Source organism: Camellia sinensis, chromosome 2 (assembly GCF_055761805.1).
Source record: "Camellia sinensis isolate YWXY chromosome 2, ASM5576180v1, whole genome shotgun sequence".
Lineage (NCBI taxonomy): Eukaryota > Viridiplantae > Streptophyta > Magnoliopsida > Ericales > Theaceae > Camellia > Camellia sinensis.
In genome coordinates, this window is record NC_138962.1 from 22372726 (window position 1) to 22442901 (window position 70176).

The window sequence follows — 70176 nt, forward strand, 5'->3', positions numbered from 1 at the left end:
GATTCGGCTTCTAAAATATGGCATGTGAATCATCTCAATAACATGAGGTAGCGCATAGAATCACAGAAGAATTGATTAAATCCACACATGTAAATGTAGCCGAATCTTAATGCATGAGACATAAATGTAAAGTATGGATATGCATGGCATGTCAGATATATATATATATGTACAGTTAGGGAAAGCGATTAAAGAATGGGATAGAAAGAAACGGGATGGGAAATTATTACAATCCTTTAAATATTACAAATCCAAATGAGAGAGAGGAGGGAATAATAAAATAAAATGAAACCTCACAAACACTCAAAAAAAAAAAAAAAAGAAGATAAAGAACATCATCACTGGCACAGTCCACTACTTTTGTCCACTCCTCTTCTTTGGTCCATGCTCCTTTGTTTGTATGTTCTTTTCTCACATCAAGGAGATCTGCCCATGGCACTTAGAAGACAGAGAGAATCAGCCCATGTCTCAATGTGTGCTCTGTGGTCTGTGTGTATGGACTGTGATAGCCGAGAGAGAGAGAGGTTGATGTTGAGAGAGAGAACAATTGGAAGTGTGTGTTGAGTCCGTATCAGTGTGTATCTCTTTCCATTTTCAACACTCAAAAACAGCCGAGAGAGAGAGGAGGGTGAAGTCCCTCCTGTGTGTTTTGCTCAATCACCATCCAATCCCCTGCTGCCCAAAAATCTGTGTGTCTGTGTGAGAGAGTTCAAGTCGGCGGGGTTCTGCCGAGAGAGAGAGAGATAGCTAAAAAATGGTGAGGGACCACATGTGTATGGATCTTCCCCTCTCAAAACCGTGTGTCTGTGTGTCTATCCTGTGTGCCGTGTGATCTCCACGGGTGTGTGTAGTGTGATAGCAGTGGCTGGGTTTGCCGTGTGTGCATGTGTAGTGTGTGGGTGATGAGTGGTGTGTTGAGTGTGTGTGTTAGCCGTGGGTGGTGTGTTTCAGTGAGGTGCCGTGTGTGTATGCCGTGTGTGAATGGTGTGTGTGTGCATGGGTGGTGTGTGGGTGAGTGTGTGAGCTGCTGGGTGTATGGCAGTGATGGGTGTGTGTGTGCCGTGAGTGTGTATCAGTGAAGCTCAGTGTGTGTGTGGTGAAGCATGGATACATATGTGAGTGTGCTGTGTGTGTGTGCCGTGTGTGAGCAGATCAATCCCGTGGGTGTGTGCATGGGAGGTGTATGGGTGCCGTGAGTGAGAGAGAGGTGTGTGTTGTCTGTGTGTATCAATGTGTTGTGTGTGCTGTGTGTGAGCAGATCAATCCCGTGGGTGTGTGCATGGGAGGTGTATGGGTGCCGTGAGTGAGAGAGAGGTGTGTGTTGTCTGTGTGTATCAATGTGTTGTGTGTGCTGTGTGTGTATCAGTGTGTGAGAGAGGTCTGCCTGTGTCTGTGTGTGCCGTGCATGGTGTGTGATGGCAGCGGTGGATGGGTGTGTTGAGTGATGTTGTGCATGTGTGACCTAGGTGTCTGTGGTCTCTCTCTGCCGTGTAGTGTCTCCCCCCTGTTTTTATATCCCAACACCCCCTAAAACTCCATTGATAGTTGCCATGTGAAGAGAGATAGAACTCAATTTTCTATCCTCTTCCGACCCAAGCCCCCGGGAAAGGGAGAGAGAGAGCCAAAAATTCATGTATGTTTCTCCCCTCAAAATGCTGTCCCTCTCCCCCTTCGTCCTTTCTCTTGCTCCTTTTCTTTTTATCATCACCTACCAGCTCCTTTAACAATCATTCTCTACCCACTCTCACCTGCTCTCTTTTCTTTTCTTTTTTATATCACCCACTCCCTCTTTTTCTTATCACCCACGAGACCACCCACTATCTCTTAAAATAATTTATCATTTTTCCCACCCAAAACCTCATCACAATGTCCACTCTGTTCCCCTTTGAATCCAACAAAAACAAAATCCTTTTCCATCCTAAAACCCATTATCCTCATCTGACCCTCTCTTTTTCTTTTCTTTATTTTCTTTTTCATTTTTTATTTTTTGTTTGTTTTTTTTATTATTTTATATAAAAAAAACACCTAAAAATGTGTACACACACATAAAATTAGATAAAAATTATAAAATACTACAAATTGATAAAATATTAGTGATATAAAATAATTTGACCAAAATGGGTGAGGTTTGGGATTAAAGCTTCAATTTGATTTTTCAGCTGAGAAATTCATAGAATGACATGTTCTAATTTTTATCAGCGGGTGGTCAAAAGAAAGTGCCCAAGTCTTAGGGCCGGTCAAAATGGGGTGTCTACAGTTGCCCCTCTTTGACAGAACTCAAAGTCATTTCATGACGTGAGTGAATGTCAAAGCCCAAAGACGACCCTTTTGACGAGGCCGTAAGACTTGGGCAAACAAACAAGATGCAATGCAATGCAAGTGGTTGAACCCGAAGGTTGCCTACGTATCCTTTTACGAGGAATCAAACCAGCGTAGTTCAGGGACAGAATGCAAGTGACATGCTCAAAATGCAGTTTGAAGGTTGGACTTACACGCTTCGCGAAGCCAGTTGTTTGAAAATTCATGATTATGCAATGCAATACCATGCCATGGAGTGATGATAAAGATATGAAGATGACAACAATGAAGAGGCAAGCTTCGTGCAAATGATATGAAATATAACAGGGGATGCATTGCATTAAATGTGCCACAAGATCACATGCAAATGTGTCACGGAGAAAGGGAAGGTTTTAACCATGGAGAACAACAATGGTGTAACCAACAGGCATACCTAACCGTATTTAATACAGAAAGGGGGAAGGTTTTAACCAGAGAAAATGGCAATGGTGCAACCAACAGGCATATCTCAGCGTATTTTATACGGAGAGAGGGAAGGTTTTAACCAGAGAAAATGACAATGGTGTAACCAACAGGCGTATCTCAACGTATTTTATACGAAGAGAGGGAAGGTTTTAACCAATGAGAATGACAATGGTGTAACCAACAGGCGTACCTAACCGTATTTTATACGGAGAGGGGGAAGGTTTTAACCAGAGAAAATGACAATGGTGTAACCAACAGGCGTATCTCAACGTATTTTATACGAAGAGAGGGAAGGTTTTAACCAATGAGAATGACAATGGTATAACCAACAGGCGTATCTCAACGTATTTTATACGAAGAGAGGGAAGGTTTTAACCAATGAGAATGACAATGGTGTAACCAACAGGCGTATCTCAACGTATTTTATACGGAGAGAGGGAAGGTTTTAACCAGAGAAAATGGCAATGGTGTAACCAACAGGCGTATCTCAACGTATTTTATACGGAGAGAGGGAAGGTTTTAACCAGAGAAAATGGCAATGGTGTAACCAACAGGCGTATCTCAACGTATTTTATACGGAGAGAGGGAAGGTTTTAACCAATGAGAATGACAATGGTGTAACCAACAGGCGTACCTAACCGTATTTTATACGGAGAGGGGGAAGGTTTTAACCAAGTAGAAAATGACAATGGTATAACCAACAGGCGTATCTCAACGTATTTTATACGGAGAGAGGGAAGGTTTTAACTAGAGAAAATTGCAATGGTGTAACCAACAGGCGTATCTCAACGTATTTTATATGGAGAGAGGGAAGGTTTTAACCAGAGAAAATGGCAATGGTGTAACCAACAGGCGTATCTCAACGTATTTTATACGGAGAGAGGGAAGGTTTTAACCAGAGAAAATGGCAATGGTGTAACCAACAGGCGTATCTCAACGTATTTTATACGGAGAGAGGGAAGGTTTTAACCAGAGAAAATGGCAATGGTGTAACCAACAAGCGTATCTCAACGTATTTTATACGAAGAGAGGGAAGGTTTTAACCAACGAGAATGACAATGGTGTAACCAACAGGCGTACCTAACCGTATTTTATACGAAGAGGGGGAAGGTTTTAACCAAGTAGAAAATGACAATGGTGTAACCAACAGGCGTATCTCAACGTATTTTATACGAAGAGAGGGAAGGTTTTAACCAAGTAGAAAATGACAATGGTGTAACCAACAGGCGTACCTAACCGTATTTTATACGGAGAGGGGGAAGGTTTTAACCATGTAAACGTCACATCCTAACATGTTTCACGTGAAAGGAGTAAAGGTGGATTTGAAATCCAAACGCGTCTCACGCAAGTGGAAGAAGGTATGGTAGAATGACAAGGGGTAACCTCTACATGTAGAAGCCACCGATGCTGCTTTTCTTCCTGATCATATTCACAACTTTCCCTATTCTCCAACGGGGTGACAGACTAGGTTGGTTCAGTATCCAGAATTGAGGCACATACACGCTACCTCAACCTATGGGGCTGCCATACAGATTTCAAGCCGGGGATACACCCCTGGGTATTTAAACCAGACTTTAGTCTCGGAAATTCCAAACCTTTTGCGTTCTAGGCATCGCCATTCGAACTCTAGTTTCCACCGTCGCAGTTGGTCTCCTAGGAACTCATTGCAATCACAGGCAGGTGACTATACCAGACCATCTGAAGTCGTTCGGGCACGACAAACACCAAAGGAATTGCACCTTCAGAGGATTTAAGGTCTCCTAGACCTTTCTTAGACCATTGAAGTCGTTCGGGCACGACAAACACCAAAGGAATTGCACCTTCAGAGGATTTAAGGTCTCCTAGACCTAGGGAGTGCACAAGATGGTGTGATGCGCAAGATAGCGCGATTAAATTGAAATTGCACAAGACAATGCGAGTGGGGGGTGCACAAGATAGTGCGATGTAGGGATGCACAGATAGTGCGATTGAATTGGATGCACAAGACAGTGCGATGCCCAAGACAGGGCGATTGAATTTGATGATGCACAAGACAGTGCGATGCCCAAGACAGGGCGATTGAATTTGATGATTTATGTGATAGGTGCATGAAGTGAGATTATTGTGCGATAGATGCACAGAATGAAAGAAGGAATTGTATGTTCGAACCAAATACCATATACATATACCATGTATAGACAAAGTACATACAAATACGACAATATACACAGACATGCATATACGGTATACATATATTCGGGGAATATTCTGTTTGCAGCCATCAACGGAAAGATACCGTTACTGAGAAGGCATATTTCGTTTGCTGACGTCAACGCATGTACGCAAAACACGCAAAAAAAGAATGGAAAATAAAAACAAAGTGCATAGACACGGGGGTTCGACCCTCTGATCTCAAGTTTGGCCTTCGAGTCCTCGACCACTGAGCCATGCCACTCTTGTGAGAAAATATTCAAACAAATATATATATATAGGTATACGAGACATATATATACATAAGACCAAAACAAAACAAAAGAAACATTTGTTTGTGGGGTTCGAACCCCTGACCTCGGGCTCAACCTTCCAGCCTTCAACCACTGAGCCAAACCACTGAACCCAAGCCACTCTTGTAACCAAAACGTTCAAACAAATATATATAATACATAGATATACAATATATATACATATATGTACAAATATACAATTCTCCTGCCTCTTTCTCTGTTTTTGTCTCACTCTCTCTTCCGCCATCTTCTTCGAGCGTTGTGTTTGGCGCGCGATTTCAACAATCGCGGCGCCTGACCGACAGGCTATCCAATCGTGCCCCGATTGTCAATGATCATCTCAGCCTTCCTCCCTCTTTGTCTTCTTCTTTGGCTTCATCCTCTTCTTAAGTTGAGGCCTGCGAAAGAGAGAGGCAGAGCAAAAGCCTGCAAACTTTCTCTGCCACCACTCTGCAACCTCTTTCTTTTGCATTATTCTCCTTTGCCATGGCTTCTTCACACGGTTCTCTCACTCTTTTTCCAGACCTGAACGAGTCCACGATAGAGATGACCGATTCTGACTCTCCTGAACCTCAACCACGAGCTCCTCCTCCTTCCCCTGTTTTCAACTTTCCAGCGATGTCAGTTGAACAAATCATGGCGGCACAGTCTGACATCGAAGCAAACTCATATACACTGAGGTCATGTGTAGAGACCGTGACAGCGGTCTCCAACTTGTCCCGTCGACTGCAGAACAGGACGTGTGAAGTACATCGATTGAATGCACAACTTTCTTTACTTCAACATATGTACAAAGATTCTCGAGGGGAAGTTAGCGGCTTGAAGAAACAAATCAAAGAGTTGAAACGACAGGTGACCGTCGCAACTCGTCATGGGACTACCTTTGACGGCCAGCGAGGGATAATCTCCTTCGGAAGCTCTGCCAAGGCCGAGGCAGAGTCTTTAAGAGCTTCGAAGAAGTAAAGATGAAGCGAGGCAGCTGATGGTAAAGTCAGGCAACGAAACTGTGTGCAAATGAAGCTGGTTGTAATCTTCGCCGCCGAGCTACTGCTGAAAAACTGAGAAAATGCTACTCTCTTTTTTTGTTTTTTTTTTTTGTTGTTTTTGTTTTTTCTTTTGTGTTTTGTGTTTTGTTTTTTTTTTTTTTGTTTTTTTTGTGTCTCTGTGATCGGGGATGTCCTTCCCTGACTACAATAAAATCAGTTTAGTTTTTGCACATCGATGGCGTGACTAGCATATCACTTTGAACTTGAAAACATTTTTGTTTGATTGAATTTGAGAGTAATCGAATTTTGAACTTTGAATTGAAAGAATGACTTAACGAAAGAAGAACGAAGCAAAAAAAAAAAATCCAAACACACTTATATACACTGACTAGTATAAATACACCGACTGGTATAAATATACTGACTGGTATGAAAGGAACACCCTTATATACACTGACTGGTATGAATACCCTGATTGGTATGAATACACACTTATATATACTGAATAGTTGACTCGAGTGGTGGAGAAGACAGAATCTTCGACTCGACTATGCCCCTAGTTCATTGCCTTCCCTTTTTTTGTCTCTTGATTTTTTTGTAAACATGTTTTGATCAACATGAGAGTTAGATTAGCATACTTATTCCATTTTCTGTTTCAAATCATGTAAGCTAAACTGTGAGCACTGAAAATTTTCCCTTTTCAAATCCAAAGAATGGTCCAAGTTTTGCAAAAATGGAACAATTTTTGAGAAAAATTAGTCAGCTTCATTCAAATTAATCAAAACCTATTTTTGCAAATGGCCATTACTCAAACAACATGGGATCAACCATCGGGGTGCATAGTCCCAAGCCAGATAATCAATGGTGATATCCGAACAACGCAAACCGAACCAAGCCAAACCGAACCGAATGAAGCCGAGCAGAACTGGACCAAACTGAACCACTGAACCAAACTGAACCAAGTTGAATCGAAACCAACTGGACTGAGCAGAACGAAGATACACTAATCAAACACGGATAGGACAACCAAGTCAAAAAGATACACCAATCAAACATGGACAAAATGAATGAGTTGAAAAATTATTGGGGCCGAACTTCAAGATGAAGCTACCTACGTATCCCAAAGATAGGAATCAGGCCATCGTAGTTCCGGTTGGGGGTCACTCTGGTATTGACACTCTCCTTTTGTGCTCTAACTTTTGCCAAAGCCGCCCTTTCGGGTTTTCAACCTTGCGAGCTTTTCATTTTTTCATTTTTCTATTTTTTTTCATTTTGTTCATTTCTTTTTTTTGTTTTTCATTATTTTTTGTTTTTTTGATTTTTTTTTTTTTTTTTTTTTTTTTTTTTTGCTCTAAATTCTGCTTGGGTCGCCTTTCCAGGTTTTCAACCCAACGAGCCTCTCAAGGATGGTACTTTTATTTTAGCTTGTCCATGTTGATTGGGTGTGAAATCTCTAGGCCAATGACTGCTACACTTGACCAGTAGATATGATGATGTAGGGACTAGGCTAATTGGGTCTGAATTTGCCCCTAGTGTAATGGATAGGAACTTGACTGTCCTTCAATAATAAAATTCATTCTCTCAAATTCTGGGTTTTGCCTTTATGGGTGATCTTCATTGGGAAACGATTCAGTTTTAACTCTTTGATCACATCCAACCTTTTGCCCCTAGTTCAAGGACTGCTTCAAATCTTAAATCACATCCGACCTTCTTGCCCCTGGTTCAAGGGCTGTTTCCAATCTGAATCACAAGCCCTACATAGTTTTGGCTAAGATTCACTCGGGTATTGACATTCTCATTTTACGCTCTAACTTTTGCCAAAGCCGCCCTTTCGGGTTTTCAACCTTGCGAGCTTTTCATTTTTCTTTTTATTTTTCCTTCTTTTTTTTTATTTATTTATTATTATTATTTTTTTTTTGTGCTCTAACTTTTGCCTAGGTCGCCCTTTCGGGTTTTCGGCCCAGCGAGCCTCTCAAGGGTGGTACCTTATTGCCCCTAGTTCAAGGGCTACCTCCATTTCAGCTATGCAAGCCTCATACTTTTGCCCCTAGTTCAAGGGCTGTTTCAAATTGATATCACATTCTCTACCCTGAGTTCAAGGTCTGTTTCCAATCTGGATCACATCATTGCCCCTAGTTCAAGGGCTATTTCCAATCTAAATCATATTCGACCTTATTGCCCCTAGTTGAAGGGCTGCCCCCATTTGAATCACATCATGGCCCCTAGTTCAAGGGCTATTTCCAATTCGGCTATGCAAGCCTTACACTTTGAATGATCATTGAATACTTCGAATCAAGGTTTGAAAGCTAAGGAGCTAAGGAGGTCGGACCATGAGTCAAGAGGGATCTTATGCTGTATAATCAATTCCAAGCATGTCTTCGTAGGACCACACAAAAACAGTTTTTGAAATCTTTTAACAAAGTGACTAATCACCCGTACTCTTACGAAGATAAGATAGAACCAATTTGGACCAAGCTAGGATCATTCTCAGTACCCACATTAACAAAAATGATTTTATTCATCAAAGGCTTAGCACACCTCTCTTCTTCTCAGTTGATCAAAATTTGCAAATCCCGAGGAAATTCTTCCTCTTTGTTTTCATCAGAGTTTTGGAAAATATTTTGAAAAACTTTGGTCAATGCAATGAATTAAGGCACAGAGAAGTAAGCAGACTCTATGGCATTTTATTTTTTTGTTTTTCTGTTTATTGAAAAGAGACTATGACTCAGCAATGACAACAGACTTTTGACAACATACTCAAAAGAAAATGACAAAGAGAACCTAGACAGAACAGAAATGTCTAGGTTAGCACTATCGAAATCAACAGACTCTGACTTATTAGGCTGACTCGAGCCTGACTCTAACTCTACAAACTTGGTGGAGTCAAACTTACACTCAATACTCAATTCAGAACTCAGAATAAAACCATTCTCAATTTTGCTAGTCAAAGTGTGGACCAGCCACAACATTCAAAATAAATTGCTAGTCAAAGTGTGGGCCAGCCACAACATTCAAAATAAAGCTCATGCAATCAACAGGTGGTCACTCCCCAATCACAGAGATGGTCGACTTTGTGGGATATCGGCATTTTTTTTTTTTTTTTTTTTAACAAATTTTTTTTTTTTTTTTTGATTTTATGTTTTTGTTATTTTTTTTTGTTTTTGAAGTAATGGTGCTAAACTGAATAGCCTGAGCCACTCATTCGAATTTGAGAACCCCTGTATAGATCCAATACATTACACATAAAGCAGGAAAGAGAACAAACACCCCTAAAGAGGGTAGGGTTATCCTGTCCTAGCTTGGAATGATCTAGGGTTTCACTATTTACACAAGCGGTATCATACATCCTAGAAATGGGAAAGCATCCTGTCCTAATTTGAAAGGTACTATAGCTCACTATATGTACAAGGTTGGCTCTATTTTACGGGTTGAAGCCAAGGTGACGTTACCAAAGAGTCCTTTGGGTCATAACCAATAAAGATCCCAGGAAATCAAAAGAGTCAAATAGCCTCTCTTCGGAGTCTGAGAACCTTAGATAGCAAAGCTAGATAGCAGGGCTACATAGCAAAGCTACCCTTTTGACAAATCTCAAAAGGTTACAACACAAGGCCTCTAAAGTATCGTAAAAATAGGTGTAGTGTCACAAAAAGCTTACCTGTGCTCCCACCAGTATCTGGGCAACACAAGGACTTGAAGTGCACCAATGAGTGCAATGCAATGAACATATAATTGAAAATAAAGGTCATATCATGGAGTTCGAGTCAAGGTTTCATAAAGTCCCCAGCAGAGTCGCCAGAAACTGTAACATGCCCGGGGAGTACCCGCGCACGTTAAACAGTTCGGACTCCCGAGATCTCTTTGATCTCAAGTTTCACGAGTGCAATGTGAAACGTAGACGAGAGTCCAGATTTGAAAACTTTTATTGAAAATCCATTTTATTGCAATTTTGTCAAAAATGGACTGCGTCATCAGATCTCAAAGTCGCCACCTAATATTTTGGGAAATTAGGAAACCCATGACTCGGTGCCAAGGCCACTGTTCGTCGTAACCAAGGATGCTTGGCTCGGAACCTTAGGTATGAGAGGGGAAGGTCAATAATGAGCACCCCCGCTCACCCGATCAAAAGATCGGCCTCTACTAAACCATGATATGACTTTTTATTTTCTTTATATGTTCATGTTCTGATTACTGAATAAATCCTAAAATTTACTATGTGAAGCATACAAGTATAGACTAGTTTGCTCAAATTAGAACAATTCAATTTTATGTTTGTTTTTCGAAAAGGGTTTGAATTTGCCACTTGACAAAGTGGGCTTAAAGTTTGTGAATTTGCCACTACAAAGTGGGCTTAAAACGTACATTTATTGAATTATTCCAATTCAAACAACAAGCCTTCATCCACAGGCATTCATACAGTTTATCACTTAAGCAAATAGCCACATGGTAGGATGCTAAACATAATAAGAAAATCACGCACAAATGAGATGCTAAAGCATAAAAACTCACAAATCGACCGGCGTCCCTCGAACAACTACAAAACAAAGTTAGTAAAATATGCATGATCTTATATACAGAATCCTAATGCAATTCACTCATGTGATGCACTAAAGATTCGGCTTCTAAAATATGGCATGTGAATCATCTCAATAACATGAGGTAGCGCATAGAATCACAGAAGAATTGATTAAATCCACACATGTAAATGTAGCCGAATCTTAATGCATGAGACATAAATGTAAAGTATGGATATGCATGGCATGTCAGATATATATATATGTACAGTTAGGGAAAGCGATTAAAGAATGGGATAGAAAGAAACAGGATGGGAAATTATTACAATCCTTTAAATATTACAAATCCAAATGAGAGAGAGGAGGGAATAATAAAATAAAATGAAACCTCACAAACACTCAAAAAAAAAAAAAAAGAAGATAAAGAACATCATCACTGGCACAGTCCACTACTTTTGTCCACTCCTCTTCTTTGGTCCATGCTCCTTTGTTTGTATGTTCTTTTCTCACATCAAGGAGATCTGCCCATGGCACTTAGAAGACAGAGAGAATCAGCCCATGTCTCAATGTGTGCTCTGTGGTCTGTGTGTATGGACTGTGATAGCCGAGAGAGAGAGAGGTTGATGTTGAGAGAGAGAACAATTGGAAGTGTGTGTTGAGTCCGTATCAGTGTGTATCTCTTTCCATTTTCAACACTCAAAAACAGCCGAGAGAGAGAGGAAGGTGAAGTCCCTCCTGTGTGTTTTGCTCAATCACCATCCAATCCCCTGCTGCCCAAAAATCTATGTGTCTGTGTGAGAGAGTTCAAGTCGGCGGGGTTCTGCCGAGAGAGAGAGAGATAGCTAAAAAATGGTGAGGGACCGCATGTGTATGGATCTTCCCCTCTCAAAACCGTGTGTCTGTGTGTCTATCCTGTGTGCCGTGTGATCTCCACGGGTGTGTGTAGTGTGATAGCAGTGGCTGGGTTTGCCGTGTGTGCATGTGTAGTGTGTGGGTGATGAGTGGTGTGTTGAGTGTGTGTGTTAGCCGTGGGTGGTGTGTTTCAGTGAGGTGCCGTGTGTGTATGCCGTGTGTGAATGGTGTGTGTGTGCATGGGTGGTGTGTGGGTGAGTGTGTGAGCTGCTGGGTGTATGGCAGTGATGGGTGTGTGTGTGCCGTGAGTGTGTATCAGTGAAGCTCAGTGTGTGTGTGGTGAAGCATGGATACATATGTGAGTGTGCTGTGTGTGTGTGCCGTGTGTGAGCAGATCAATCCCGTGGGTGTGTGCATGGGAGGTGTATGGGTGCCGTGAGTGAGAGAGAGGTGTGTGTTGTCTGTGTGTATCAATGTGTTGTGTGTGCTGTGTGTGAGCAGATCAATCCCGTGGGTGTGTGCATGGGAGGTGTATGGGTGCCGTGAGTGAGAGAGAGGTGTGTGTTGTCTGTGTGTATCAATGTGTTGTGTGTGCTGTGTGTGTATCAGTGTGTGAGAGAGGTCTGCCTGTGTCTGTGTGTGCCGTGCATGGTGTGTGATGGCAGCGGTGGATGGGTGTGTTGAGTGATGTTGTGCATGTGTGACCTAGGTGTCTGTGGTCTCTCTCTGCCGTGTAGTGTCTCCCCCCTGTTTTTATATCCCAACACCCCCTAAAACTCCATTGATAGTTGCCATGTGAAGAGAGATAGAACTCAATTTTCTATCCTCTTCCGACCCAAGCCCCCGGGAAAGGGAGAGAGAGAGCCAAAAATTCATGTATGTTTCTCCCCTCAAAATGCTGTCCCTCTCCCCCTTCGTCCTTTCTCTTGCTCCTTTTCTTTTTATCATCACCTACCAGCTCCTTTAACAATCATTCTCTACCCACTCTCACCTGCTCTCTTTTCTTTTCTTTTTTATATCACCCACTCCCTCTTTTTCTTATCACCCACGAGACCACCCACTATCTCTTAAAATAATTTATCATTTTTCCCACCCAAAACCTCATCACAATGTCCACTCTGTTCCCCTTTGAATCCAACAAAAACAAAATCCTTTTCCATCCTAAAACCCATTATCCTCATCTGACCCTCTCTTTTTCTTTTCTTTATTTTCTTTTTCATTTTTTATTTTTTGTTTGTTTTTTTTATTATTTTATATAAAAAAAACACCTAAAAATGTGTACACACACATAAAATTAGATAAAAATTATAAAATACTACAAATTGATAAAATATTAGTGATATAAAATAATTTGACCAAAATGGGTGAGGTTTGGGATTAAAGCTTCAATTTGATTTTTCAGCTGAGAAATTCATAGAATGACATGTTCTAATTTTTATCAGCGGGTGGTCAAAAGAAAGTGCCCAAGTCTTAGGGCTGGTCAAAATGGGGTGTCTACAACCACCACCAGAAGATCAGGTATAAAATTTATCTTTGCATTCTAAGCTAAAATGCATCTTTGCGTTCTTTACTTGAATTCGAGGCGTTAACGCCCCAAAATCACCAAACGGCATCGGTTTAGGACAAAACTTGGCACACACGACCGCCTAGGCACGAGAGACTTGTGGGAGAAGACGGGGCTCGAATTGGGTTCCCGGTTTGGGAGTTAGAGTCGGATTTCACTTTAGGCAAACTACTTCTTTAAGAAACTTCTTTTCGAGGCGTTAACGTCCCAAAATCACCAAACGGCGTCGGTTTAGCACGAAACTTGGCACACATGACCGCCTAGGCACGAGAGACTTGTGGGAGAAGACGGGGCTCGAATCGGGTTCCCGGTTTGGGAGTTAGAGCCGGATTTCACTTTAGGCAAATTACTTCCTTAAGAAACTTGAATTTGAGGAGTTAACGCCCCAAAATCACCAAACGGCATCGGTTTAGCATGAAACTTGGCACACACGACCGCCTAGGTACGAGAGACTTGTAGGAGAAGACGGGGCTCGAATCGGGTTCCCGGTTTGGGAGTTAGAGCCGGATTTCACTTTAGGCAAATTACTTCCTTAAGAAACTTGAATTTGAGGAGTTAACGCCCCAAAATCACTAAACGGCGTCGGTTTAGCACGAAACTTGGCACACACAACCGCCTAGGCACGAGAGACTTGTGGGAGAAGACGGGGCTCGAATCGGGTTCCCGGTTTGGGAGTTAGAGCCGGATTTCACTTTAGGCAAATTACTTCCTTAAGAAACTTGAATTTGAGGAGTTAATGCCCCAAAATCACCAAACGGCATCGGTTTAGCACGAAACTTGGCACACACGACCGCCTAGGCACGAGAGACTTGTGGGAGAAGACGGGGCTCGAATCGGGTTCCCGGTTTGGGAGTTAGAGTCGGATTTCACTTTAGGCAAACTACTTCTTTAAGAAACTTCTTTTCGAGGCGTTAACGCCCCAAAATCACCAAACGGCGTCGGTTTAGCACGAAACTTGGCACACACGACCGCCTAGGCACGAGAGACTTGTGGGAGAAGACGGGGCTCGAATCGGGTTCCCGGTTTGGGAGTTAGAGCCGGATTTCACTTTAGGCAAATTACTTCCTTAAGAAACTTGAATTTGAGGAGTTAATGCCCCAAAATCACCAAACGGCGTCGGTTTAGCACGAAACTTGGCACACACGACCGCCTAGGCACGAGAGACTTGTGGGAGAAGATGGGGCTCGAATCGGGTTCCCGGTTTGGGAGTTAGAGCCGGATTTCACTTTAGGCAAATTACTTCCTTAAGAAACTTGAATTTGAGGAGTTAACGCCCCAAAATCACCAAACGGCGTCGGTTTAGCACGAAACTTGGCACACACGACCGCCTAGGCACGAGAGACTTGTGGGAGAAGACGGGGCTCGAATCGGGTTCCCGGTTTGGGAGTTAGAGTCGGATTTCACTTTAGGCAAACTACTTCTTTAAGAAACTTGAATTCGAGGCGTTAACGCCCCAAAATCACCAAACGGCGTCGGTTTAGCACGAAACTTGGCACACACGACCGCCTAGGCACGAGAGACTTGTGGGAGAAGACGGGGCTCGAATCGGGTTCCCGGTTTGGGAGTTAGAGTCGGATTTCACTTTAGGCAAACTACTTCTTTAAGAAACTTCTTTTCGAGGCGTTAACGCCCCAAAATCACCAAACGGCGTCGGTTTAGCACGAAACTTGGCACACACGACCGCCTAGGCACGAGAGACTTGTGGGAGAAGACGGGGCTCGAATCGGGTTCCCGGTTTGGGAGTTAGAGCCGGATTTCACTTTAGGCAAATTACTTCCTTAAGAAACTTGAATTTGAGGAGTTAACGCCCCAAAATCACCAAACGGCGTCGGTTTAGCACGAAACTTGGCACACACGACCGCCTAGGCACGAGAGACTTGTGGGAGAAGACGGGGCTCTAATTGGGTTCCCAGTTTGGGAGTTAGAGTCGGATTTCACTATAGGCAAACTACTTCTTTAAGAAACTTGAATTCGAGGCGTTAACGCCCCAAAATCACCAAACGGCGTCGGTTTAGTACGAAACTTGGCACACACGACCGCCTAGGCACGAGAGACTTGTGGGAGAAGACGGGGCTCGAATCGGGTTCCCGGTTTGGGAGTTAGAGTCGGATTTCACTTTAGGCAAACTACTTCTTTAAGAAACTTCTTTTCGAGGCGTTAACGCCCCAAAATCACCAAACGGCGTCGGTTTAGCACGAAACTTGGCACACACGACCGCCTAGGCACGAGAGACTTGTGGGAGAAGACGGGGCTCGAATCGGGTTCCCGATTTGAGAGTTAGAGCCGGATTTCGGTCCAGTCAAAATTATTTACTAAACTATCTTTCTAATTATATAGTAGTCAATTTTTTTTTATATTTTTCTAGAATTAAAATATTAACACATTATATGGTTTTTAATTATTTTTATCTTGTTTTTTTCAGATATTTCCTGAGTAGCAGTTGGCTTTTTCTGGAATGCAGGCGTATCAAGATTATGACCAATTTTTGTTTTTGTAACCCACGAACGAATGAAGACGAAAACTTTTGATTTTGATTTTGATTTATGTTATTTAAATTTGGGAGCAACATTATGTATGTATTATGCGACGTTATGTAGTGGCATAATTTTTATTGTTATGAATTTTTATTTATGTATTGCTATGAATGGAACAATATTATTAATTTTCATTATTTGTCAATTTTTGTTTATGTACGTATTTATATTATTCTGTAATTTTTCAATTTTTTATACTTATTTTTTATCTAATACAGGTTATTTTAATTTTTTTAATAATTTATCAGCAGGGTTTTTTTTTTTTTTTAATTTTTTGAGACGGGAGAAGAACCCGTCGCAAAAACCATTAATAGGCTTTTGCGACGGTACCAACACAGTCGCAAAAGCTGTCTTATTGAATGTACAAGACACCTTTAGCGACGGTAAACCGTGCCGTCGCCAATACTTATAAGATGCCAGAGCCTTTAACGACGGTAATGTTCCCGTCTCAAAAACTCACTTTTAGCGACGGGAATTACGTGCCGTCGCGAAAAGTGATTTTTTTCCCATTATTTGCGACGGGAAAAATGCCGTCGCAAAAAACACACCTTACCGTCGCAGAAACTAATGGCGACGGTACTTACCGTCACGAAAGGTCTTTTGCAACCCCATCTGTCGCGACCCCCCCTTACCTTCGCAAAAAGCCACATTACCGTCGCAAAAGGTATTAGCGACGGCTTCCGGGAGCATTTGCGACGGCCGTTTACCGTCGCAAAAAACAAATTTTTTTGTAGTGTCTTCCCCCTTTTACCTATTGATAAATTTCAGTATCTAATTAGCGAGAGTAGAAGCTGCTTGACATTTCTGATTTGTCATCAAAGAAAATCTCAGACAACTCAACAAGTGCCTCACTATTTTTTCTTTAAAAAGGAAAAAAAGAAAGAGCAAACTTCTGGAAAGTGGGAGGACAACTTGGTTGTTTCGGTACTTCTACAAGTCTTTGCATGTTGAGTAATGCCTAAGTTGCACCATTATGGTCTAACCCAAATTGAGAAGGGTTGCCACTAAGTGAGTGTCAGGTTCGTTTGAAAATTGATTTTTTTTTAAGTAATTTTTTAAAAATTTTACAAAAAAAAAAAAAAAAAAAAGGAAGCATAAAAAATAATGAGAATGATTTAAGAATTTATACTGATCTTTTAACTAAAAACTATTCATTCCAAATAAGGCCTTAGTTCCAATTTTGAGCTCTGAGCTATGTAAGAGGTGAGCTTGAAACCTTTGATTTTGTGAATTATGAACATGTCGTGAAGGTATGAAGAGAGTAAGAATAAAATTGATCTGCCTCCTCTAACATGCTCACTGATTATTATTTTTAAAGGAGAGAACTTTGTCAGTGGACTTGAATGCAAATTAAGAAAAGAATAAGGAGGTATGTTCAAATAAAGCTCAAAATGGGAGGTTCATAATTAGGATTGTGCAAAATATCGTCCAATTTGTTAAAATTGCATTGATCTGCATCAATTCGCACCGCTCTATCCGCTAATTGTGGTTTAAACTTTAAAATTTATAGTTGTTCCACTCCACTATAATTAATACATATATAATTTTTAACTTGTAATGAAATATCAAAACAAAAATAAGTATGAGAGAGATTTAACATATGAAATTTATTACAAGTTATATATATGAAAAATATTATGTAAAATTAGTTTGTGTTATATATATATATATATATATAATATTATACAAATTAATATTATATATTATGTAAAGACTTGATAATTGATTATCATATTATTCAATTTGCCAATTCTCTCAAAATCGATGAATTGCAATTTTTTAACTTTTTAGACTAAAATTCACAACAAGACAAAATAAACTAAAATAAATAGTTAATAAAACAAAATATCACATCAAATTCATAATCATTTCACTTTTTCTCTCACAAATATCATATTCAATTACAAAAAAAAAAAAAAAAAAAAAAAAATTAACTATTTTTCTAAACCCAAAACTTTTAACCTATTAAAATTAGTTAAAAACTACATAACAACTTCCAGCCACCCACATGTGAAAAACCAAAACCTAAAATAAAAGATACAGTGGGGGAGAGTTTAGTCGGTCCTTCATCTTCTTCTTGAAGTTTGCTAAGAAATGGCGATGATGATGCAGTTGTGTGGCGCAGTAGCGAGGAGAGCGATAACGATGGATCGTACGGCAACCTTTTCGTCGTTGTCGTCGACGCCGTCGTCGGCGTTGGCAGTACCGATCCTGTGCGGACGAGGCGACAAGAGGACGAAGAAAGGGAAGAGATTCAAAGGATCGTACGGCAACTCGAGGCCGAAGAAGGAGAAGAAGATCGAGCGCATCAAGGACAAGGTCGAGGTCCCCAGGTCCACCCCTTGGCCTCTCCCTTTCAAACTCATTTGAATTCTATCATGTTTTTTTTTAATACTAGTTCTGTAAACCCTAGAATTCCTATTTATGGTTGATGATCAGAACAAGTACATTTCTATGAATCTTTATTGAACACTCTGTTTCTACTTCAAAATTTTTACTTGATTTTACCTCTCTGGAATTTTTTGTGGGTAGGGCCAGAAATAGGCATCTGCATTAAGCTTTGTTCAAGTTCAGTAACACTCTGTTTCGATGGAGGGATTTGATGAGAAAAGAAAAGAAATTATGAGAATTGGAAACCCTTCATTTGGATGCTGTTGAGACCACCTAAATCTGTGTTTTGTTTCTCACCACTTTGGTGAGATTTGTTGAGAAAAGAATTAGGTTTAATGAAACTTGTTTAAAATATTAAAATTACCCTTATAAAAAAAAACATAATTTATTAATATGAAAGCTTATTTTTGTAAAATAAAATAAAATACCTTCTTTTCTTTTGTCTTAGTTACTTTATCCAAACATGATTGGATTTTATTCATCCAATGGTGAGAAACCATAACACTTTCTTTACCTTTGTCTTACTCTATCCAAACATTCCAAACATGTTTGGATAGGTGGGATGAGAAACCATAATCATTTTTTTTTTCCCTCACCTCCCCTCATGATCCAAACAACAGAGTGGAAGTAGTGATTATGAAGAAATTTTACTCTGGTTAAGAAACAAAAAAGCTTAATTGGAAATTTTTGTGTAGAAGTTTTTGATTATTTAGTTCATCCTTACTGGTTTGGGCTAATTTGTGAGGTAAGACAATCTCCAACCCTTCACCAAAAATTTCATCTAATTTGATTTGATATTAACTACAATCCTTTCATCAATTTCATCAAAATCTTTTAAAAAATTCAACTCTTATCCCAAATTTCTCTTTTCATCAAAATTTGATGGGGAAAAAATCATCCCAATGCTTCTTCATCTTTTTAAATTTACATAACATTCAAATTTGATGAAGGATTGGACGAGTTCCCAATTTGATGAACATTTGATGAAAGGATTGGATATGATTTTTGAGTATTAAATTTGATTACAGCAAAGATGAAGGATTGGAGATGCTCTAACTATTGGAAATTGTTGTACTTTTGAGCCAAATCAGCTACGAGAACTTTTGTTCCATTCATCTAAAGATACTCTGAATACAGTCATAAATTATGAAATATCATGAGTAAATGGCCCCTCATTTTTCCACGTCAATTTCTTTTTCATTACTCTTTTCCTTGTGGCACCATCAAATGAATAAAACCATTTTGATTATTGTGTTTCATGGTATCAGTTGCTTGTAACCAATGAATCTCAGGCAACCGTCTATCGGTCCTTGATTGGTGCAATATCCTCTTCTTTTTTAACCATATCCAATCTCTCCTGAATGTTTTTATCCAATGTTTGATTTTTTGAAGAGTCTTTGTATGGTTTCAAATCAGAGTGACCTTAACTCTTAGTTTACCTCTTCAAAACATAATGCAGACAAATAACTATACCATCAGACTTTTCTTGGGAGAGGATTTCTGTTGCCCTCTTAATTATTTAGAATAAAAAATTTGGATATTTCTCAGCATAAAATCATAATATAGTGCTTCAAATATAGTTTCTTAAAAGTATAATTTTAATTAAAAGAAAAAAAGTAAAATTATAATTTTTTCTAACATCATTATAACATATATAAAAAACAAAGTATATTCTGTAAGAGTAATCTCAAACAGTATAGTTATCATCTGCGTGGGTACAACTATAAATAACTGCTTCCTTCTTCTTGTCCATTTGCTTTAACTTGTGTGACAAATTTTGTGCCAAGTCTGCAACTATTGCTAGCCCAATGATGAAATATATTGAACCAAAGGCAATTGTGACAACCCCAATCAAGAAAGCTAAGTGGTTATATTTTCCATCTATTCTTGGTTCTGTTGCAAGCCTAAATCCAGTGCAAATTGTCCACAGGAGCAGCAATATTGAGATCACAGTCACAATGAAGAGGACAATATCTTTGCAGATTGTCTTTCTATCCTTTGCTGCTCCATCAATCATCTTAGTCAGATCTTATGGAAAAGAATACAATTAAAAACATTATAAATTGAAAAAAAAAAAAAAAACATAATATATATTTTTAAATGCAGATTAAGAACATAGCAACTAAAAAGAAAAGTTAGAACCAATGTTACTGATACGAAACATTCAAAATGTTCACAGGGCCGTTTCTTCTTGTGCTTTTATATTTATTTGGGTTTGGTTTGGTTGGTTTAGTATTGTTTCTCAACCTAAAGTATCCAAGCCCCAACAAAATTGTTGCGCAGAAGGTGAAGACATATGCTTAAAGTTTGCATTGATCTAGCATTACTCTCTAGTTTTAAGTTTTTTAATCCATGTGTGGTGTCATATTGATTTTTGGGAACAATTAGAATAGAATAAGTTTTGGAAGGGTCAAGTTTTAGTTTTTGGTTTCATTTTGTATATGATGTTGTCATTTTGGTATTTAGTGAGTTTGCATTCAACCATACAAACTGCTAGTTGAGTTCTTTTTAGAAATTGTATATTTGTTTGGAAAAGTTCAAAATGGGTAAAGGAATTACACATACTGCATAAGCTATATAGGTAAATACCCATATTGCGATATAGAGGTTATTTCCATGTGGTAGAATCACTATGCCCAAAGAAGTTGATTGACACAGTTAGGCTTTTAGGTGCAAAAACCTCAGATACAGTACCAAAGAATGAAAGAAATTTGATGCTACTCATAGTTGGAACTCCATGTTCTTCATGAGTTCACCATCACACATGTAAGACTGTTGTCAGCTTATTGAAAAAAATGGAAGAAAGAAAACGAAAATAGAGAAGCTTTTTGAGATGAAGCACTGTGTAACCAGGTAAGAAGCAACAAAACCTAATTTATGGATATAGAATGAAATTAGTCAAAAAGGGAAAATGGTATCTCTCAGTTATAATTGGCGAATTGCTCAATCCAAATTTGTATAAAAATTGTCCTCTTTGTTGCTAGCAAAGTCTTCTATGTGAGTTTTCTAAATTTCACAGTTGTGAACCAGTGTGGGAGAGATCTGGTACACCGAAAGAAAGATCACACTCTAGCTTTGACTAATATATATATTTAGACTGGGAATGATTATGTATCTGAAACAGTCTGTTCTAAAATCGGATTGGAACTCCTATGTATAACTTCTGACTGTACAATTTTGGGGAGTGCAAGACAAGTTTAACAAGTTAGTATAATATTTTATCATTTACTAACTTGTTTTGTGTATAAAATGCCTTCATATTTTCATTTGGTTCATCAAGAAGGAAAGAGAAGAGGCAGACAGGCAGTTAGCATATGAATTGTTACCTTGCTGGATGTCGATTTTTTTCTCCTCTCGCTGCAGCCGACCTGTCAAATTTAGTGCCAAATCAGCTACAATTGCAAGCCCCATGATAATATATGTCAAGCCTAGCACAACAGTGAAAACTCCAATTGAGAAAGTGTAGCAGTTATATCTTCCATGTGTATTAGGTTTGATAGCAAACTTGGAGCCAGTATAGATGGTCCATAGGAGCATGAGCAATGGGACTATAGATACAACAATACTCGCAATATCTTTGTGGATTTCTGTCTGCATGTTTGCTGATTCATCATCATTCATCTTGTCTGGATCTTCGGAAGAAAATCTATACTAACAGAGAGAGATTGTAATGGAACACATTGAAATGGAGAGAGGAGATGCATGCATCCATGTTAGCCTCGACACAGGTCTTTATACATCCTCCTGGTTTTTGGCTTGTGGTTACGGTTTGATCAGATGGAATATTTTTGAATTTGGAAATGTCATGATCGATATCAATTTCTTGCAACTGATATACCGATGTGATGAAGAAAACAATGTGTGTTAAATTTGGGTGAAGGATGTTATCAAATTGACACAAATCCAAGTAGCTTTTACACCAGAGGCTGACCCGTTTGGCTCAATAAGCCAAAAATAAAAGTCGGTCTACTTTTAGCTATAGAAATTTATTTTAAAAATTTTACTACATACATAAAACTTTTTAAAAATTTTAAAAATAAAAAAATAGTTGTCAAACAAAATTTCTTTTAAAGGATTATAAAAGAAGCAAAAAAAAAAAGAAAAGAAAAAGGAAGGGGTAAATTAAATTTTCACATTTATATTGGGCTATTTTTATAACTTTGCTCCTTTGGCTTTTCACGTTTCAAGTATTCTTGGCTTTTCACGTTTTAAGTATTTTTTGATTTACTTTAAAAGTAAATTTATTTTAAAAATTAAATAGAAAATGATACATTAACAATCACATGATATGAAGATATTTTATTATATATAATTTACACATTTGATATAAACATAAATTGTGACGTTTTTTGTCACATAAAAGGGCAAAGTGGAGGTGAAAAAAACTTTAACAGCCAAAATAGAAAGATGATCAAACATAAAAAAGACAAAGTGTAATTTATTCAAAAAATTAATTTAAAAAAATTAGGCATGGAGATTACCAAATTGACACAAACCCAGGTAACTTTACTCCAGATTCTCACATATGCGATGACACAAACCCAGGTAACTTTACCATAATTCATATGTTTGCTTCAGACCACATTGCTTATAATTTCAAAAATACTATTGCATGAATTTTGTAGATAAAAATTATGTCCATGAATAGACTATGTGTGTTTTATTATCAAAACATTAATGCTGATCCTTTTCAAATCAATTATGGTAATTATCATTCAGTTTATTGAGCCTTGAAAGATTATTAGTCCCTGTTGTCGTCCAAATTTAGTCCACAGATACATTTGTTTTGGGCGACTCTTCTAACCGAGCTTGTGGCTGGGACCAGAGGTTAGTGATCAACAAAAACAAATAAATCAAACAGAATGGTAGCATCTTTAATTCAGATCAGTTCTGTTTTATGTCATGCAAACTTCATTCAGATTATCAAAAGATAACCAAATACAGCACTACAACAGAGCATCTCAAAATTTTGAAGCTAACAATCTGTTTCCACTTGAATGACACAATCAAGATGAAACGGCACGCTCTCCCATTGTCATTTACCTTGATCTGCATCAACAGTAAAATTTCATGATATGAGAATCAACATTAATTAACACACACACATACACACATAGGCTTCAACGTTTACCCTAGCTTATATGGGATCCTGTTCCAACTCCCAATGCATTTTCGGCCACAAGATCACGCCTCGAGATTCTTATGTTTCTTGTGTTTCAAAATCTCTACCACGTCTTCCATTTAGGAATGTATTGGAGACAGGATCCTTAGTCCATGGGTTTCATAAGAGTAGAAAAGAACATTTCTTCTTTTCTTTTCTTTTTTTTCTCTTCTTTTTTCTATTAGACTAGGGATATTTAAAATTGGGGGAACAAGTGGGTAGCACTTGCCCAATTTGGTTGGTTGTAGCAAAAAGTATCTAAATGTTGAAGATAATAATATCAAGTAGAAACCGATCCTATATAGTACATTTAACTCATCAATCTCTACTCTCCCCTTCTCTATTGAGTAAACACCCCATGGTTGCAGGCTGTCTCCAACCATTGAAATGCAGCAAAAAACAGTAATGCCAAATGGGTAATTGATACTTACCATTATTTATTGTCATGAACGAAGGGGAAAACAGTTTCAGTCATTATCTTCACAGCCATAGTCATATACTATCTCAATCTGCATCAGAAACCAAAAGGAAAGAAATGAACCAAATGGCATATAAGCAGATTGTAAAGCCTGTGATTTTCAAGCATGGCTGATGGCAGTGATTGACTCTAGTGAAACAGACACATGTATTATGGAATTATATTTCACAAGAATTGTGGGCAAACATAACATGGCAAGACCATGACAAGAAAATACAAAATGAAGTCTCTCTAAAACAATTTGGTTAGCCACATTAGCTGCCCTAGTAACATGTGCACATGCATACATTGGCAAGTGATATAAAATGGAAGGAGCCAACTACTGCGAAGGATTGGAATGGACTCATCCACAAATTGACACATAAATTGTTCACAATATATGCTTTGCTCACAGAAGACCATAAACAATGCTGTGACCAAACTGAGGACTAGAAAAGGTGTCCTAAGGATTGTGATTTGCTGTGACAATGGCTGCTGCTACAATCTCATTCACTCAGCAGTAAATACCCAGCAGTCCAACCCATAGCAGCAAATATAGAGAACATGTGATAAAAAAAAAAAAAGCAATACCCAACTACCAACTCACCCAGGAGGTTATGTGGACCAAAAGATTAGAAACCATCAGTATCAGAAAACATAACCATTCAATTCCTAGATCCCTTTTAACTGAAACAATCAGTGTATCTCAAAGTTCAGGAGAGAAATGAACTGTTTGAATAAATCCCTGCAACTGCTTCTATAGGAATGGAACAGACATGATAAAAATATAATATACATCACAAATAATGCAACAATGCAATTGCCTCAGTTCTAAGCATTTTTCCAACTGAAAAGGAGATAGAGGACGGGGAGGGAGCATCTCAAGCTCCAACCTCAAGGAAGTCAAAATCTAATGTGGACAAACATTCAAAACTTGAGCCCCTCGATTAAGAAGAAATACGTATGTATTTTCATACTCAGAATCTTCTGAGTCACATCCACGAAAGTTATAAAGCAAATAAGCACAATATCTAATAAATCAAGTATTGATTAACTACATATTGGACAAATCAAACAAAATTCAAAAAAAAAAATATATATATATATATAACTTACCCCAGGAGGTGGCGGTGGGTTTCAGGTAAACTTGCTGCCACCAGGAGCCCATGGAACTGTTCAAAGAAAAGGAGCTGAGCTTTGAAACTGCATAAGTGAAGTCAAACTTGTATAAAATAAGGTCAGCCACAATAATAATCAAGCACACAGGCAAGAATTTTAAGCAATTTTTTAAATTCACATCATCACTTCAGTTTAAATAAGATATAAAAGAAACTGAAAATAGAGTGGAAAATAAACAATCCTTGACAAAGTAAGAGAACATAGCTAGGAGGTGATACATCAAAATCTAAAAACTAAGATGGGGGAAAATAAAAAAAACTTCAAATCATCTCTTCTGATCTTCATAAGATGGCCAATTACTGTAGAAGAAACCTTAAACTGTTACTTCTGAATTTTCTGTATTGGTGTAGTCTAGGGTATTGATCTCTATGCAAGCCACTTCCAGATAAGGAGCCATGTCATTGGCTATAATGCATGTTGAGCTGTTAAATTCTGTATTTCATTTTATCATCGAAAATGAGGCAATTACCATAACACTTCTTTTCATCAAATCATATAAATTAGCAAAGCCTAATAAAATATACCCATAACAAGCATGAACACTTCTATGGAAGAGGCGTGGCGTGTCAGACACAAGTCAGACACTCCTAAAAAAGCATGCCTTACACTTCTTCAATGGGTCTTAATTAAAAATGCAAATTTATAACATCAAACACTTTGACGATACTTCTTAAACCCTCATAACACAAGCTATGTGATGAATGAATAGACCGATAGAGCTTTAGGTGTTAAAGGTGCCCTTTTGTGTCCTGAGTACGCCCCTTGCAACATGTAATGTGTTTATTCTTTTATTATAAATTCTTACTTACCATAGAAAAATAAAAGAAGATAGTACTTACCAATGTAAGGATCAGGGTGCCGCCACTTATTATAAGTTGCTTCCCCATCGGCTATCAATCTATCAGTTGTCTCAATATCTTCCTGGCAATCCACCATAGCAGTCGAAGTGATGCAAGTATGTAACATATAACAGCATTATCACAAAATATAGTGGAACACTTGGTTTCAGTTATACCATGTAATGCAAAGCAACCAGTCATCATTATCACGCTACACAACTATATTACTATCATTATTAATGGCACAACTAATACTATCATAATCACTGTCATTAATTTTCCATGTCAGCGTAAAAGCATAGCTGTAAATTGTCCAAATGCTGAAAGTCCTTCTAGGTCATTATTCCAGAATATTTATACTTACAACCACTGCTTCACACGGTGTAGACTAGCAAAACCACACCATTCATACCATATTTTCGCCATGCAATCATTTCAATTACATTAAGGTTGTGTTTGGATCTAAGATTTGAAGAGGGATTTGGTGGAGGTAAAGAAAAAGAGAATGGAAAAGTGAGAAAATTTTATTAGTTTATATTTTCTTCCTTCCCTTTTCTTTTCCATCAACAAATCTCTTTTCAAATCCAAAATTCAAATGGAATACCCCCTGCATTTTCCAAAAACACATGGTCATCTCTTACCAGAATTGCTCATTTTAAATCTTGGAGTGGTTGTGCAACTGAATAATCCATTCACTCAATCTCTAAAGTTGGGTTTGGATCATAGATTTGGATAAAAATTTGGAAAAGAAAAGAGAAAAGGCGAGTAAAATTCCCTTTCCAAATTCATGATTCAAACACAGGAGTCATTTGTTTCATAGGATTGAGGTGTGGAATTGAATTCTAAAAAATTTGCTAATCCATCGTGTAATTAGTTTAGTGAAGGTCGGATTAATAGTGAAAATTTCGGTATGTGATATGAATTCTGAAACGACAACAACAAAAGAGTAGCGGGCAAAAACAGTTGTGAAATAGTACAAAATATGAATTGTGCTTGGATATATTCCAGTCACATCGATTTGTTCAATCAAGATGAGCTTGCAATGTACTCTCTCTCTCTCTCTCTCTCTCTCTGTGTGTACTGTGCTAAACGAAGGAATTCAAAAATGGCAGCTTTGTTTGTGTTGTGGTTCTCTCTCCCACTTTCTCCCCTAAAATGTCTAGAAACATCTAAACAATATGCAAATTAAGTAATCTGGACATGTGCTGCTCACTGTAAATAATTTCTAAAAATAATATCTTAAAATTGTTTGAAATATAATTTTGAACTTCTCATTTCACTTTTATCTCCCCCTCACTTCAATTTAATTTTTATTATCCAAATTTTGACATGTATAGATTGATATTATGGTACACATTTTAGAATATGAATGTATTATATATACAATTATAAATTAAAGCGTAAATTACAAACACACTCCCTGAGGTTTACTTAAATTATAAATTATTCCATGTAGTTCTAGAAATTACATTATACCCCTAAGGTTTCTAATTTCATAAAAAATAGGTCTTTTTATTAATAAATCATCAAATTAATTAATAATTTTTAATAATGTTAAAATTTTATTTCAATTAATAATTCAGATAATTTTATTATTGTATAGGTAAATAGTTAAAAATTTCACTATTTTAATTAATTTTATTAAATAAAAAATTCTGACATGGATGCATTTGTAATTTTTCAAATCACATGGGACAATTCGTATTTTAAGCAAACCTGATGTAAAATCCAAGTTTTGTATATTATTATTTTTGGATAGATTGATAATTAAATTAATTTATATGGGTCATTTAATAATATCAAGGAATTAGTTATGAAATGATATTATACTTTCTATGACATAGATAGGCAATTTTGTAAGTTTGAGAAACTGGGTTAATAAACCCACATGTTTTGCTTCAAGTCTAGGAGAAGTACAAAAAACATAGGGCTCGGGAGCATTATTTCGAAGGCTGCGCAGGGTTTGAAAAAAAAAAAAAAAAAAAAAAAAAAAAAAAAAAAAAAAAAAAAAAAGGTCGTGGATGCTAGCAAGGGTTTGAAAAAAAAAATTAAAGAAAAGAGACCAAAATCAAAAGGAAGAGGGAGGATTCATAAGAGTGATGATTTTGCTTTATTCATCACTTAGGTAAGATTTATTTTATTGTATTTCTATCTATGATTTTAGTGTTAACATATCAATAGATGATTTTATAGGCATATATGATTAAATAATTATATTGATGTAGTTTATTGTTGGGGTTCTCGATTTTGCTCAATTTTAGAGTGTATTTTGCATTTCGTTTGGGTGGTTCATATTTTGAAATTAGTATGTGATAGGTTAGGTTTAATGGTGGTGTGTTTGTAGGATACAAGATTGACTACAAGCAATTACAAATTTTTACATGTACATAAACAACAATAGAATAATATGGGTTGGGAATTTCCAAAGCCGCAATGGCTTTGTTTTGATGCTAAATTGTGGGAGTTCCTAATAGGCGATTGGGTTAATTTATTCTATTGTTGTTACAAGAAGAGAAAGATGGGTGCACATAATAATTGTTTATGCAGTGTAATATTTTATTAGGTTTGTGAGATTGAGGTGGATTTTGGTAATTTGAGATTAGCTTGGGAAATATTATTTTAGCTGTTTGAGGTAAGTAACCCTCTATCACTGTTGGTTCATTTTTATTCCTATCGAATTGTTTAAAATCATAAATATTTATTTATAACCTTCATGTTCTCTTAAAATAAAATATGGGTCAAGTATAAAACAATATCGAATATTATTATGAAAATTATTTAAATATTTGGTGAAACTATTCTGAAAATTGTACTAAATATTTATTCTGAAAATATCAAATGTTTTATTTAAAAGTTGTGTATTGGTTGAATATTTGAACATCACTCTAGTCTGACTATGATTTGGACCCTAGCCAATGGGGTTATTTATTGGCACAGAAACTAGTTTCTTTTGGGCTTTACCACCGGCCTATGTGTGGTTCTGGGCCTTGTCACAGGCTAAGTGACCTAGTCATTAAGATTTGGGTTTTGTGAATCAAATCATTAAACCATCTGAATATCGAACCATTGATTTGAACAACAAAGTTACTTTGAATTATCTTGTTGCCTTTTCAATTAAAATGTATTGTACATTGTTTATTTTTAGCTATGAAATCATCTTACAAATAATTGTTCATTTATTGAATTGTAGCAAAAATTATATTTATTGGTTATCGACTATTTATTTTTTTATTTTTTTTGTATACTTGATCCAACTAGCAGTGATAGTTGGTTATTTACTGAGCTGTCTAGCTTACCCTTATTTTATTTTATTTTAGATTTTGAGGAATAGAGCTGCGCGGGATTTTTACTTGTGAGAGTGCCGAGAGTAGGACTATAATTTAAGTACTTGGATTATTGTTTTGTTAATGGATTAAATTAGTGGACTTGGTGGACATTTTCATATAAGAATTATTTATTTTTATGGATTTTGGCATTATGACAATTAAGGATTTAATTTGAGTATTTTACATTGTTGGTTATGTGTTGGACTCTTAGCCTTGCATGCTCACTTAAATGAGTGTGCGGCGTTGTCACAGAGCTTGAGGCGTGACACCTCAGGAGATGTATTTGTAATTTACCCTAAATTAAAATAATTTAGTTATGTCTCCAAAAAATATTTATTACAAATTAGCTTGAATTAATGATCAATCAAAATAAGCTTAACCTATGATGAAATTAAATGAAACCAACTTTAAATTACTCGTTAGGCCCAAATAGGCGCAAATGATATAGCATTTCCCAATCTTTTGTTAAACAATTTCTTATTTTATATTATTTATTATTATTATTATTATTGTTATTATGATATTTTAGTGCTTTGATCACCTTGCTAGCATGTTGTGTCTCTTATTTTAATTTGCTCATGTCCCTGCTTGATTAGTCAACCGAACCCGATCTGCCTCTCAATCATTCATGAAAATAATCAAATCAATATGATAATCATATTCACACAATTTCATCATAAAAAAAAAAAAAAAAAAAGAGAGACAGGAATCAGATTTCAAAAGCACAAGAAAAGATTGCAGAGCCTATTGATGTGCTTCAATTAATTGTTACAACCACCCAAAGGTATGAAGGTCTATAGCAAGTCCATCCTTCTCAATATATGATTGAAGATACATGGAAACGATAAAAAGAACAAATTTACAGAGAACAGGCTCATTTCTAACCTGAGTAGATTAGCAAAATGTTTAGAAATCTTTCACAATCATGGACAATCTTTTTTCTATTTCAATCACAAACGAATATCATGTGGTTGATAAAAATCAACAAACCACTTCTAAATTTATTTGTAAGACTGGTCATAAAAAACAAAGCTTACAAAAGGGAAACCATGCTGCGTGTCCAACCTAAGGCTCTTCGGCTATTGTGTGGACGTTGAGGCGTGAAGCTAAGGCCAAACATCTCCTTGATTGCCCCTCCCTGCTCGGAGAATCTGATCAGCTTTCCAACAATCGCAGCGCTCTCCACAATATGGTTCGTATCATTTTTGTCACTCCACAACCGGTTGGCCAGTTGCAGCCTCCTCCGTTTTGACTGCAAATTGATACCCCACTTCTGGAACAGTCTATTTCTCTCCATTTCCGAGAACCTCTTCTGCATCAACCTGCTTAACATCTCTCTCTCCCGGCAAAGGGCCTTCAAGCTGTCAATCCAGAAAAAAACAATCATCTTTTGGTAAAATGGCAAAATACCAGGTAAATGCAAGACATGAAATGTGGAAATTTGCTATGTACACCAAAAACATATACCCGCACTATAAAAAACCAAGTTACTCGAGCATTGTTCAAGGTTAACTCTTGTTAAGTTATCAAACCAAGCTTGAACAACTTGCAACTCAGCCTGGCTCGGCTCATTTACAGCCCTACTTGCAATTAGACAGCAACACGGACCAGCTGGTGGTCTCCACCCACTTGATAATTTCTGGGGAAATTGAGTGGCCACTCTTAAATACTTTCATAGTGCACCTTGATTCAACATTATGGTGTTTTGAATTTCACCAGGCATTCTTAAATGTATGCTTGAAATTAAAATAACAGAGTAACATGAACGCATATAACTGACAGAGAGAGGGCGGACCTTGATGCTACTGTGAGAGTCCGACCATCTTCCATAGCATGATTACCCCGAGAAAACGCTTCCTTGAGGAAGGAAAGTCTCCTGAGCTCCACCTCCAAGTATATAGAATCTGTTGGGTCACCTTTAAAGAGCAGGAAGAAGTATGTTCGGTGGACCAACGAAATATTGCAAGTTTGCCAAAGTTCAAGTATTGCTTTCTGATGCTTCTCAAACACAAGAGGCCAATTTGTAGGTGCTTCCAACGTGTCCTGCATCGGATCTAATCCAACATCTTTGACATTCTTTCCAGACTTTTCAGCCTTTAGTTCTGTTTCCTGAACCTGGCATGAACATAATAAAACCAATCAAATTTAGAGCGCTTCACAAAAAAGGCTTACCATTTCAAATTTACTGAATTACAATTTACAAATGCATGTAAATAAGGTGGCCAAATGACCACTCAATGTTTGAAACCGAATTCTCAAAAGCTATGCTGGCCACAAAAATGATGTGATTGGATGCAAGGACACAGCAGCAAAAGATAACAGTCACATTCTTACCTGAGAATCTGCTAGTTGCTTTTCATACTCGAGCTTGGCCATTTCTTTCAGTCCTGCGACAAAAGTATCAATGCTAGGAATATCCTCATCTGCAGAAGCCTTGCCGTTCTGAGATTTAAGTTCATCTACAAAAGCACTCCCAACAGAAGACTGAGAAGCATTTCTGGAGAACACAATGTTGGGACCGTAATTTAATTGAGGAACCATCCTTTGGAAGCCTTCTGGTCTTCCAGTAAAGCTTTTCTCAAAACCATTAGGAGGTGTGTTCTCAAAGTTTGGTGAAGACGAGCCAACCATGAGATTAGCCCTACAACTCCAGCTCCTTGTCAACTTCTGACTTCTGAAACTTGACATGCCGTCAGGGTAAGGGCTGACAAGAGAATCAATGGACTCACCTACGTCCCAGATTTTCCGCTCTGATGCCCCCCCATAAGTCGAATTATTTTGGATGCCACCTACTTCCCTTGGTGGGGTTTCCATTCCCCGTTCTGCTACATTGTTGCCATATCTGGACACCGTCAATGCCAACATTCCTTCATTCTCACCAGTTGATAAGGCAAGGGATTCAGAGATCTTGTCCTTGCTGGAGTCATCCATTTCAATGCATCGAACTTCCTTGCAGATGTCATCTGGATCTTCAGATCTTACAAACTTACCTCTAACTGACAGCGGCGAAGAAGTACCATCAGACAGATAATGGTCTTCATCATTCCCTGGAAGCTGTGGGGAATAATGCTCTTCAGTATTACTGCTGTAGTCTCCGTTAGAATATTGAGTATTGTCAATTTTTCTGCCTCCTATATCCAGACGATGTGTATCAGCCATCGCTGATGACACTGAACATTCATCTTCCCATTTGTCCCCTTCTTGCCATTTAGGATGATTATTGATCCCGTCCTGAATGAAAGGAAGAAAACAAGAGTTAGCAATCGGAGCGGCCACAATCAGGCATTGTGAACTTCAACTGTGAGAAACAGCATATACCCATTGCCTGGAAACTTGATCATTTCCAACCGTGCGCAACAAATCCTCAACCCGAGATTCAGCAAGATCCCGTTGCTTAGTTAGCTCTCTCACCTCTTTCTCTAACTGCATGGTACGAAAAAACAGGGGTATAATTTAAGCAAATCAGAAGCCATTGTATATAGATGGACCTTTATTGGCCAAATCCTTGTATAAGCATATGAAGGATGTCAATTACAACTATTATGGGTGTGTCCTACCATCACAATAAAATTTTCTCTTGATTTAACACATTTACAGAGGATGAACAAAAAGATAAGCCTAAGCAAAGAAATATTCACTCCCAGCATCCCACAAGTTGTGGAAGTCCTCAGCTACTGTTGGAAGGATTTAATGGGAGCCTAGCATAACGCAGGAAGCCAGATGGCCTTCAACAATTCGATCAAGCTCTCAGGTATTGACTTCATCTTTCATCATTCTATTCTTTAATATCTTCTAATTCTCCATAATTCTTATCACCTAGTTGGTACAGCTTGAGCATCCCAAAAATACTGGTTCTAGTATTCACTGGCCATAGCAGACAACACTTCTAGGTAGGATCTGGGCCACCCATGTAACATGGCACCTGTGCCGGGGTTGGGATGTTGACATCCCACATTGGGTAAGAACAATGTCCAGTATGGAGTTATTAGACAGCACAAGAAACTTCTATCCTGGAGGCGCCTTTTGGGCTTGGAGCCCAAATAAACAAATCCGAGGCTAGCTATTGAGCTGGACCATAAAAAGACAATATTTCCAGGTGGGGGTTGGGTCATGTGTCTAATGCTCACCATTTCTGAAGTTTGTATGAGTCATTTACCGATTTTGTACCTCATTTCTATCCAGCAATCGGTATCCTCTAAGGCAACCAAGTGCATTACCCCTGACTTGGTGCAAATAAACATGTTAAAAGATATGTAAATGTATTGAAAAATGAGTTTGGAAAGTGAATCATAACCTTTTCAATCTGAAGATCTTTCTTTCTCAGCAATGCCGAATAATCACAAGTGGAAGAAGGGGCAGGAGTTCTTAATTCACTCTCCAATCGAGCCAACTCTTGTTGCAAATGCTTCACCAAGGCCTTATCAGACATGACAACATTAACCTTTGCATTCGTAGACACCTCTTTTGCACAACTAGCAAATAAGAGAGTATTTCTGGATTGCTCAACATGACTTCGTGCAGGACTCAAAGTACAAATGATGCCGGTTCTAGCATTGCCTCCCAAGCTGGGTTGCAGTATGCGTGTTAGCTTAGAATCTCTGTAATTGACATGTCCTTGTCTTCCCTTGCTGCATCCAACAACAGCAGTAAATTGATGAACTACAGTACTACAAATTGTAGAATTACATGCTTTATAAAAAATTTCAGTTACCTTGAGATAGGGGGGAAAAAAAAAAGATACAGAATAAAAGAAGAAAAGAAAGCAAAGAAAGGAAACATGCCCGCTCATGCCCTCGCACATGCAAGTGTACGTGCTCATACACACAGGTCTCAATTCACCAATAATAAGCAGATGAAATTATACTTAGTTGTCTGCATATTATCTAGTAAACAACTAAACACCAGGCAGCTAAGCCAACAACTTCTAGCTATGATACATTTAAAATATTTGAAGCTGCCAAATGAAGCTAAAAAGTAAACATATCAAAGAAAGGAATGATTAGTGAACCTTAGCTTGCGAATAACAGTTCCCAGAGTGAGTAAACTACGGTTGATGTGGCAGCCTTCTTTCAGTCTTGCCCCAACCGATAATGCCTGAGATGCACGCTCGCTTCCTGCCAGATCAACAAAATTCTGCAGACAAAAACCCATATAATTTACAATTAGTGGTCACTTGCCATAACTTTTTCTAAATTGATTTCTAAAGAATAAAAATATCCAATTATATACATTTGGCAAATTAATATTTGTAAAAAAAAAAAAAAAGTATCCAAAAGGAAGGCAATTGATATATACCACACTAGCTGCGAGTTTTGTTGACTTGTCCTTGCCTAAAAATTCACGAGCAGAACTTTCAATTGTCTGCAGGAATTAAATTCATAAGGGATAAGTAAAATTCTAAAGTACTTCTAAAATAAAAATGTCTTGGTTGAAAAATGCACTGATCAGAAAAGGGAGTGGAAGGAGGGACACACCAGTCTAAGAATTTGATGAGATCTAGAGCTCGTCTCATTCAAGGAAGTCTCCCCTATCTTCCTTTGAGCTGCAAGAGTGCAATTCTTTTTTCAATTCAAGAGTGCAATTCTATACATAAATATATGATAATATTTCATACTAGTACTATTACTGTCATAGAATGGCTTTTACCTTCACAAATCGACAAAAGTTCCTTGAGATGACTCCAATCCCTCAGAGTTTCCTCTGTGAGTTTCTCCACAATAGTCCCTTTCTAAAGGTGAGAACACATTAGAGACCTGAATGTAAATATATGTTTAGTGGATGAAACTGAAAATATAATGAAATTCACCTCTGGATCATCTAGGAGCCTGAGTGGGGTAGTATCTGTGCTAAGAAGGTCTCTTACAGCTTCATTGTAAATCTCCATTGCAGAAAACTTCAAAACAAATGCTCTTTCTTCATGCTGGAGAACAGGGGGGAGAAAAAGAATATCACACCAAAAAGGTTTCAAGCAAAAAATAACATAGTGGATTACAAAATTGACGCCAAATTAGAATTTTATTTTACCTTATGTATATAGTCATAAATGTCCGCTACTGTGTACTCTGTTATGCCAATCATTGTGTATGTCTTTCCGCTGCTTGTTTGCCCATATGCAAAAACACTTGCTGAATGGAGAAAAAAAAAAATTACGGTGAAATGTTTGGCATTCTGTTCAAATAATCAGTGTGAGGTTATGATATGACACCCAGTATATTATACTTACAATTAATACCACTGACCACTGAAAGAGCAATTTCCTTTGCTCCTTCATCGTAAACCTGCCTAGTCGAGCAGTCACCACTAAATACTCTGTCTATCCAACATGAAAAAACAATAATAGAAAGAAAAATCAGGAAAAGACAAAAAAAAAAAAAAAAAGGAGGAATATCTTCCAATAGAAATCTAGTATAATTATGAAACTCTGACGGAATCATATTTTATAGAAATTGCACTCACTTCCAAACCTGTGACAGATCGCCATTTGCATTTTTAATGCATTGAGGGGGGGAAAAAATGGAAACTAGACTCTGTAGTCTGAACTGTAATTCACAATTACTTAAACATGCGTAAAGATTGAACATTCAGCTTTAGTGCCTGAATGGAATCCCTGGCCGTCATTTGGCCAAACACCCAAACTTAAGGGGAAATGAAATGCAAAAGCAGAAACAAATTGAATAAGGAATGGGAAAACAAAACATGGCAATTGCAGTGAAATCCAAGCTATCACATGGTGTATGTTGTTTTTGGTACCTAACTGCAACATGTTCTAGATCAAACCCAAGAGCGATGTATGCCTCACCCATTGTATTTCAACATTTCAAACCCAAAGAATCGTTTGATTCTTGTAAGGGAACAAGATATAGAGATAAATTAGCATTTCCTTACCAAATGTATAGGCAGTTGGAAACATGGACCGCTCTTGAAGGCTGTTCCGGAACAAAACGGTAGACTCATTGATGCATTCCCAATCTGAGACTTCATTCTTTGCAATCTCCTTCTCACTCAAAGGCCTTAATCTTACCAATACAAGAATCTTCTCCTCATTACCACCTACTGCTCCTTGCATCTTCTCCCACTTCGTCAACTCTTCCCCACCAATTGCCCCCATTTCTCACCCTCTTTCTTCTTCACAAACCCATCTCCATTAATCCAAAAAATTAAGCACCCATAATTTAAATCCCCCCTGAAACCCCATAAATAAACAGTACTCCTCACTACTATCCTGGTTTCCTCCCGTGCAAGACAGTTAAGATGTTAACACAGGGTTGCTGTGACTGCCTTAAAAAAATATCCTGTACTTGTCATAACCGCATTTTCTGCAACAAAAGGCATATGGTTTCACTAAACGACCAACGAATAATCTAAAATTGCTAATCATGGGTTAGTTGAGAGAAAGCTCTTTGCTTAATCTTTGGCCTCAAGCTTCATCAACAAACCTAAAAGCTCCATTTCAAGGTCAGAACAGATAGCTTTCTTTAATGGGGAGGACCTACTATGCTTGAAGACTAAGGAAGGGTACTCTATGAAATTTTCAAAGATGGTGGTCCCAACATATACATACACATGTATCTTACAAATATATACATTTTATCTTCTTCTTTTAAAAAATTATAAAAAAAAGTCAGATCAAGAAATAGTTTACCTTGTCTGTCGTTTTCGCCAAATGGTATCGAACTCAGAATTCATATAGGATTTTTGGATTGAACCCTTCAAAATCAGGCGTGTCAATTGGGGGGAAAAAAACCAAATGTAACCGTTAAATTTCATTGAGATTTAATAAATAAATAAATAAATATTTTGAAGCAAAAAGATCAACATTTTGATTACGTAACTGTGATTTTACGCATTAAAAGTTGTTATTCGAAAACGATTTGAAAGGTAAAATTGAATGAACGTATCAGAAATTTTTTACCCAACTAGGAAATTTTATTATAAAACAAATTCCAAGCCGTTTCACATTTTAACAACTGAAATGCTCACACACCGGCTTGACATTGAAACTTCAAATTTTCTGTCACATTCTCGATAAAATTTTGAGTGGGTTGTGTGAACTTGAAGCTCAACAGAAAGGGTACGAATAAAGTGAAGATGGTGGTGATAAAAAGTAGCAGAAAGTTAGTAGAAGAAAGCTAACAGTGACTATAAAGCAGTAAAAATCGACGAAATCTTAACCTCCCACGATCTCGGTAATTTTCAAAACAAAAACGGAGTCACAGAGAGGGATATACCAATAGAATAGTGTCGGTTCTAACAGCTCAGTCTCTATCTCACACTCGTCTTCTTCACTATAATAAAAACGGAGTCGCAGAGAGAGATATACCAATAGAATAGTGTCGGTTCTAACAGCGCAGAGTCTCTATCTCACACTCGTCTTCTTCACAATAATAAAAACGGAGTCACAGAGAGAGATATACCAATAGAATAGTGTCGGTTCTAACAGCGCAGTCTCTATCTCACACCCGTCTTCTTCACTCTCTCTCTCTCTCTCTCTCTCTGCCCTGTCTTCTCTGGGACGGTGCTATGTTCCTTCCCTGCAAATCGACGGAGGCGTCAATATCTGAAAAGTTTGCTCAAATCAAATTTGTTGAATTACTGTTTTGCCCTGATTTGCTGTAAAAATCGGATAAAATAGCCTCCAACAAGAAAAAAGCAAAAAAGCAAAAAAATGAGTAAAGGAAAGCATCACGTGGTTCAAAGACTGCCATCACAGGTGATTAAATGATAATTTTGTCCCTAAAACATGTCATCTCAGCATTATGATAGGGGCAATCTAGTCATTCCACATTCAAATATCATTTTAAAAACATTTTTTCAATACAATAATCAATCAAAAAAATAACCCTTTGCCAAACGCAAGCATTTGACAATTTTTTTACTTTAATGCTTATATTTTACTTTTTTTTTATTTTGGTTTATGATTTTCGCAATTTATTTGTCTGAAATATTGGCAATTACGCGATATAAAAATATTTTATTATACACAACTCATCTTTCTAATATAAATTCAAATGCTAATATGATATTTATTTTTTATATTATGTGATAATTAATTTAATATTCTTTATTTGATTTTAAAAGTAAATTAAAATAAATTTAAAATATGAAAATTTAAAGTGAAAAAAAAAGTCAGAAATCAAATGAAAAAATAGTCAAACCAAAATTATTCAGTAATCTTAAAATATAAATACGTTGTATTCTATAATATTGTGATTAGTGAAGAATGTGGATAAGTGGAGTATTATGGTACTATTTGGTGTAGCTTATTGTAAGTTAAAAGCTGATAATCAAAAAACAAAAAATCCAAAACACCCATTCCCCAGTTTCTAAATAATTAATTTTTTTCAGCTTATTTAAGTCATTTCTGCTTAAAAAGTTATAAGTGTAAGCTACACCAAACAGTCTGGCACAAATTCTCAAATTAAAATAAATTATAATCACCCCCTATAATCCACACCAAACACCCCCAATGTTGGGTGATTGAAAAATATGAAAGACACAATAAGTTATGATTAGTTAGAAATACAGACACTCCAGAAATAATTTATAATTTTTCGTAATTTACCCCTTAAAAGCTGAATGTTAGCCACGTGTGATGGGGGTATCATCGATAATACACTTTGTCTCCGTTTGAGAAGTGGGTTGGCTTTTTAGTTTTTTGACTTTTTTGGCTATTTTAACCTGGGACTAAAAAGCTTGGTTTGGGATGGACTTTTGATTTTTTTTTGGCTTTTCTGACTTTCTTGTGAGAAAAAAATGTAATAATTATGGATTTAATGTGATGTTTTGTTTTATTAAACTAAAAAATTTATTTTATTTTTTGTGACTAAAATAATAATAATAATAATAAAAAAAAAAAAAGAAGCTCCGCAAGCCTTCCCAAACGAAGCCATGTACTACCGTTGTTGGACCATTATAAAACTGTCCTTTAATGGCACCTGAGGGTTTGGATCCGAGATGCTAGGAATTTTTTATTCTTAATTACTCGGTACTAGGATTAGATGCCTTTCTTAATGAGATGGTTTGTCTCCAATTTCGAGTGTATCTTTGAATTTAGTATAAGCATTAAAATTGTTAAAAATTTTGTAATAATTAAAGGCTTCAATTTGTCCAACGACTATCTTTCCAATTAATTTATAATAATATTGCAATAATTATTTATTTTTATCATTTTATCTTATTATTTGATGATCTAGTTAATTATTAATATTGAATTGAAGCACAAATTATCATGTGATTCAAGAAGACCACGTTTAATTTTAAGTACATTAAGTATTAGGTCACCAACATAGAATTCTCGATAAACAGAATAATTATTTATATTGAAGGTATACATTAGTGATTATTATAGATAAATATTATCTTGACAAGTAAAAAGATAAACATAATATAATATAAAAATAAAAATATGATAAGTATAGCATTATTGATAATTTAAATAAATTAATATTAAGAATATATGTAAATACACAAATTTAAGCCTTTGTTTGTTATAAAAATACTAATTGGTAACGATTTCAATACTCAAATTAATGGGGCCAATTTAAATCCGAACTAAGGTCAATCTATTATTTTTATAAAAAAATCTTCTTCTTCTTTTTTTAATCTAACTTATGCATCATAATTGATGTTGAATTTTTTATTTTTTATTTTTTTTCTCTCAAAGTTATGCACAGGTATAATATGAAAAAATTAGTACGTTAAAATTAGTAATAGTGACACAATCCAAACGTCGTGACATACACCAGATACGCCAATGGTTTTTTAGTCTCTTGCATTTGTATTGTGAGTCTTCTAAGAAACTTTAAAATAATAAAAAATAAATATGAGTGTTAAGACTTGAAAATGAACATAAATATCATTAGTTATATACATATATATATATATATAATTAAAGATAGGTTTCATTTCTTATTATTCTTATCTCTACCATATTAACTTTCTTTCATTCCTTTTTATACAACTTAATTATAAATAATAATAAAAAACAAGTATAAATTATTTATGGTATCACCTACTATGCTAAGCTAAGGAGTTTGAATTTGGACATATTTTTATATTTTTTATTTTAAATGCATGCCATCATTCCATTATATTTTCACAAAGTTTTTAAATTTTATTTTACTGGTCCTAAACGTATTTGTCTATAAAAAAAAAATTATTTGAAAATTTGATAAAAAATAAGATATGTAGATTGTTATTTTTTAGTGTAGCTCAAATTAAAGAAAATTAAAAAAATTACACTACATATCACTTTCAAATAACTTTTCAGTTTTTTAGACTCATTAGGTGTTTGTCACTTTCCTATTTTTTTGTTTACAAAGATTAGGAAACAGTTTTTTTTTTTTTTTTGGGTAAAAAAAAAGTTATTTTGTGTATAAAAATATTTTGAAAATAAATGAAAATAACAACAAAGAAACACATTTGGTGAGTTAATTAACAGAGGTGGAGAGTAGACGGATGTGGTGACTAGCGACGGGGGTGGTCAAAGTATTGATAGTTGAAGGGTCATTGGAGGTTATGGTGGTGACCAGTCGATTGCCAAAGGATTACATGAAGATGGCTGGAGTTCGTCGAAAGTCGTCGGCAATATTTTTTTTTTTTCATTTTCATTGTAATTAGAAACAAAAATAATAAAACAAACAAGTTTTCCTTAAAAAAATAGAAAATAGAAAACTGAAGCATTAACGAATGATTGCCAAACGTTTACTTTATTTGTCTTTTTTTTTGTTTTGCCCAGGGTTGTTTGGAATGTTCTAAATAAGTGTACTTTTTGTCTAAACTAAAAAAGTTGAGAAAAAAAATATGGATGTTTAAGTTAATTTTTTGTCTTTTTACGAAAAATATGTAATAAAAAATTGTATAAATAAAGTGTATAGTGAAAGAAAGTTGAGTGGTTGTACTGCTACTTTGCTGCCCCAACATGTCTTACACAGAAAATAATTGCCTCATTCAGGGCAAAGTATTTGGACAGTGATGGTCGGTCTGTGAGGCCCACCATGGGTTCCATTTTAATAATCTGAATCGTTCAATATGTACAACTCGTCGAGTATTATATGCCTGTAATAGATCACGTTGATCGAATATCGATAGTTATATGATTAGATTAGTTTTTTTCAACAGTTAACTATCACACCATCCATTTTGTTTATGCAAAATTGATTTGATCATATAGTTAACAATATCCGATCAACGTAATTTTTTACAGGCATATGTTACTCAACGAGTTTTACATATTCAATGATTCAGATTATCAAAATGAAACCTTTAGTGGGCCCCCAAAGACCTAACATTACCATCAAACTTTGTGACTTTACATATGTATTTTTTTTTTTTTTTTGCCCAAAAAATGTACAATGGCCTTCCTGCTTCACAAGTACAGCTGACAGCATCTATCAAATTTTTGTATTATAAAAATATATAAAATATTTTTTATTTGTGAATAGTAATAACTTTTTTACTTTTTGTATAACTTTTTGACTTTTTAAATTATTTTAGACTTGTCAAACCTAACCTTATTTGTTTATCTCCAATGAAATAAACTACTAGTTACTCGTCCTCAAACAAACAAAATAACAAAAATTGTGCAGGTAATGGTTCGTTAACGAACTAGGATCATCATTCTAAAGTAGGAAAGGATGCTCACCAACAATTGTACCAACTTTGCCCCACCAAAAATAAAAACAATATTGTACCAACTCTGCAACTGAACAGAATGTTCTATATATAGGACTATATTTTTTTCATCATGTAATATGTATTGAAAAAACTGTATTATATAAATTTCGATACAAAATTTTGAATGTGAAGTAAAATTATTTAGAAACAAAAATATAGTTTTCTTATTTTATATATTTTCAACATGAGTGTTGGCTACATATTTTGTACACGCCAGTGACAATTCGACGTGTGGCAAGGTAAGGGCAATATGGGAAAACTAGTCAAGTCTCCGATCCTGATCATACACGTGGCAGTTAAAATTAGTTGTTATAAGATCTGAGTAGCAGTGGATCAACAAAGAGATGCAAAGTGACGTGGCTTCAACAGTTACTCACATTCAAATTCAAATATAGGAGGGGAGCCTAACTGAAAATGAAAGCGTAGTGGAACTATTCATAAGGCAGCATGATCAGCGATTATAGAGGAGCAGTTCGACAGTTTAAAGTGCACTTCGATGGTTATCTTTGGGGAGTACAAATAGCAGGAAGGACATCAGAGAAGGAGAAGGCTCAAATCTAAAGAAAACCAGTCTTACTTTACATATTCCAGTTTTATTTCCTGTTCCTTACATTTCTGTACTTTAAATTCCTGCACTACAATTCATTTGTAGGAGTAGTTTTCGAGTATATTGCCGCTGTAAATCTCTACAAGGCTGAGATCATTGTAAGTTTTTCATACTAATGAAATGCTTCAATTTATTTAATTGTTCTTATGCTTAAATTCTCCTAAATCAAGCTACCAATAAACCACCAGTAAAAGTCCTCTTCATTGAGGCTGAAAGAACTATAACACAATCGTCTGAATAATTGGTTGGCAATTACAATTCTGTAAGGACTAATTGATCCTTGCTAGCACGCTCATAATTACAAAAATAACCTTCGAAAGCCAAAAAACCAACATATATTTTTGGCACGCCCAGTGGGATAATTTAAAATGGCTAGACGTAGGAGACAAGGAGAAAATGAACGTTTGGAAGAAGGCGTGGAAGGAGAGGTGGAAATACCTAATCTAGAGAATAATGTGATAACACATCCTGTGGAGACTCCTATCTTATCGGAACCCATAGTCGAACAGACTAGTACTTCAGAGCAAATACCATTTATTCGTAATATTGGACGAGACCAAGGAATTGGATCATCCAATGTCCCATCTACTCAGCCAATAAATCCGTGGGGTGGCTTAGTAGATGTCATAGGACAGCAATTAATAAACACAATGGAAAGGTGGGCAGCATCCTTTTTTGATCGAATGAATAACCACCAACCAACAAATGTAAGACACATGGAGGAAGTAAATGTCCCTCAGCAAAGATTGGCTAGAGATAAACAGCCTATCCAAGTTAATGGACATTCTAATGGTCAAACCACTAATCAGATTCATGAAAGATTACCACCTCAGTCTTGGTACGAACCCATTTCGAGGCCTGTAGCAGGCCAGAATGCCTCAATGTTCAACAGTGAAGCCATGCAAATTGGTGGATCTAGCCCAGTACAAAAAAATGACATAAGAATGGTTTCAAACCCCACATTCGAAGCCATACTTGGCACTAGGGGGTACAATAATCCCTTATTCGAATTTATACACGGGGGGTTGGAAGGTTTTCCTACAAATGGAAGGGATACAATACCTGTTCCAGCACCTTTTGTGGGTCCCTTCACAGGACAGGCTCAAAGAGGTTACCTACACCCCCAACAGCAATCTGTACCACAGGGATAACCAGTCCCAAATGTACCACCCCATGGACCAAGAGGACCACAAACACAAGTTTGTCCACCAAATCCTGTGTTTGGTCCCCCAGTAGTGGTTTAGCAGGCACAAAATATGGTCCCTAGGGACCAAATTACTGATATAGTTAGGGAGCTGTGTGGACTAATGGCTTGAGGGGTCCAAACTCCTGTGTACAGAAAACCATACCCAGAATGGGTCGACAGGGTACATGAATATCCAAGAGGTTTCAGGATACCAGATTTTGTCCTCTTTCATGGGAACGGAAACCAATCAACAGAAGAGCATATTGCTAGGTTTGCTGTTCAATGTGGTGAATTTACCAATCATGACTATATGAAGTTGAGACTATTCCCAAATTCTCTAACTGGGGGAGCATTTGTATGGTACATTAACCTTCCACCTAGCTCCATCCAGACTTGGCAGCAAATGGAAGAGGCATTTCATGCCTAATTCTTCCAATCAGAGCTAGAAGTTTCCATGGCAGACTTGGCAAGATTGAGTTAAAGGCCTGAAGAGAAGGCTACTCAATTTATTTTCAGATTTAAGAGGGCTCGAAATAAATGTAGAGTAATCTTGCCAGAACCAGAATTCGTAAGATTGGCCCAAAATGGCTTAGAGTTCAGGCTTCGAAAGAAGTTTGATTCAACAGAGTTCAGGGATTTAGTGGAACTGACTTACAAAGTATCTAGATATGAAGCATTACTAGAAGAGGAACAAGATCGAAATAATGCATCATATAAGACATACTACAAAGATCCTAATTATGAGATTGATGCAGCAAAGATTGTGGGAAAAAAGCCTATGATCTGTGAAGCATTAATTCATAAAGATACGACAATTGACCAGCAGTTTAAAAAGAAAGATCTCCACAGGAAGTATTCTTTCGATTTAACTAAGGCAGATGACATTTTTGATCATTTGCTTGCAGCCAACTTCCTTAAGTTACCAAAAGGGGTTAAAATTCCATCTCTTGATGAACTTAAAGGAAAAGTATATTTTAAATGGCATAATTCTTGGTCTCACTCGACTAAAAATTGTGTTGTTTTTCGAGACAGGATCCAAGAACAAATTCGGAAAGGGAGTTTGAAATTCCCAGCCAAACCTCAAAAAGCCATGGGGATCGACAGCAATCCATTTCCAAAAATTGGAGAGGTGGCAGCCAATGTCATTATGTCAGACTTTCAGAACCTGTCTTTGAAAGAATTGGAAGAAGTCAATGTACAGATGCATGTGGCCAACCAGACAGCAATCAAAAAAGATACTAGAAATCTACCAGCTATTGGACGAGATTTCTCACACCAGAGGGAAGACTCTGATGAAGAAGCACTGGATGATGACTCCTTAGAGGCAGCCGTAATGCAAAGGATGTGTCCCAGGTGCAGACTGAGTTATAAGTGGTTGAAAGGCCTTCCAGTTGATGGGAAGCAATATTACAGGGATGTGCAGAGGCGTTCCAAACCAACCAATGCTTATAATAAAAGGCCGTATCCGGCTAATGTTAGGCGGCAGCCATTAGTGGTTGAGCCTGCAGTTGATAGAATGCATGCTAAAGGCAAGAGGCCCTTATATGAGACCAGGTTACCTAACTATTACAGAATGGAGAGTAGTCATTCTGAAAGAAGATTGGAGAAGAGTTCAGGTTTTAGGATCAAAGCCAGAAATTGGCCCCCTGGACTAGCTTCACGGAGGACAGAAAATGATCACTATCATCGAAAGCCTGAATCAGGCTCAAAGCTTGGAGACAGGGCCAAACAATTGCCTTTACAGCCAACCTCAAAGGTGACCTCGAAGGAAGAAAAGGGCAGTTCAACGTCTGGGTCAGTAAGTTCGTGGGTACCTGGGTTCCCAGATTGGTTTATGATGCAAAACAAACCTAGGGAAATGCCTACCCAAAGGAATGTTGGAAATCAAGGTAGGATGGTTAAGCCTCCTTTGGTGGCCCCCAACAACTAGGTATTGCTGAAACACCCAAGAACGAAGGAACCAGATATAGTCCCCGTTATTTCCAGATCACAAAGGAGGAAAACTCAGCGTAGATACACCCAATACCAGCAAGACCTGAAAGAAAGTGGAGAGAGTTCTTCATTGATCCAGACTGGAGAAAAGAAGAATCGAAAATCAGACCATACTTCAAAGCCAGTTCTACAAAACGAGGTGGGTTGTAGCAGAGAACAGTTGGCCAAGGTTCATTCTGAACTAAAAGTCAGAGAGAATGATAGCCTAGCAGGGTTGAAAAAAGCTCTGATGGAGAGTGGTAGCGAGACAGAAGAAGAAATTGGCATGAGCCAAAAGAAAGAAATGGTGAAAGAATAAATGTTCGAAGCTTTCATGGCCAAGCAAACATTTTTGGTTGGAAAACCAGCCGAGGAAAATCATTCGAAGGAACCTGTTAGCAATGAAATACTAGAATGCAGCATGCAGGATGTTTCTGAGGTAATTGACCAAGGTGGCCAAGAAGGGAAACAGGTACAGCCAGCCATCCAATTTGGCTCGTTTCCCCCAGTATCAGTAAACATGGTATATATACTACCGTAGGAATTCCAAGCTGGAGATGAGAATCAAGAGGGGCAAGAAATTGATCCAATTCTAATCTCTAGTGAAGATTCACAAGCGAGTATGGTACAAGATAATTTCGGAATGGTTACCCCAATGGAAGCTGAGTATGAGAGTGAAGAAGTGGTAAGTATTAACCTCTCGTATCCATTTGAATATCCCTCGAATTCTATGACGCAGCATGTTAAGCCTTTGTACATTAAGGCCTTTTTCGATGGGATACAGTTAAACCGAGTCTTAGTGGATAATGGGGCAGCGGCGAACTTACTACCGAAATCCTCCTTGAAGAAATTAGGAAAAAAGAATCCCAGATTGATCCCAACCAATACAGCCATTGCTGGTTTTGCTAGAGACAAACAGATGGCCCAGGGAATTCTACCCATCAACCTGAGTGTGGGAACCAAGGACTGCATGACGGCGTTTTTCGTCATCGACAGCAATGCAAAGTACAATGCTTTACTTGGTAGAGATTGGATCCACACTAATAAATGTGTGTCTTCCTCTTTGTATCAGAAAATGATAATAGCTCTAGGCAATGGGGAGACGGAGGAAATTAATGCAGATCCTCAACCTTTCATAGCCTGTGCAGATTTCGAAGAAGCCAAGTTGTATATTGATGGCGTGGCACCGCTCAGTATACTGATGAAATCTGATGGCTCAGTCGAAGTACCGGCTGATGAGGAAGTAGCACACCTGAAGCACTTAGTCCAGGAGAGTGCTGATGAAGAGTTGGTTGTTAAAGATGACAATGATGCCTGGTTATAGGCAGCAAGATGAAGCACCAGAAGTCAGGTCTTTGGCTTTAATTGAGTTTTCAATATTGGATATAAAGTCAATAGTCCAGAAAGTACGGGAGCAAGAGAAAGAAGTCATGACAATTGGCTACAAGCGGGAGCAGCAACAAGCCAGAGTTTTGACCCTTGATAAATACTGTGCATTGGACATAGAAACGAAAGTCCAAGAAATACAGGAAGAAGAAACCTTGTGGACAGACTTTGTCTATGAGGAGGAGAATAAAGAGGAGGAATCAAAGAGCCTGGAAACAGAACACAGCAAGGAGACTACTTCGAAGTCAGAAGGGATCAAAGAAGGAGTTCCAGTAAGTACTCAGATACAAGACCCATTAGAAGAAATAAATTTAGGGGTAGATTTTGTACAACAACCCATTTATATAAGTGCTTGGTTGAATTCTCTTGATAGGGACCAGTTGTTGGTTATTCTGAGAAGATATAAAGATTGTTTTGCATGGTCATATAATGAACTACCAGGATTGGATAGGTCATTAATGGAACATAGGCTTCCCATGAAGCCTAACTTCAAGCCATATAAACAAAAACCAAGAAGAATGGGTTCAGACGTGATCCAGAAAGTTAAGGAAGAAATTCTTAGACTACTCAAGGCAGGCTTTATCAGGACAGCCAGGTATGTTGAGTGGCTATCTAATATTGTGCCTGTAGTTAAGAAGAATGGAAAAATGAGGGTATGCATCGATTTTAGAAACCTAAATCTGGCGACTCCGAAAGATGAATATCCTATGCCTATAGTAGATTTGCTGGTGGATAGCTCAGCAGGACATCAGATTTTATCAATGATGGATGGGCACTCTGGGTATAACCAAATCTGCATTGCGAAGGAGGATGTTCATAAGACAGCATTTAGATGCCCTGGGAATATCGGGACCTTCGAATGGGTTAAAATGCCGTTTGGCCTAAAGAATGCCGGGGCCACATATCAGAGGGCTATGAACACTATCTTTCATGACCTTATTGGTGGGTATTTAGAGTGTTATATTGATGACATTGTGGTTAAATCTCAATCCATGGAGGAACATCTGTTTCACCTAGAGGCAGCCTTTGAAAGAATGAGAAAGTTCAAATTGAAGCTTAATCCTCTTAAGTGTGCTTTTGGCGTATCATCTGAAAACTTCTTGGGCTATGTAGTACACAAGAAAGGAATACAGATTGACCAGAATAAAGCCAAAGCCATCATTGAAGCCAGACCTCCATCAAGTAAGAAAGAATTACAAAAGTTCCTTGGACAGGTTAATTTTCTTCGAAGACTCATTTCTAGCACTGTAGGGAAAACTAAAGTTTTTTCTTCCTTATTAAGGCTGAAAGATGAAGAGGAATTTGTGTGGACAACGGAGCATCAAAGTGCTTTCGACGGAATCAAAGCCTATTTGGCCAACCCTCCAATACTGATGCCACCAAATGGCGTTAAGCCTTTGAAGTTGTACATAGCTGCAGCAGAAGATTCATTGGGAGCTTTCTTAGCCCAAGACAATGAGGAAGGCAGGGAGCAAGCTGTTTATTACCTTAGTAGGTTTTTAAATTCTTGTGAATGTAAATATTCAGCTGTAGAAAAGCTTTGCCTTGCGCTGTATTTTGCTGTAATGAAATTAAGATATTACTTTTTGCCTACAACTGTCTTGGTAATTGCAACCACAGATTTGGTTAAATATATGTTATCTAGACCTATGTTGAGGAGAAGAATTGGCAAATGGGTATTAGCCTTGTCAGAATTTCACTTAGAAAGGCAAATGGGTATTAGCCTTGTCAGAATTTCACTTAGAATATGTGTCCCAAAAGGCAGTGAAATGACAAGTTTTAGCCAATTTTTTGGCAGACCATCCATCTCAAACAGAGAGTCAAGAGATAATGGAACTTAGTATGGCTAGTGTCGAGCCATAGCAAATGTGATTCGATGGATCGAAAGCCAATGGCCTAACTGGAATTGGTATAGTGATCAAGTCACCACAAGGAATAGAAACCACACATGGTTTCAGAGTGGATGAGACTGCTTGTTCTAATAATCAAGCTGAATATGAAGCTTTGATAGTGGGATTGGAAATTCTTATTGGATTACAAGTACATGCAGTTGACATATTTGGAGATTCCCAATTGGTCGTTAACCAAGTAAAAGGGATTTTCAAGTGTCAAAGTATAAGTATGCTGCCATATTATGTTGTCGCATTACATTTGCTCTCTCAATTTGAAATAGTAAATATGACTCATGTTCCGAGATTCTTGAATAATAGAGCTAATGATGTGGCTCAGAAAGCTTCGAATTTCAAGAGAAAGGATGGTACCCAACGGGACGTAAGCCAAACAACATACCAAAAATCTATACCACCCTTAAATAAAAGGAATGTGGTCCTGGAAATTAATCATAGTGATCTGCAGGAACAAGATTAGAGGCATCCAATAATACAGTACTTGGCTGGCCTATCCTTAAAAGCCAGCAGAAGAGTTAAATTGCAATTTATGCAATACATCATATATAACAATGATCTCTACAAAAGGGGGGGCGATGGTCTATTGTTGGAATGTTTAGGACCAAAAGAAGCATTAACAGCTATGGCTGAGGTTCATGAAGGCATCTGTGGTGCACATCAGCTTGGTGTAAAGATGAGATGGCTGCTTCGAAGACATTCCTATTATTGGCCAACTATCCTTAAAGACTGCATAGAATATGCAAAGGGCTGCAAGGCATGTCAAAAGCATGGTACAATAAGGCATGTGCCCATAACTGATCTGCATGCAGTAGTAAAGCCTTGGCCGTTCAGAGGATGGGCCATGGATATGATGGGGAAAATACACCCACCCTCTTCGAAGCATCATTGTTTCATTTTGGTAGCTACTGATTATTTCACCAAATGGGTCGAAGCTAAGCCATACAAAGCTGTAGATCAGACAGAGGTTATTGGGTTCATTAAAGATTTGATCCATAGATTTGGCATCCCACAAACGATAACGGTTGATAATGGGACTGTTTTTTATGGGAAAATGGTAAAGTCTTTTGTGTCTGAGTTTGGAATTAGCCTTGTTAATTCCACCCCATATTATGCACAAGCCAATGGTCAAGCTGAATCATCCAGCAAGTCCTTGAAAAAATGAATACAAAAGGTTGTGGAAGATAATCCTAGGGATTGGCATAACTTATTGTTGGATGTATTGTGGGCTTATAGAACTTCCCCAAGGTCAAGCACATGAGTCACTCCTTATGCCTTAGTTTATGGGCATGATGCAGTATTACCTGTGGAGATCAATGTTAAATCCTTGAGAGTAAAATGCCAAGACCAGTTGGATCCTGAGCAGTACTATCAGAATATGTGCTTGGAGTTAGAAGACATAGATGAAGCTAGAATTCTGGCATTAAATAGCATTCTCTTTCAGAAGAAGAAAGCAGCCAAAAATTATAATAAGAAAGTCAAACACGTTGGCTTTGATGAAGGTAATTTGGTGTGGAAGACAATACTTCCAATAGGAATTAAAAGCCATAGATTTGGCAAATGGTCACCTAATTGGGAAGGACCATATCAAATTCATAGAGTTGCCTTTTGGAGCATACCATTTGAAAATTTTGAATGGTTATGTGCATCCCAAAAAGATTAATGGCAGATATTTAAAGCCTTATTTTCCAACTATTTGGGAAACACAAGGAATAAAATAAACACTGAGTACAAGAACATAAGATGATAAACAAGAAAATGTTTTTTATACAGAGTCAAGTACATCGTGCCACAAATTGGCCCAAAAATCATTACAATGTTTTAGTTATTTTTGTACAACAGATTTCCTATTGGTAAATGACGAAAATAGTTGAATAGCTGCAGCCATGTCTCTCTTTTGATCGGCCAGCCCTTGATTGGTGATTTGCAGTTTGATGTCAGTTTGGAGTAAGGCCTGATTCACTGCAGAAAGCTCCTCTTCGAGTTGAGCTTTCCTCTCCAGTAGTTGAGTTCGAAAGTGAGAGGCAGAGGAGTGTTGTTCCTTAAGCTTCGATACTTCAGTATGCACTTGAGAAACAAAACTTTGGTCTCTAACCAATTTCTCATCCGCAGCCTTGGCAGCATGACAGATGCTGATGTAGAAGTCGATAGTAGCTGCTGCCTGGGATAGGTGGTTTGAGACATCCATACCAGACTGCTCAGCAAGTTTGCAGCACTGAAGAAACCCATTTTTAATTATAGGCCTTTATAGAGCCTCGAAGGGAATCCTCGAAAAGGAAATTAACAGGTCCAGGCAGGTGTCTAAGTCTATCAAAGGTACAGAAGGCTGGCTGCTGGAGGAAGGAAAGCTTTCAAAAATTTCCAGCAAAGAATCAGCCAAAACTAATGGCTCAGTTTCCTCATCGAATGTCGGAGAAGTAGAGTTGATGTCAAAGAGACTAGCTAATCTTACTTCGAAGACATCAACCTCATCATTAGACATGAGGGACGCAGAAAGAGTTGCCGCGGGAGACACAGAAGACTGCATAGGGATAGGAGAAATGGATGGAGCATCTTTAACAGTCTCCATGGTCCTAGCCACCAATGAATCAAGTGAAGGAGGGCTGGAGCTAGGTAAAGGTGATAAGTCACGAGTTGGAGAGCTGCCAGCACCCTCAATAGGGGAATTAACTGCCATCAGAGATAAGGTAGCAGTTGGAATCTCTTTGGAAGGAGAAAGAGGAGCAAGACTCGATAGAGAAGTAAATTGAGAAAAGTCAGGGGTCAAGTGGGAAAGACGTGGAGTCAAACCAAGAGAAAGAAGTGCAGGAATGCTTGGCCTCAGGAAAAGTGCAGGAAGTGTAGACCTTGGAAGTGGAAGTATGGTCTGAATGGCCCTTACATCCTGCATCTGATCAACCTCAAGTGAAACTGAGAGAGGTCTCATTGGAAAGATGAACTCAGAAGTTGCTGCTGCAAGAGGAAGAAATGTAAAGCGATGTTAAACTTCAATACCAAAGGCTGACAAAGGAAAAACCGCAAAAGTATAAAGAATTACCTGCTCCAGAAGTGTCGGCGATGATGGGAGAACTACGAAGGGTGTAATGTCTGGCAGTTTGTTGCCTTCTTGCAGTTTCCCTTTGTAGTATGTCAACAGCGGCAGCTTCATCTCTCAGAAATTGTTGCTGCCGTCTCTTCTCAGCTCTCTCGAAGACAATCATGGCTTTAGAATGTTCTTGTTCTACTGCCTTGACGGCTGCTTCATGGATGGTATCTTCAACCAAGATAGGAGCAGAAGCAGACATCTTTTTTCTCTTTTCCATTGCTTTGGCAATTGTCTCGGAATCAGAATCTTCGACCATATCAGAAGGAGAGACAATCACCTTTCTTTTCCTTTTTCTCTGTATTGGCAGGGTCTGCTCCTTCTCAATTTCCTTCTCAACTTCTTCAAGCTGAGCTCTGGATTCCGAAGAAATGAGTTCATTTTCCATCTCTCTGACAGTTGTCTCATCCCTAACCAAGTCAGATGAAAAGATGATCGCTCTCTTCTTTCTTTTCAAGGGTAACTCTTCCTCTTGATCTGCTTCTTCTTTTTCTTCTCCTTGAATATCGGATGTTTCTTTCTCAAGCTCAAAGAGCCTCCTTTTCTTTTGTGGTTGGCCACCTCCACAAAAGAAGAATTAAAGATAAGGCAAAATGCATTATAAAAAGACAAAAGGAGAAGGGACAAGGGTATATACCTTTCTTTGAGGCAGCCCGGGTAACTCTAGGAGAAATTGAAACAGCAGGAGCAGATTGTGCTGTAGCATGTGCTACAACTGAAACAGTGGAAGAAGTGACAATTCCAGCTCCTTTGGGCTTGTTACATCTAACACCGTTAGTAGGTCTAGAAGTGAAATGGCCAAGTAGATCTCCATGATAGTCACCCACCAGTTTTGGTATCTCTTCAATACGGTACCTTGAGGAATGAAAAGGGTATACTCGAAATTGACCAAGTCGTCTATAAATTTAAAAGTTGCCTCTTCTAGCCTGGACTTCCGGACTTTCAGATCCCTTCTAGTAAGGCTGAGATTTGTGTTGCTACAGAGAGGTATTGGGACCCCTTGTGTGAGGCCAAATTGTCTAGCAAATTGAGCAGGATAGTAAGGTTCAGCAATGCATTTGTAGGCCTTCGGGTTCAAAGTCCCGATAAATAACTCTCTGGGAATCAAAATGGAAGCCCATATATCTCTGTGAATAGGTGAAGTACAGGACTGGTCACTTAGGAAATTCCTCAACCAAGATGGACCAATGGTGGGTTCGAAGGGACGAAAACGATAAGTAGGTAGGGAGGCTGGGAGTTGATAGAAGAAAGAGAAGTAAAAAGCAAAGGTAAAGGGGTAAAGTGAAGCATTGGCCAACCTTATGCCATGAGTAAGAGGGTTTGGCTCAGAAAATTTAAGGCATTTAGATTGTAACTCAGTAAAATAGGCGAAAAGCCAAAACTGAAGAATCCATAATGGCCCCCCTTGATTAGCATCCAAGGGTTTCTCACAGAAAATGGAGCAGATTCTATATAAGTGACCTAGAACATGTGGGGCTAAGGCCACCTTTTTCTGTAAAACAAAGGCTTTGGCAAGAGGGGCAAATTCAGGCATGATTCTCTAAGAGGAGGTGCAGAAGAGGAATTTGCAAAGCCAATACAATAAGAAAGAAAAGAATTCTCTATCAGTCACAGGGCCCTCTCTTTTATTCTTAGCCCTAGCGAAATTACTATAAGATGAGTTAAGGGAGGGGAGAGAGAAAGGGACTGCTAAATCAGGGTAATCCGGTCCAAATGGGATACCAATGGGGGATAGTCCCAGTAAATGGCAAATATCAAGAACAGTAGGGGCCATCATCCCGCATCTAAATTGAAAAAAGTTAAAGATAGGATTCCAAAAACACAAGGCAGCAGGAATAAGGAAAGGGTCCTCTGAGATAGTTACCCTGGATAATCTGAGAGCATCGAGAAGGCAGAGTTCTTGAAGGTCCAGAGTCCTAGCAGGAATAACCCGATCATACCATTCTTGCCACTCTGGTCTCACCATGGGCCAGCATCGGTGGTGGCGATTTATCCTCCAGTTCCTCCAGTCAAGACCACCTTCGTAAAGGAGACATTGGTTTTCCAGACGGGGATATAGGGCTGGGAGCTCAGTAAGGATCTCTTTGAATATGGGCCCAAGCACGTAGTCTTGCTGCACATGGCGACGAGGGACAAAGATGCATCCATCAATAGCACTTTTCTCCCCAGCTTTGTACTTCTCACATTCTGCATCAATGATCTTTTTCAGGGCCACAGATGGGCTCGTACGCTCTACGACCGATACTAAAGGAGAAGCCATTGACAGTATGCTTTTCTTGAAAGTGAAACCGAGAAAGGAAGTAGAGAGAAGCCGAAGATCGGTAGAAAAAGGGTTTTGTGCGTTAAAAAAGTAAGTGGTTTCAGAGCACGAAACAATAGGGTTTTTAAAACCTTTATGTCTGAAAATATATTGTGTAAGTTGTTAAGTATTAGAAGTGCGAATACAAAAGCTTCCTTCAATATTGATACTTTTGGAGAGAAAAACAAAGCCCAGATGTTGAGGCTAGCTTCGAAGTAAGATATTTGGCTTCGAAGCCAAGTTTTAGCGCCAAAAGCCAAAAAAAAACAACGGTTTCGAAACAGAGAAGCCGGCTTCGAAGCAGGTTTCCATACCCAAAATATAAGAATACTCGAGTGTTTATTTTACTTCAAAAGGTTTAAAGACCTGTTTTCAGGTTTTTAACAAAGGTAATGTCCTTCGAGGCAAAACTTGAGATTCTTTAAGGATGGGATTTGGTGTTTGAAACATCAAAAGCAATAATGACAATGACTAGATGTTGATTATGGTCAAAACAGACTTTAAGTATAAGATTGCTAGATCTGAAGCACTGTTTCTAATTGAAAATCAGCCAAAACTGTCAACTTTATTCCACAAATTGGAAAAGTTCATAATTGGCTCTTTTAAGTGTTTCATTTAAAACAATTAAGTCCAAATTCAAAGGATGAAATTGTTCAATTCGAAGCTCTGAATTGACTTTTAAAACACAAGTGAAAGCAGGGTCAAACAATGCCAAATGAAGAAGAATTTTGTTTATATTAAAGCCAAAGCGATTACATCAGGTGACCCTATCTCGGTATAAACTCGAGCTCATAAAAATAAAGAATGGAATAAATAATAAGATCATGAAATTTAGTCCAACAATGATCAATAAACTTTTGTTCTTTCCTTATTCTATCTTCTAAGTCTTCTAGCATTGGCTGCATAAGTTGATGTGTTCTCACTTCGTAGTAGAGCTCTTCAGCCTTTATTTCGAAAGCCACCTCTCTTAATTCTTGTTCCAATTCGTCAATGTCTAAGTCATCCCAATACGCAGAATCTTTATTCTTGAAATCACCGAATTCTTCAATGAAGTTCTCTGCTTCGTACTGAGCATGAATTCGAAGAGACGAAAGTTGGTCTAAAGACTGTGTAGTAGCCACAGAATTTTGATGCCGGTGGAGAAGCAATGGAAGTTGGTCCAGAAACATATGAAGTTCTGCCTGGGCAAGGGGATTAAGGACATGGCCCCTAGTCAGAATATCACAAGCCCATCGAAGGTTCTTGAGAGGGACTTCGTCCTCAAGAACATTAAAAGGCAAGTGAGAGAAAGCTGCAAGCAGAAGTTAAGCTTGTTTCCGCTCAACTGGAGTAGGAGAAGGTAGAGGTTTATAAGGTGGGAAGACGTTTTTCATGGATAGGGCAAGCTTCAGTCTCTCTGTCCAGCAAAGAGTTGGTGGAGGAGAAGGTATGAATATTTCAATTTCGGGAGACGAAGAAGAAGGTGTGGACGCTTCTATTTTCGGAGATGACACGGGAGCAGAAGGAACAAAGGCATTAATATAATCAAGCCAGTCAGAAAAACAAATCTTCGCCTTCTGGGCTAAGAATGATGGGTTGTACCCTTATGCTTCTTCTGGGCGGCGGGCAGCGTGCACTATCTTTGTAGGCATGGAGGATGTATACCATGCTACAAGCAGATTCTCCTCCAGACTACATCGATGGTCAATGGGTACATAGGGATAGAGACCACTGAACTTTGACTTAGGAAGGAAACTCTAAAGGGTCAGTAAACTCAACAAAATGGTGGTTGATTCGCTCCTTCAAATCACAGGTCTCAGATGTTGACGGGCTTGTCCAGTCAGAACCCTTAGAAGAGGAAGAAGTTGCAGCTTTATCCCATACAGAGACTTGTGAAGAAGAGTTTCTTAAGTCCATATTTGCAACTTTTCGAATCAAAGGTTTGAGAGCAATTTGTTCGAATTATAAGGGTGAGTTAGATGAAGAACTTCTTATGACTATACCTGCAACTTTCTGAATCGAAGGATTAAGAGCAATATGTTCGTAGTCTAAAGGTTGGTAATTTGCAAAGGCATCCATGACTTGAATATAGAAAGGTGGGTAAAGGTGGCTAATAAATGCATGGACGTTCTTTCGAGGAGGAACAGCATCGACATATGACTCTTCGTGTGCTCGATCACTGGAGGAAAAAATTAATTCCGCCATGAAATGTATTAGTCTGTTCGAATGCTAAGACAGTGGAAGTGCTTAAAGGATTAAAACGTGAGTTTAATACAGATGATGAGTGACAGTTGCATTTCTGGGTAGATGCAAAACGCATGCACGTTCTAAGACATGGGGAAACGACCCTGATCCACTAATATCACCAAGTCTTAGGTATATTAGTGCGGGGGGTAATGTTGGCTACATATTTTGTACACGCCAGTGACAATTCAACGTGTGGCAAGGTAAGTGCAATATGGGGAAACCAGTCAAGTCTCCAATCCTGATCATACACGTGGCAGTTAAAATTGGTTGTTATAAGATCTGAGTAACGGTGGATCAACAAAGGATGCAAAGTGACGTGGCTTCAACGGTTACTCACATTCAAATTCAAATATAGGAGGGGAGCCTAACTGCAAGTGAAAGCGTAATGGAACTATTCATAAGGCAGCATGATCAGCGATTATAGAGAAGTAGTTCGACAGTTTAAAGTGCACTTCAATGGTTATCTTTGGAGAGTATAAATAGCAGGAAGGACATCAGAGAAGGGGGATGTAACAACCCTCATACTGTTTACCGATTAATGACTGATTGATTACCGATAACCATCGATTACCGTTAAACTGAACTGATCATGACTGATAATTGAACTGATTAAAAGTACTGAACTGACTGACCGAAATTGAAACTGAATCGAATGAATACATCTGTTCGAATTGCATTTTATCTGTTGACTGTTTGTTTGATCTGTTCATGTCTTATGTTTAAACTGCTCATTGAAGGCCTTATCGGCGGCCGAATTAGAAACCGATTGGTGTTTTATGATCGTCATAATTAATGTGATTTCATGGTATAATTATTTGGAAACTGATTAGGTATGATTAAATTAGATTAATTATTGATCAATTGCCTAGTTGGACTTATTTACCGAACTAGCCTTGTAGTGACCCACTACCTCAAACCTTTTGAGCCTTATTACACTTAATGCATTTGATTAAAACAACATTTCATCAGCCTTTTTGTTGCCTCAACCGACCAAGAAGAGAGTTAGAGAGAGAGAGAATTGTTCTTGTTGATTTAGCTTGAGAACTTGAAGAATTGCTTGGTAATTGAAGTGTAGATTGCTAAATTGGACCTCTAGACTTGCATTCAAGGAACCTAGGTAAGGATTTCATCTTCTCATTCTTGTGTTTGAACTAATTCTTGCATGGTCCATGTTAAATTGTAGAGCTAAGTCATGTTTTAGTTCATACATGTTGATATAGAGCATAATTCATGCTTGCATGTGTTCTTGGTTGAATTTGGAGTTGAGTTCATGGCAAAATGGTGCATGCATGTCCATAATTTTGTAATGGTCCATGTTTTCAACTTGTTTTTGGATCAATTGGCTCCCTAGAGCATCTAATTGGAGCTTCAAAATGATTTGAATTCATGCATGTTTGCATGTTCTTCTTGTTCATGAAAATGGTTTGAAATTGAGTTTGAATTAAACACCCTTGGGCTTTGATTTCTCAAATCGAGCTTTGAACCATGTTATTCTATGTGTTTATAAATGTTTTCCAGAAAATGGGCCCAAGAGGATTGGTTTTAATGCATTTGAATGTGAGTTTGAGCTTGGAGGTGCAATCTGGAATTCCCAGATTTTGCACTTACGCTCGAGCGGGGAAAGTAGCGCTCGAGCGTGGAATCCGAGCATCCAGCATCTCTCTGCACTGTTTTACAGTCCGCTCGAGCGGAGGATCGGGCGCTCGAGCGGAGTCATGTCTCAAGCTCGAGCGGGCGTCGAGCGGAGATTTCACCCATCCAGTACTTTTACAGTACGCTCGAGCGGGAAATATTACGCTCGAGCGTGTACCTTTGTTGCATGACCGCTCGAGCGGGTAAACCTGCGCTCGAGCGGAACTCTGTTTTTCTGAAAATTCTGAAAATGCTTTTACGTGTACATCCTTGCATCCTCATCCCATTCTAGGCATTCTTAGGCCTAGTTTAAGACATCTTAATGAGGATATAGATGTAGAACACACCGAGACATTAGGGACCAAGTTATTATCTTTCCCCAGCTGTGTAGCTTAGTGTGTGTTCAATCTGTTAACTGTGTAGGGTTGGCGACTAGGGAGACACGCTCTAGCATACTGTAACCCGAACTCTGTGAGTAACAATTGTGTAAAGATATGTTCAAATGATTATCTTCTAAATACTGAACTGAACTGTTTACTGAACTGACATTGCTTACTGAATGAATGTATGTCCTAGATTCTGAACTGTATTGTGGCATCCTTAGCACCTACTGTTTACTGTTACTGCGACAGAATTCTCTGTCGGTTCCCTCGTGGAACCACTACTGTTTACTGACTGATGGCCATCATTACTGTTCGGTCTTTAAGACCTACTGTATACTGTACTGTTATGCTAATGGGTGTACCACATATGACTGTACTGATTGAATGACTGAATACCGTTTAAATGAACTGTTTTCATACTGTAAGGACATTCATTCTTAACCTCTTTACGCATTATGTTATTCACTGGGCTTTAGCTCACTGCTCATATATATATGTAGGTGTACAGGCACCAGACCGCGGCTAGGAGCGTCAAGGTTACTCCAGTTTTGTCAAGCCAACTACCGTGCCTCACTGCGAGGTTCCGAGCCTATCGTGTTAAGGCTTAGGGGTGTTTTACGATTCCCCCTTCTGTACCGTCTTACTGTTTTGTATAGACTGAATGTTTACCGTACTGTTGTATAGGGTTGAGTCCCTAGTCTGAATGATTGTAAATATTGTACATACTGTTCCGTACTGTTTACGTATAAATGGATGAAAAGTCTTTTTGCATACAGACTGTCACAGCTCATTGGGCATTGTTTATTTACTGTTTTGGTTTCCGCCAGGCCCTGTACTCTGTTTTACTGTATTACTGTTCAGCAGGCCTTCGGTAATCTCGGATTATTGGCCGGTTACGGTGCTAAACCCATAGGGCCGGGTTTGGGTCGTGACAGGTAGGGGTGTGCATAATACCGCCAAAACCGCCGAAACCGCCAAAACCGCACCGAACCGCACCGCCAAGGCAAATTCGTTATTATTTGCCAATCGAACCGCCGGTTTTTGGTAAGAAAAATGGCAAATTCTAGTGACACTTTTATCAATCCGCCGGTTTCTATTTTTCCTCCAAACCGCACCGACCCGCACCGCTATTAAATCATGTTTTTATAAGATTCTAAAAATTCTTTTTTACTTAAGTTTGCTTGTTGTTCTATACCTTAGAATATAATATTACATTATTGCTCGAGGGGAATTCAAGATGTCAGTAATCCAAAATAAAGTTGGATTCCAATTCACTTTTCAATCTCTTTTTTTTTTTTTTTTCCTGGCCATGTTGCAAACTTGCATCAGTTCACTTTTCAATCTAAATACTTTTTAACAGTAAACATTTTCAATATATTGTAAATCCTGAATGATATTAATTTTATGTATTGTATTTGATCATTGTAGCTTCCGCAGATGCTTGTAATGAACTGATGGCATAGTCATTGATATTATCATGTTGTTGCTACACTTGCTGCATTAGAAGAAAGCTTCACAAGATGCTTAACATCACGTTATCTCTTGTCTTTTTTTTACTCTTTGATTTAAGTTTCGTAATTTGAATTATATTTTTTATAAACCGCCAATCCGCCCAAACCGTCAAGGCAAATCCGCAATTATTTGCCAATCGAACCGTCGGTTTTTGATAAGAAAAATGGCAAATTCTAGTGACACTTTTATCAATCCGCCACCCGCCATACGGTTTCTATTTTCCTGTCAAACCGCACCGACCCGCACCGCGCACACCCCTAGTGACAGGGGAGGCTCAAATCTAAAGAAAACCAGTCTTACTTTACATATTCTAGTTTTATTTCCTGTTCCTTACATATCTGTACTTTAAATTCCTGCACTGCAATTCATTTGTAGGAGTAGTTTTCGAGTATATTGCCGCTGAAAATCTCTACGAGACTGAGATCATTGTAAGTTTTTCATACTAATGAAATGCTTCAATTTATTTAACTGTTCTTATGCTTAAATTCTCCTAAATCAAGCTACCAGTAAGCCACCAGTAAAAGTTCTCTTCATTGAGGCTGAAAGAACTATAACACAATCGTCTGAATAATTGGTTGACAATTACAATTCTGTAAGGACTGATTGATCCTTGTTGGCACGCTCATAATTACAAAAATAACATTCGAAAGCCAAAAAGCTAACAATGAGTAATGTTACTCTAACATAGAAGTTAAGCTCACTTTCAAATTCGATATGACAATCTATTAGAATATTTAACGTAACTCTCTCTCATGTTTTCTCTAATTATTAGGTAAAATTATTTATTTCACACATCGCTAAGACTTAAAAATAAATCTAAAAAGTGAATTTTTATATAATTTTATTTTCAAAATTTTTAACACCTCTAAAATTAAGAAGAAAATTACACATTAGTGGAATCAAAAAAATTTTAAAAAATTATAATTTAATAATTAATAATTTTTATTTTTTATAAATATTTTTTTCCTGCTTTGCACTGACATGTAATGCCACCAAAGATTAATGCACTACTCCCATAAAAAAATAAAAAATATAATTTAGACTTTTTTTTTTGGTTGAGATTTCAACCTAGTAGAAATTCATCTTTAAAATATAATGTATTATATCGGGTAAATTTACATAAAATGCCCATATGATAACGTGGATCACGGATCACCGTTTCAATTGGTGGACCCATAAAGAAAAGAGAGAGGCAAGTAACCAGTGCTCTTACCGTTTTGTCGGTTAGATTACTCGCATTAACTGACAAAGGAAACAAACAAATGAATAGGGGTGGGCACGGATCGGTTGCTGTCATGGAACCTCCAATCCGTCATCTGTCCGCCAAATTGACAGATTGAAGAAAATCAATCCGCAATCGTTCACTCATCATCACGCATCCGTCCAAAATGCGACGGATCGGTTCGGTTTAGTCGGTTTTGGCGGATCGGTATATCCGCTGTTCACCCCTACAAACGATGATATAATGCGGCCCGAAAGTGCCACCTCATATCTTAATAAACTTTTTTTTTTCTTTTTTTTTTTTTAATCCTCTACAATTACCGGGTAAAGGCAAAGTTTGTATTGGAAGGCGGTTGTTTTCAAAGGTAGAATTGAAGAGATTGATAGTAAAAAAATTAATAATATAAAAATTAATAGTGAAGGGATTAATAAAATTATATTTATTTTAATGATAGTTATTAGTGTGAAGATTGTTAAATTATTTTTATATAAAATAATAAAACAAATAAAATTATAATTTTTACTTAACAAAAAATACAAAAACATTAAACATTAATGTTTTAAAAAAAATACCCAACAAGTGAAAAACAAAAAAAAAATGTTGTTGATCGGTTGACCGGCCGAACGTCCGGCGAAACTTCTGAGCAAACGTCCGGTAACACTCAATCCGAATAGATTACTTTGTTAATACCATCTCCTACCTCAAATTGCTAATTTACTGTCCAAGGCCTATTCTTAGCCGAAAGAACTACAAAACCAGGATTCAAAAATCAAAACAAACATAAGCTAATTTTATTATTTATCGCTAACAGTCCACTCTAAATTGTTAATGCGGAAAACAAACGGGCTGGAGGACAATCCAATTGTAAGCAATATAAGTTGTTTTTTTTTTTATTTTGAAAAAAATATATTGAATAAATTCATCCAATCATTATGTTGTGGGTTACACAAGAGGCCTACCACTCCTACCCAAAACCTCCCATCCGAGTGAAATCAGAATTATATTCCGAAGTCCTTACTTTGACAAGAAAGAAGGAATAAAGATCGAAAGGAAAAAGTATGTATGCCAAACGTGCCTAGCATATATTCATGAGTTTGTTTGTTTTTGATTTTTTTAATTTTTACAATCGAATAGGAAAAGAAAAGTTACACTTACAATGATAAAACTTAAATTCCACCAGCAGGTTTGGTATGAGGGTTACATTCACTAAGGTTATCATCTGATCACATAAGCCATATGATTTGATTACCAAAATAAAATAATTTCCTTTACTTCTTCTGTTTTAAAACACGATCGTGCTGGAGAGCTTGAATTTGAGCTCCCCAAATCCCCCTAATTCCAAAACGTTGCCGTTTTTGATTTTTTTTTTTTTTTCTCTGTGCAGAAGAAGGAAGATCAGAAGGGAAGAATAAGAAGAAGAGAGGGAAGAAGGAGGAGCAGGGAGAAGGAGGGACTGGAGGGGGCTAATAAATTGGGCTGGAGGCGGAGGTGGGGGGCGGGGGCGGGGGCGGAGGCAGAGGTGTGGACGGAGAAGGCAGAGGCGGAGACGGACGGCGATCGGCCTGCGACGACGATCGGGCAAAGGCGGAGGCGACGAGCTGCGACGACGGCCGTCTTCTTCCCTCTTCTTCTCTCTTTCTCTCTTTCTCTCCCTCTTCCCTTTGCGTGAAAATGGAGGGGAAAAAAAAAAAAAAAAAGCCTAATGCCCAAAACGACGTCGTTTTGGGCATTAGGGGGATTCGGGGGGGAGAAGTCTCGAGCTACCAAACATTATTCTTTAAAATATTAGTCTCTTGTTTTATTTTTTGTTGTTTCAAAATATTAGTCTATTTTTAAAAATTAAGGACTAAAAAATATGAATTTCTTACTTTGCTCTTCTTTTAAATTCATTAACACAAAAAGTATAATTATGATAATTGATATTCCTAAAAAAATGTACTATCAAAGGGTAATTTTAGAAAATTAATATTTTTAAAGTATAATAATTGTACTATAAAAAAAAATTGTATTCTCTAAAATGGATTATTATTTTAGAACGGAGAGAGTATTTCTTTTATGTTAAGACCCACAAATAACATTTTATGTGACATTTTTTGAGAAAATTGCATTTGTACAGTTGAATTTATAATTTGTCAGTTGGTTTGGGGTGTACCAAAAAGTACAATTTTTATCTTTTTATTTTTTTTTTGTCATATTAACTCTCTATTTTTTTACATATTTTTTTTATAAAAAATTAAAAAATATATTTATTTATATCATTCTAAACAAGCGTACAAAAATTTAACTTTGATATTACTTTTTTAATCCATTGAAGATATTTTAAATAAGAAAATTTATATGCAACATTTCTATTAAGAACCATGAAAGGCGCTAAATTTATTTAAGACCGTCATCAAAACTCGGTTCGCATTTAAATAGTTTGTACAAATTTTTTCATAATTTCATATTCAAAATGTAAGTAGAGTCTTAACATCAAATGATGTCCAGCATTATAGAGAGATAGTGAGTGCCACCATAAAATAAAGAATGCAAAGTATTTTGTCAACGATGATGGAGAAAAGGTTACATGGTTGAATAATTATTATCACAACTCCAACCCCACATTGCGCCATGATGTTGGGGAAATTGTAAATTGCCAAAAGGAAGTCAGTAGTCATATTATTACTGTTTTCTTCTTTCGGTGACTTGATGGCCACATCACATCCTCAAATGAAAAGAATATAAGGTTTGGATATTTCGATTTGATTACCAAGTACATAAATATTATGAAATTTGGTCTATTTTAAAAGAAAAATGTTTGGACTCTTTTGGGGATGACTTTTACACTTTCAAAGTGATCTTGACCTTCTATATATGTGTGAGATCCATATCATAAGTGGTCTAAATTTGTTAAAGTCTTGTAGAAGTGAGAGTCTCAATCATTGCTCATTTTAAAAAGTAGGTTAAAAATTGAGTTTTGAATTTTTTTTTTTTTTAAAATGTGTAAAAAAAATAGAGAAGTAATATGATTTTAAAAAATTAAAAAATTAAAAAGTTAACTTTTAACCGTATTGTCAAAATAGATCATTGTTTCTGATCCTCTATATAAAGACCCTTTTTTTTTTCTTTTTCTTTTTAATAATCCTCTAACATAGATTGAACTATTGTAGCTATAAGATGCTTAAAATAAATTTAAAAAAAAAAAGAAAAAAAAAAAAGACTACAACCACTACAAGAAAAAATACATTTGGCGACTAAATTTTTAGTCGTCAAAAGTCAATTTTTAGTCGCCAAAAGTCGGTTTTTAAGTTTCCCCGACTAAATTTTTTAGTCACCGGGAGACGGTTGGGAAAGGTATTGGCGACTAAAAGATTTTTAGTCGCCAAAAAAACAAGTCTTAAGTGACCAAAACTTTGATCGCCAATAGTCAATTATATTTTTTAAATTATATATTTATCGACCAATGTTTTAGTCGCTAATAGTCAATTATATATTTTTAAATTATACATTTACCGACCAATGTTTTAGTCGCCAATACTCAAGGAATCGGCAACCAAACCTTTTAGTCGCCAAAAGCTCATTTGTGAAAAAAAAAAAAAAACATTCACTAGCTTCTTATCTGCTCTTGTGGAGATTCAAATCATCATCCTCTCACACCATAAACCTTATACAACACACTCTTTCCACTACGCCTCTATAACACCATGTAATTTTATATGCAACATATATTATTTTTATAGTACATAGACCCGGATTAATATAAAAGTATATATATAAAGATAATTATTTTTTAATGAACATAATTTATGTAAAAATAAATTATTTACTAGAAAAAAAAAGACCACTTTTGGCGACTAAATATAATTTTAGTCGTCAATTCTATACTTTTGGCTATTAATTATTTTTTAGTCGGTAAAAAATTTAATTCCCGCCCTAAAATTGCCACTTTTGGCCACTAAACTTCTTTTTAGTTGCCAAAAAGCCTCACTTTTGGCTACTAAACATCTTTTTAGTCCCCCAATGCCTCACTTTTGGCTACTAAATCATTTTTAGCCGCCAAAAAGCCTTACTTTGGTTACTAAAATTTTTTTAGTCCGTAAAAGCCTTACTTTTGGCGACCAAACATCTTTTTAGTCGCCCAATGCCACACTTTTGGCTACTAAATTTTTTTTAGTCCCCAAAAAATCTTACTTTTGGCTGCTAAAATTTTTTTAGTCGGTAAAAGCCATATATCGGCTACCAAACAGATTTTTAGTTGCCAAAACCTATACTTTTGGCTACTAAATTTTTTTAACAGCCAAAAATCTTTATTTTTTGCTACTAATTTTTTTTAGTCGCCAAAACTTATACTTTCAGCGACCAAAAGTGATTTTTTAATCGCCAAAAATACTTTTTCTTGTAGTGAACAACAACAACAAACTAATGAAGTAATAGGTTAGGAGCATTTTATGTATATTATAAATGTTATGAGCATCATATCACATTAGACATTTAATTATGCGTCATCAATGTATTAGATTGATAGATCTCACATTTTATGTATTGTATTAATGTAATGGTGACACATCAAATAATATTCAAAGTTAAGTAATTAAATTTAATTTTTGTAACATTAGGAGACATAAAAAAATGTTTGGAGAAGAAGAGTTGGATCAATCAATTATATAAATTTTCTGTTAAGAAAATAGAAAAAAAATACTATTTCTTGAATGATTGGGGAATTTGTGTACCTATGTATGGGAAGAACACTAATTTGCAATTTGGTATTCCTTTCAATTTGAAGTTATGTGTTTTTCTTTTTATTTCAAAAATATCTCATGGGTATTACTTTTTAGTAATTTTCAAACTAATCTCATTCCTGATTTAACTTACAAACGAGTATGAAAATTCATTCACACCTAAATCCACCTAATTCAAACTATTTGAATTTATTTTTATAAATCACTATGACCCTCAATTGCAAACCATTGCAACTTCTTTAATATTTATTTATTTATTATTAATTTGACACACATCATATTATATATGCGCAAACTTCTAATCGATTTTAAATAGTTTATTATTTTTATTTTTATTTTTATTTTTATCAAGTCAAAGCAACATAGGGACATTGGCCCCTGATAACCATAAATGGCTGAACCCCACCCACCACTCCATTTTACCAACCTCAGGCAACGTATGGGGTGATGATAAAGAGAGATTAGTTAGATCTATTACAGTGATCTTTTTTTAGTGATGAGAGAGAGAATAGTTGGATATAATTATAATTTTTTTTTTTTGGTGAAAAATTTAGTAGTTTAAGTTTAATATTTTAGTAAAAATATGTTTTGAAGTGTGTAATTTTGAAAAAATATAAATATGTATTATATTTCAATATTATTTTATTTTAATTTTAAATTCAAATCATTGGTGAAAATGACCAATTCAACCGAGCAGGAACATGGGTTGAGCACCCCTAGTCCTGTGTTTAGAATTATGTGTTGGACAAAATTCCTAAAATCCCAAAGACATGAGCCTTGAGAGTAAATGAAATGATTCAATCAGGCCAAGCAAGTTAATAGCTAAGAGGCCCGTCAAGGGCGTCAAGATCCTCTAAAGTAAGACCCTAGAGTGATCTCCTAGAGTGAGGAGATCCAATGGCTGAAAATAAAACTAACCAAAACGACGTCGTTTTGGTTAGTAAATTGAAAAAAAAAAAATTAATTTCAAAATAATCAGAGTGCGAGAAAGAGGAAGAGAGAAAGTGTTTGGGTTAGAGAGAGAAAATGGGTTGAAGAATGGCGGATGGGGGGTTTGCAATCACAGCTGATGATGATGATAAGAACCCCACGTTCATATTTCATTATTTCTGATAAGTTCTTGATCTTTCTCAGTCTTTGTTGACATCCATTATTAGAAAATTTTAAGCTTGGGTCTGCAATTACAGTTGCTGATGATGATGATGAAAACCCCATTTTCAGATTTCATTATTTCTGGGAAGTTCATCTTTCTAAGTCTTTGTTGACATCCATCATTAGAAAAATTTAAGCTTTTGTTTTCTTGATTTGATGTGAGTTGGACTAGAAAGTAGTTTGAATTTGGTTTTTGTTTTATTTTATTTTATTGAGTGTCTTCTTATTAAATCCTTTCAACATTTGTATTGATCCTTGTTGTGGGTATTGTTGATTAGGTAGTTTTCATGCTGTATTGTTCTGGGATTGGGGAGATCAAGGGCGTCAGCAGCGGCAGGGCGACGGGCCACAAGAAGGAGCAGTCCCTCTCTCTCTCTTCTTCTCTCTCGCACTCTATTTATTTTGAAATCAAATTTTTTTTTTTCAATTTATTAACCAAAACGTTTTGGTTAGTATTATTTTCAACCATTGGATCTTCTCAATTTAAGAGATCACTCTAGAGAGTTTATTCTAGAGGATCCTGACGCCCGTCGCGGTTCTTGGATTGTCCAAATTGCATACGGAACTTCATTATACTCTTTCATATTTTACCCACACACAATTAGATTATATGATTTGTTTATATGTCTTATTATGATCATAACAAAAAAGACATAATCATTAAAACAGAACAATCGCAAAGAATCCTTACCTAAGAGAGGGAGTTGGGTTAAACCTTTTCAATGGTGGAAATGATTAACCCTTTGCTAATCTTCTGACTCTACTTTAATTAATCTTCAATTCCAATAGATTATTCCATGGACTATGTCTACAATCAAAACACCACCATTCCAAGCTTTATTAATAGTCAAACTTGATTCTAATAACGAAAAGGACCTTTAACACGAATGAGTGGGACAATTTCACCCTAATTTACGTCAATCTCGTCTAATAAATATATGAGAACTCAGTCCTATCTAAGCACTAATTTGCAATGTTTACAGAAAGATTGGCATGTTCTAGCCTGTTTTTCAATTTTGCTCAAAACAAAAAAAATTTACTACAATAAAGTCCTTATAATTTTTATAATATGACAGGGCTAATTTCTTTGCCTAAATCAGTAAATTGTACACATATTTCGCATTTTAACATAATTTTCTATAATTGCAACCACTACATATAAAAAGAAAAAGAAAAAAAAGAGAGAGTATATAAATACCTTTAATTTCCAAAAACATAAATAAATAAATAAATTGAATATTTACAATAAAACTAGAGTGTTCCAAGAAAAAAAGAAAAAATTAGTCTGGCAAATCTAGAGTTTAACAATTTCACATGAATTTTTCTTTTCTTCTTCTAAATCTTGTGTGGCGATCCAAGGCCCAAAAGTTTTGTTGACAAGAAGAGTTGAATCTAAGAGACCTTTGAGGGAGCAAACTCCTAAGTCCGAAATCTCATCCACCAGGCCAAACTCGGAGTTGGGCTAACTTAACTCACTAACTCACAAACCTATTATCCCTTCTTTTTTTAAAAAAAAGAAAAAAAACTCTGCTTCAACACTGACCAAAACCAGTATTGACTCGCTTATCAATCATTCGAACCAGCCTAGTTAATTGTGGGCTTTCTTTGTTTAAGTTTAAAGAAAAAACCCAAACTAGACAAGGCTCCGAGCTACCCAACTCAGGAGGAGATTTTATTTTTACTCAAAAAATCATTAAGTACTCTTAATTTATAATTATATCCTGTTTAATTATTTAAAATTTTATTTTACTCTCATTATACCTATTTTTTTTTCAAATTACCCTCAAGATAAACCGAAATAATAAATAATAAACAAACTAAAAAAACTAAGGCCTTGTTTGGTTTGTTTTTCAAAAAAAGTTTTGAGAAAAATTCTCTACAAATAATTTTTCAAGAGTAATCAAACCAAACAAATTTTTTAAAAAAAAATCTCAAAATTTTGTTTGGTTACCTACTTTTCAAAATTACTCTACCTCTCATATACATCAAATCAATCACTTTTTTTAAAACTCTCTCTCCAAAACAATTTTCCAAAACAATTTCTAAAAAAAGACAAACTAAACAAATTTTCGTACTTTTTTATCTCAAAAACTACTCTACAAACACAAACCAAACACACCCTAAATTATTTCAAAAAAATTTCAATACATAAAATAATTGTCAAATACAGAAAAATAAAAAAATAAAAACTTATAAGCACATAGCATTATAAATACTGAAAAAATCAACTTTTACACAAGCATTATAAAACTTTTCAATACAGGGAAAAAATTATGTTATAAATTATCCACAAAAATGTTCGTGGAAAAGTAAAAATCAAACTTATAAGCACATAAGCATTAGGCACTAACAAAAAAGAGTAATTCTCAAATGATATACTATTTAAATAGCAAAATAAGAACAACTTCAATAATATATTATTATTAATCTAACTACTGAGCTCTTTAATTTTTGTCAAAAAACGATATTAAAAATAATTGATGATACTCTATAAAAATTATAAAACCCTTTTATATGAATACTTACCTCTTTTTTGATGGGTTTTTTCAAAAAAACTATTTTCATTATTACTCTCATTCATTATTTGATTTTGTTCAAACTTTTTTTCTAGGGTTTTGGGTTTCAAAATAATAAAAAATAATGATGTTGATAATGATGTTGAGTTTTGGTAGGGTGAATTGGAGTTTTGGAGGGAGGATGAAGAAGAAGAAAAAAAATAACTTTGATCTCCTTGGGAAGAAGATTCAGATATTTGAATAAGAATAACTGATTAGGATATATCATGAGAAAAAAAAATTATTTTAAGATTTATGTGTTATCCTTATTAGTAAATTCATATTAAGATATAATAAAAATAAAAATTTATAAATTTAAATTAAACATAGTGAAATATATTTTGTATTCAAATAGAATCCCTCCAACTCAGGAGTCAAGACTAAACAAGCCCAGCCCAGGACACTTTACCCAATAGACCTTTAATTATCTGAATGGACCAAACAAAAAACCATAAGACTGTGGGACTTTCTTTCCCCCCCGCCCCCTTTGACCTCTTTTCTTTTTTGATTAATCAATTTTTCTTTTTCTTTTTCTTTTTTTCCTCCAATCACCACCCACCACGTGTGTGGGGGGTGGTGGGGTTGAAGTTTGAGAGGGTCTAAATCACTGCTGTTATATT

At 36.9% G+C, this 70176-nt stretch overlaps 1 protein-coding gene and 1 pseudogene across 1 annotated transcript; both read right to left on the bottom strand.

The window, feature by feature from the left end:
* Positions 1–23582: 23582 nt before the first annotated feature.
* LOC145811908 (NADH dehydrogenase [ubiquinone] 1 beta subcomplex subunit 9 pseudogene) lies at positions 23583–25817 on the bottom strand (annotated as a pseudogene).
* A 3964-nt stretch (positions 25818–29781) lies between these two features.
* Positions 29782–36601, bottom strand: LOC114303967 (kinesin-like protein KIN-7E). The gene is made up of 13 exons (XM_028249179.2): positions 35932–36601; positions 35270–35359; positions 35071–35171; positions 34853–34966; positions 34693–34774; positions 34521–34588; positions 34342–34407; positions 34055–34179; positions 33341–33674; positions 32365–32469; positions 31381–32277; positions 30842–31161; positions 29782–30407 (listed from the first exon to the last, which is right to left on the bottom strand). The coding sequence occupies exons 1-13, from the start codon at positions 36152–36154 to the stop codon at positions 30080–30082; spliced, it is 2853 nt and encodes a 950-aa protein (XP_028104980.2). The 5' UTR covers positions 36155–36601; the 3' UTR covers positions 29782–30079.
* Between the last annotated feature and the right edge of the window lie 33575 nt (positions 36602–70176).

Bases quoted from the DNA above. Each gene is read 5' to 3' on its own strand.
- LOC114303967 (XM_028249179.2), bottom strand. From the start codon at position 36,154: ATGGGGGCAATTGGTGGGGAAGAGTTGACGAAGTGGGAGAAGATGCAA. The intron at 32,470-33,340 runs GTTATGATTCAC...CGTACCATGCAG, and splicing joins AAGATCTTCAGATTGAAAAG to TTAGAGAAAGAGGTGAGAGA. The intron at 31,162-31,380 runs GTAAGAATGTGA...TGTTCATGCCAG, and splicing joins AGCAACTAGCAGATTCTCAG to GTTCAGGAAACAGAACTAAA.